The 72,089-nt window shown below is 39.4% G+C and overlaps 1 protein-coding gene across 6 annotated transcripts; it reads right to left on the reverse strand.

Annotated features, from left to right (window-relative positions):
- Positions 1-13,167: 13,167 nt before the first annotated feature.
- On the reverse strand, positions 13,168-46,099 carry Vldlr (very low density lipoprotein receptor). 6 transcript variants are annotated; one of them, XM_020164354.2, is made up of 20 exons: positions 45,963-46,098; positions 45,340-45,497; positions 31,812-31,931; positions 27,466-27,588; positions 25,904-26,026; positions 23,843-24,214; positions 23,636-23,758; positions 23,427-23,549; positions 22,878-22,997; positions 22,649-22,774; positions 21,985-22,156; positions 21,231-21,449; positions 19,956-20,074; positions 19,072-19,211; positions 18,622-18,763; positions 17,887-18,033; positions 16,742-16,837; positions 16,308-16,388; positions 15,312-15,481; positions 13,168-13,816 (listed from the first exon to the last, which is right to left on the reverse strand). In XM_020164354.2, exons 1-20 carry the CDS (start codon positions 46,055-46,057, stop codon positions 13,781-13,783), a joined length of 2,805 nt encoding a protein of 934 aa, XP_020019943.2. In that variant the 5' UTR covers positions 46,058-46,098; the 3' UTR covers positions 13,168-13,780. The 6 variants fall into 6 exon arrangements, with proteins under 6 accessions (XP_020019943.2, XP_020019944.2, XP_020019946.2 ...); XM_020164355.2 differs by having other exon boundaries at positions 16,754-16,837; positions 45,963-46,097; XM_020164357.2 differs by lacking the exon at positions 25,904-26,026 and having other exon boundaries at positions 45,963-46,099.
- Positions 46,100-72,089: the final 25,990 nt, after the last annotated feature.

Consider the following 72,089-nt stretch of genomic DNA (forward strand, 5'->3'; position numbering starts at 1 on the left):
GTCCTGGGGCTTGGGGCTTTTAATTAGCTAAATAAATCCAGTTTGGCTTGACTTGTTTCATGAAATGCCAGTATTGGAGTTAGATTGAAGCATTTTTAAGTGTCTGTAATTTTTTAAAAGACCATTTCAGATTTTCTTTTCTTTATACGTTTAAAGAATCATAGAAGAAACAGAAATCTGAAGGTTCTATTCCTAACACAACTCTGTGGAGTTGTTGGCTCCCCGCAACCCTGGAGACGTGTCATGTTGAACCAGCACAATCTCCTGTTCTGGGCATGGTAACCAATGTACTTCCTTCTGTTCTGTTTATTAGTTTTCAAGAACAATTATGCAATTTGAGCTATCTGATGGCCATGGTCACATTTTCATTGAGTTGCACTTTATTGCATCAGCTCTCCAAGATAGAAGAGAGCCAAGCAAAATCTTAGCAATTCAAACTGTAAAAAATAATGGTATAAACTCGATTTAAGATTGAAATCATTATATTTTATGAGGACTTTACAACTCATGAAAATATTTCCTAAAATATAAGTTCTGTAAGAGTATCTTTTGGCATTTCCTTCTGTACTGCAACTCAATCAATGCCTACCTATCAGTAAAGCAGCACACCTTTCTAATGTAATGAGGCATTGTTGGGAAGAAGTCACAGTTAACATCATTGGAAGATTTAATGGATTAGGGAATGACTTTCACTGGCATTAGTGTGAATGACTTGGCATTGTCAATATGGGTGGCATTATTTTAACCACAGAACATCCTGCACAGTAATTCTCATTGTAAACCAAAAGTCCATGATGTCAAACTTCAATATAATTTCCATTGGGGGAAGTGAACCTGCAAAATGTACACATGCAAATGTCTTTTACTCAAATAGCTCTGGGGAAAAACAGCTCACATTTGGATAGTACACATCTGTTTTCCCATCTGGTCCTCATAACAACTGTATGAAGTGACTAAGTCAAATTGTATCATTGGCTCATTTTAAGATGGAGAATTGAAGGCTTAGATATGGAAAGCAATTTACCAGTATTGTGAAGCAAGTAAGTGACAACTAAGACAAAACTCAAAAATTTTTAACTCTGTCCTGCTTTTACCATGTGGCACCTTGCCACACCAGAGTGAAAATAGAGGTATAGTTTGCCAGATCAAAATGCACACACCTGCTTCATAACACATTTATGATGCTCTGGGATTGAATATTTTGTCAATAAACTTCCAAATGTTACAAATCCATAAAGAAAAGACATATTATTTTACTTTCAAATAAAACAATTCTGTCATTACTTCTGTCTATTTTTATGACATCCCAGAGAACTTATAAATAGGATCCTAGGGATAAGGAAACAATAATGGAAAATGTGAATTTATTTAAATTTATAAATAATAGAATTCTGACCTGAGATATGGACATCTTTAGAATCTATAGACAGGTAGAGGCGGATACATAAATCCCTGAAATTAAGTGTGAAATTTTGTGAATGCAGTCATCCCTCTATATCCACTGGGAATTGGTTCCAGGACCCCTATGGATACCAAACTCTGTAAATGTTCAAGTCCTTTATATACAGTGGTCTGGAACTTTCATATAACCTGTGCACATCCTCTGTATACTTTAAATCATCTCAAGATTACAGGTTGAGCATCCTTAATCTAAAATCTAAAATCTGTAATGCTCCAAAATTAGAAACTTATTGAGTGGTGATATGACACTCTAAGTAGAAAATATCATACTATTAAATTGTTTCGTGCTCAAAATTATTCACTACTGTATAAAATTACCTTTAAGCATGTGTATAAGAAGCATAAATGAATTTCATGTTTAGACTTGGGTCTCATCCCCCAAATATCTCCATATATATATATTTCCACATATATATTTCAAAATCTGAAATCTGAAACACTTCTAGTCCCAAGCATTTCAGATAACAGATATTCAACCTACATTTTTAATACCTAACACTGTGTAAACACTATATAGGCAGTTGTTATGCCATGTAGCAGATGCTTAATAAATCATGAAATCATGAATATTAACATTTAACATTCTGATAAGTAAGGCAAGAACACATGGAGGGTATGGGATCAAGCTCTTTTGCCATGCTTCATTAAAGTACTTAGTTGGAAAGTCAGTTCTAAACACAAAAACAACACTAAGCACAACGGCTCACACCTGTAATCCTAGTTTCTCAGGAGGCAGAAATCAGGAGGATCACAGTTCAAAGCCAGCGTGGGCATGAATGTCAGACCCTATTCCAAAATAATGAAAATAAAAAGGGCTGGAGGCATTGCTCCAGTGGTAGAACACCTGCCTAGGAAGCACCAGGCCCTGAGTTCAAACTCCAGTACCCCTTCTCCAATGAAGTAACAGGTATGATTATCAAATTGTAGAATAACTTTAAATGTAGTCTCAAGGCTGAGGGTGTAGCTCAGTGGTAAAGCATTTACACAGCATTTATGATGCTCTGGATTTGATCCCAGCACTGCTAAACATTTTTTAAAATAGTTTAACCAGTATATTGTAGCCTAGATAAGTGTTACCCCATATATCACAGTGCCTTGGCTGGTTATATGTTTATTTCAAAGATAAGTCATTGACTCTAGCTATGTTCTGTAAGAGTTACTCATTGCCCTTCCTGAACATAAATCCACAAAAGTAAATTCAACTTGTGTGGGACATAGGACATCAATGGAGTAGGCAAATAACCCCTGTGGGAATTTCTTTTGAGAGATGATACTCAATTAGAGGCTTAAGCTCTGAAGCACATTTTTCTTTTTTGTTTTTAAGCAAAATAATTTATGGCTGACAGTCATAAATCAGTTTAGTTTAGCAATTTTTTGATCACTTAAAAAGTATTCAACTTTGTGCTATACACTAGAGGTACAATGGCAACCATGGCTAAATTCTTGTATTAAAGTTTGTATTTCATTGTCAGGAAGCTATACACGTAAATAATCTCAATATAATGATATCCATATTATTGTAGAATTACAAGGTAGGTATATGAGAGACAATTAAACAAATTGCAGCAAGAGGGAAGGCTTTCAGGTGGAAGAGAGATAGATAAAGATTTCAGTGGGCCTAATTCATAGTGTCAATTCACCAGAAGTGGCATACCAGTTTATTTACAATCTCAGGCTATCGGGAATGAAATGAAACTAAGATGGAAGATTATTTAAAACCAAAACAAACTGCATCTGTCAAGACTGGAGCTCTAAGGAAGAGGCAGGTGAGGGAAGATGAGCAGGGCATTTTCCATCAGAGGAAAAAGCAGGAGCAATGGCACTGCATCACATAGGAAGCAGCTGTGTGGGAGGATCAGCTGTATCTAGTGATACAGCTGAGTATCACTAGAGCCTCATGTTTGGGCTAGAGAACTGCAGGAGGTTGGCAGCCTGGGCAGCAGAGGTCAGGTCATAGTGATAATGAGCCTGACCCTTATGACTTTGATTTTCATTCTATAGGCAATGAGAGGTCATCTAAAGTGACAGCCACATTTGCACATTGGAAAGATGATTCCTTAGTTTGAAGTGTTTTAAGCTCCAATAGGCCATTGCGGTAATAAGTTCTACATGACAAGAACAAAATAACGGGTACATATTGTTTAAAAGCCACCTAATCTAACCTAACCAATTTAATAACTTGGGACATCACCTGGAGTCACTCTGTCCCTGACGCACCACATAATACGGGCTGAAACTTTTGTTCTACATATTATAGACAGTCCGTTGTTCCAGCTAAAGAATTCTAAGATTCCCTGGGGTTTCAGGGTGGGGGGTGGGGCAGGTGATGCTCTTGGACTCTTAAGTTCTTGCAGGGACTGAAGTTGATGGGTTGCTCTGTGAATCTTTTCCCTGTTCTGCTGACATGTCAACCCAGGTCTGGGACTGGGCTCCTTTCTATGATTTTCATTAAAAGCCAAGATATAAAGTATTAGTGTGTATCACAGACTTTATTGACGGACCAGGGAGGTGAAAGGGTTCACAGTGCAGAAAACATAAGTGATCCAAAATTACATATTACATGTTTCTGTTGTCTGCCAGTTTGGGACCCAAACTTCCTCTGCACACCCTCTGCCCCACAACTGACCTGCTTCTTTCTAGAATAAAGATCAATTCAGCTATCTGTGACCCAATCCCAAACTCAGTTCAGGATCTCCTCTAGCAAATTCAAAGATTTTCCTTCCCTTATGACAATATAAAAACTGCCTTTCCCAGGGACATTTTCAGGCCTCCTGCCAAGGCCAGAGCAAATAGTTTGTTTTGGTTTTAAATAATCTTCTTCCACCTCAATTTCACTAGATTTCCGAGAGTCTGAGATTGCATACAAACTAGTATGCCACTTCTGGCAAACTGACACCATTAATTAGGCCCATTGAAATCTTTATCTGTCTCCTAATGGAGATAGCTCACAGCGTGCTGGGAACAGTGTCTGCTGCAGGGGAGGGGCATTAAGAACTGCACGTAGACTCTATTCTATTCTCAGCATTGTCCTTCCTGGAGGTTATCAGATCCTGAGATACATGGGAGGCAAGCTTGCTTTTCTGAGTGGAAACAGGTACTGAGGCTAATGCGTGGGAAGAGGCTGCTTTCTCTTTCATAAGCTGTCAGTATTTGGCTTCTATTCTATTCTGTGACACGCATAGATGCAGTTCAGAGACTCATCTCACTTTTTAACACATTAAAAAAATTCTTCCCTCAAGTTTTGGGTCTGAGGAGGTTCTTATTTTCCCAAATAATATGCTTTTCTGGTTTATAAAGGGTCACAAGATGTGATTGAATTTACAGGCTTATGATGAGCATTGTGTTGCAGGTGACTTAGGGTACTGCATGTTGAATGAGTAAGTTCCTTGCCTGGTGACTTTAGGCCACGATCCTCTGCTTCCTCAACTGAGGCTATTACCTCCAGACAGGCATCAGACTCAATGATCTCAGGGTCTCCCTTAACTTAGATATGCCAGGATTAAAATTTTTCTTAGGAAAAGTAGTTTTGATAGTTGTTCAATGCTTTGGGGGACCAAGTAAGTAGCAGAGAAATATAAAGCAGTTGGATAGAGAGAAAACGTTGGGTCCTAGCTAAAGCCGTACATTAAGAAAGTGTCATCCATAGAAAACATGCTTCCAGGGACCATTGTTCAAGAGCTGGAGCAAAGCTCCAAAATGTGACCCTACCAAAATGTGTCACTGGAAGTACTTCATCAGAAGTAGGAAAGGACTAACTCTGAAAAGTTGGACCCTGTTGTGGTTGGAGAGTTATGCTCCAGGTTCTTGACCTCTACGTTCTGACTTCCTTGGATGAAGGAGGAACAACATTGCTCTCCTGTCAGTTTTCATGAAGCTTTGTTGAGTTTTTCCACTCACATTTGGGTTATGCCTGTCATCCCTGCCCAGTTAAGGAAACAGCCAAACTGTTTCTTCAGGAAAAGATAGAAACCTTTTAGATAGCTCTGATTGAGGGGACATCTCTCATGCCACAGTATTTATTCCAGGGACCCATCCTGTGCACACACCCTCCTCACATGGTAGACTAGCAGTAGAATACAGCTGTCTTCCAGTCCCACAAGCTCAGCCTAAGTGTTGGCCATGTAGCTGGAATACTTACCTGAATCACCTTACTCTCTGTTTTTCACCTTGATTCTCTGCAGTCTGCTTCAAACAAAGTGAGCCTTTTAAAATTGGATGCCACTATGCTGCCCCAAGCCCTCCAAAATCATTCTATGAAACTCCTGAGTTCTAACCATGGCTCTTGAAGTCAATATCACTTGATCCTTGCTCCCTTCTCCTATCTTTGCCTCCTGAAGCTACAAAGTTACCTTATTTTTTCTGAGATGAATCAAGCATGCTACTGACTCAGGACTTTGCTTTGTTACTCCTTTGCCCAGTCATCCTCACATTTCCTTCAGGTTCTCTGCTCTAATCACCTCCTTGGAGAGCTTCCTTGACCATGTTATCTCAAGTAGCATAATCTATTATCCTCTATTCCCATAGTCTGTCTTGTTTTCTTTTCATAGCATTAATCACTGCCTGACATAGTAATGTCCTATCAGTACCTAGTTCCCAGCTAGAATGAGCGCCATGAAGGATGGGGCTTTGTCCTATCATATTCTCCCTGGAATCCAGAAAAATGCCTGGTGCATAGAATGAATTTAAGACAACACATGTGAGGGGTGTGTGTGTGTGTGTGTGTGTGTACATGAGGAGTAACTTCTGAAGAGATTGGTCCATATATCCTTGATTTGGTTTTATTAAAAGTTGAAAGACATTTTACATTTACTCCTGATGTTAAATCTAGGATTGAACATCATAAAACTGTCCTAGAATCTTTTAGAGACTGTTACTTCAGTCCCCTGAAGCCTGAGGAGAAATGACAATTGCTATCTAGTTATCTCAAGTCATTCTCCAGCATCTGGAAGTCTCTTAGAAAGCTATAGGCCTATTCATTTGGGAACAGCTAACAAATTTCCTTTCAGCTCTAAAGAACTAATCTTCAGCAAATCTCACATGTAAATGAATGAATTTAGGAAAACATAAACAACAACTACGGGTTTAAAACCTATCCTCTGCTTCAGAATTAGACACAATATCATTAGATAGTCAGACCTGAAACTTAGTGTTTGCTTTCCTAGATAATGGCCAACAGTATTTGCTGAGCATAATAAATCCTTACTTGCTTGAGTGGTACAGAGTTTAGCCTGTCTTTTCCCACTGATTAAAAAAGACCTCACTGTATAATTGGTGAACTTAAGCCAACTGCCTATATTCTTTAATCAGCAGAAGGTCATACACATGAAGCTTTCTGCAAAAGTTAATAGATGCAAGACACAAATTTTCTTGATTTTTTTGGAATTAAAAAAAAAGATTACCAATGCTGGTGTTTCAAGGAAATATTTAACAAGGAATACTTGCAAATGGAATATTAATACAATAGTAGAAACCAAAATCAGATCCCCAAACGAATGTAAAGGATTTTATTTTTAAAAAGATGAGTCATACTTTTTTTATGCAGTTGTTATCTGAGCAAACCACTTTACATGTTCAGAATGCTCTTTTAGACCATTCTGAAGCTGGGTGTTGTAATTTTCAGAAGCTCTTACATGGTGAGCAATATACCTGTGGCCACAACTGGTGAAGGCCATTCACACATACCTTCACCTCACTGAAAAGCTGTGACCTCAGCATGTCATTTAGTAAAGACTCACTATTAAGCATGGCTGTGAGCTTTCAAAAAAGACTTTTTTTTGACAGATTCCCTTTCTTCCAGCTTGCTTATTTTCCTCCTCTTACTCTTCTGGATCCTGAGTTGATTTCAAGGTTTTGCACTCAATTTAATTCAAACAATTGGAGGCCGCTGCTTGGAAAAGTTTCAGGTGGAATAATTCTGAGGTTCACAAAAATTTAACCTTCTCATAAATGAATTTCTTTACCTATTGAGAGCTGATGAGGGGAAAGCATTGAGTGCTTTTCCTTGCTTGTCAAGGCCTGCTAGTCTGCCACCCTGCAGCATCATCCCTTTAGCCAGGTCTGGCCTATTCTCAGTCATTCACAGGGAGGAAGAGCTGAACTAAAATTCTTCAGTAATAGTTGCTTTGAGTTTTGTTTCTTTCATGGGAGGGGCAGAAAGGTGGAAGTTGATTGAGAGGGAAACACATTACCTGCTGGGAGAGGAGGACACAAAGTGTCCTTCAAGTATGTCAAGAAAAGGGACATCTCAGCCTGAGTTGTTTCCTTGAAATGGGTAACTGAGTCATCTTCAGGGATTCAGATGAGAAAGGACAAAGAATGAACATAGCTTTTATAAAAAGGTCTCTAGAAAAAGGAAAGACTTGCAAAAATTATCTCAAAAATAAACTTTTATTTAAGATAAATGTACAGTTCTTTAATAAAAATGTTTACCAAGAGCTCAACAGGACTGGGTACATTCCAATATGTGCCTTTAGAATTCTGAGGATTCTGAGTGTAATGCACTAGACTCCTAAGGCATCCTATGTTCTTTTTTTTTTTTCCTGTATTGAGGTTTGAACCCAGGGCCTACATCTTGAGCCACTCTGCCAGTCCTTTTTCAAGATAGGATCTTGCCAATCCAGTCTGGCTTTGAACCCCAATCCTCTTGATCTCTGCCTCCTGAGTAGATAGGATTATAGGCATGAGCCACTGGTGCCTGGCTTCATGTTCTTAAATCACATTTTAGCTATCAAGTGTAATATTTATCCTTTTTTTTGTGGTACTGGGGTTTGAACTCAGGGCCTTATGCATACTAGGCAGGCTCTCTACTATTTGAGCCACTCCACCAGCCCTTCAAGTATAACATTTGAAAAGGGCAAGATAGTTTTGTCAGGGCTGGTTATTTTGATCAAAAAATTATTTTCTTCCTGTGCATGTGTGTAAATTGATAAATAGCCACATCGCAGGGTAGTTCCCTACCTGCCTCACTCTTTGGAGGTATTAAGGATGGAATTCAGGTCTTTGCACTTGAAAAGCAGGTGCTCTAACACTTGAGCCATTCACCAGCTCTTCAGGGTAGATTCTAGAATACCCCAAATCCAATTTGGGTTACAAATTCATCAGTAACCCAAAGTATTATCATTTAGTATATTAGTTACAGTATCACCATTCAGTTAAAAAGCTACAATTCTTCCTGTTTTCTTGGATCTATTTCTCCCTGTATCAGATCCTTAGAAGTTAAGATTGTGTTTTATCTTGTTTTCTCTTAATAGCTTACACTCAGGAATGATGTTATCTGCCTAAATTCCTCTAGGGAATCTTTACTTTTTTTCTTTGCAACCCAATCATCTACTTCTACTTGGATAGTTAAGGTAAATAATTGTAGAATGTCCACTATATTGAAGGTATGATATAACCAAGTTATTCTGTGCTGTCCTAACAGTGCTAGCTTTATATTTCCATACACCATCACATTAGAAGGGGTGTCTGAGACATCTGAGAAACTGCCAATGTACCCTAAAATCAGGAGTAAAGGGGACTCAGTAAACATATAATGTGATATCCAGCTTAACCTTTGCACAGTACAGCATCCTCTTCTGAGATGGCAATAAGCTCATCTGGTCTGGAATCTCACACCATTTTTGCAACCTCAGTTTTCAGGTCTGTAAAATGGAGATAATACCTGCCTGTCAGGGTTGTTGTGAAGATCCAATAAAAGACATGAGAGCATTTATTTAGCACATTAAGCAGATGGTAAGAACTGAAGGATGATTTAAAATGCTTTAGGGGCTATCTAAACATTGAGCACATCCCAAATACTTGCTTCCATGTCCTAGGCAGTGAAGTCAAAAGATTGAGGCAGACACATACCAGCTATGACTCTAGGGTATAACCATGTAATCCTTTAAGGATTCTTAATTACACAAGGCAATGCCATGGCCTAGATTTCAGACATAAATCTCATTAGAAAGATGTGATGGAGAATACTTGGGTCAAAGTTAAATGCACATTACACTCAAATGAGTTAAGCTCCCTGTAACTGTTGGTGAAGTCACTTACCTGTTCTGGATTGTGTTATAATAAATACAGAGCCCAGCATTGACAGTGATAAACAGTCTGATGTTTGCCCTGCACACTCTGTATGTCAGACACTGCTAGGCTCTTGGAGAGCGTTTGTCTCCATCTTTACTATGGCCTAGTTAGATAGTCCCAATCTTCATTTTACAGAGGGGCTTACTCACTTTCCCAAGCCACTACACACAGCTGACACAGCAGTCTGTGCTGCTGACATGCTGCCTAGGGCTTCTAAACAGAATCACCACCTCCTGTTTGACTTTCCTTTAAGCACAGTGAAGAAGAAAACCATTTTTAAGATTCTCGGGTAACCTGCAGTCCTCTTTTTCCATCCTCAGCCTTATTCTTGCCCTTGTGTCCACAGAGGGACAAGATTTACAGGCAGACTCAAAGTTAGTAGTTCCACTCAGTTCCTGGTCCCCAGGTGAAACAGACTCAGAAACACTAAACAGGCTGAGGAGATGCCACAGAACAAAAGGACACACCTTTGGATCTCAATCTTAGCTGGGACTCACTGCTAACTTATTCTCAGCTTTTCACTTGTGCAGGTAGATGTGGCTGAGGTCTATATTATACAAGCATGGGTAATGATCTTCATATGAAGTTATTTTGATCCAGAAACCCTTATGGTGGATTTGAGATATAAGTAGAAAAAAAAAAAAACCCAACAATATTGTTTCATCTTCAAAATTCACTCTTCCTCTACTTGAAAACAAGATATCTTTGAAGACTTTTTCTATTTCTATGTAGTACAGGACTCACCCAGTTTAGGTCCATAATATGGCTGAAATATGGGAATACAATTTTCAATCTTTCTAAGGAGTAAGCTTAAAATACTAGGTTATGAAACTGGTGGGCTCAAATTTGGGGATTAAAATTAGCAGAGTGCATTACTTGACCTTGAACCTAAATTAATGAAAGGATCTGTGGATTTTTTCTGTTGTTGTTGTTGTTGTTAAGTTTTGCCACCATTAAAAGGCAGAAGCAAGGAGGAACGGGGATGTAGCTTGGTGGTAGAGCACTTGCCTAGAATGTGTAAAGACCTGGGTTTCATCCACAGAACTGTAAATTAAAAAAAAAAGAAAAAGAAAAAGGAAGAAGCATAGCTTTCATTTGGGGTTAAAGTAACAAATTGTTTCATTAAGAAAAATTTCATTAGTAATAATTCTAGGAAATCACCCTAGTTAGACCACAGAGTACAGAGAAACCCCACCAGAATCATTTGGTTTAGGGTGAAGACAGTTAAAAGCTAGACTTTAGGTTGGTCTTAAATTTTTACAGTGCTCTTAATTGAAAAGTTTGTTCTTTAAATGCAATATAGTTGTATCTTGTCATTTTTGAGAGGGAATATCACATTTGCAATGATATAAGAAACAGAAGTACGTACCAAAGTTGAAGCTTCTATTTTTTTCTTTGTTTTTTTGGCCTCATGTTCATTAAGACCCCAAAATGGGTCTTGATTCCAAGGCTTTAAAATAGCTATTTGTATGCATTAAGGGAATCAGTGATCAACTAAGACTCCTTCTTGCCAAATAGCATATTACTTTCAAAGACCAAAAATTTGGACTCAGACTTGGCTAGATTTCTTTACCAGGGACCACCAATCTGTTGTTTCGTCTATCTTTGGTAGAAATTCTTTAAGTCTCTGGAGAACCCAATTTTAGTTGCTTCATGTGACAGGCTCATTTATCTTGGGTTTGTTAAGCTTCATATTTTTCCATCTTAATTAATTGTCCCCTCCTAAATTAAACTCTAGAGACACAGCAAACTTATGCCAACACATCTCACATAGGATTCTTTAAGATGTAGTTTGGGTGATAAAGCCCAGGGCTCTAGTCATTCATGAATTATTATGATATGCTGAGCTGACTAGCAATCTAGCCATTTAACTATTCTTATCTCAATAGAAATATTTAGTTACTTCATTTTTTCAAATGAGTTTATATCACTTAAGTTACATACAATATCCTGTATATTGGATTTTTACAGAGGAGGACAAGGTTAAAAAAAATTACATGACTTAAACTCTTTTAGGATTGGAAATTTGCACCCCAAAACTGAAATAACACATTAGGAATTAGAATCCTAAAGAAGATGATAGAGAGCGATGTTTTATTTTATTTGCAAAATCTATGACTTTGAATCTTATGGCTGATTAATATTTTATATCATTATACTTGGGAAACACACTGGTATCTTTAAGCAGGGAATTTGGGAATTACTTAAGGGAATTTGGTATTACTATAATTTAAAAAACCAGTGGTTTTTGTATTATAGCAGGGTCAAAGTACCACAGACATGGGCTTCAGAGTTTAGATATAGTGAATGCTAACATACTTACCAAGTAGGCACTTCAGCTGCTCCCTGTCAGCAGGCCACATTCCATATGTTCACTATTCATTCTGATTACTATTTGTAGAGTAGGAAACAGGTGGACAGCAGACAGTCCTACCTTAATGGCAGTCTTTTCCTCTGCAGGCTTGATTTCCATACCTCCCACAAAATAAAATTCAGCCCATCCTTTCTCCTCATCCCTTTGACCAAAATCACAATGCCATAAGAAAACCAACTTACCCTCCATCTAGTATTACTCATCTTTTCCCCTAAGCCAAACCCAAGATGTTAACTGTCTTATATTCCATATGCAAGTGAAAAATGAGCCACAGCTGGTCCATTTGGCTACTTGAATCATCTTCTGTTCATCCTCTTGATGTTGCATCAGTCATTACATCCTGTAGAGATCATTGCACCTTCCACAGTCAGCTGCTCACCTCATGCTATACTTAGAGCATCCTCTCATTGCTTCAAGCCTTGTATCTTTTCCTTGCTTCCAGTCATGTTGAGACTTTAAAGAAGTGATGGCCAGCCAGATGTGAAACTCACTAAACTTCCCACGCCAATTTATTCCTTATTTGTTCTTCATCCTGAAAGTTCCAGAAATTGCCTATAGAAGAAAACAGTTCTGGGCCATCCAAGCTGGCAACTTTGAAAATATTACAGTTACATTCTCTATGAAATCACATTAGAACAGCAGTTTTCAAACATTAGGTTATATCAATATTACCTGAAGGGATGTGAAAACTCAGATTTCTGGACCCCACTTCTAGGGTTTCTGATTCAGTAGGTCTTGGGTGAGCCCTAAGAATCTGCATTTCTCCTGTGCTCCCAAGCAATTCAGGTGCTGCTTTTTCTAGGACCACACTGAGAATCACTGTCTTAGATTGTTCATTGATGCTATTTTTTATCCTACCTATCTTTCTTCATAGTAAGATCATTCAGATTTTTATAAGAAAGCCCTTTTCCATGCCTTAGAAAGTACTTGCACTTGACCTATATATCATGGCAGAACATGGACAACACAGACTTCAGGAAAAACAAGAGAACTGATAGGAATCTTAGCACATGTTTCTAGATCAGAAAGCAAATGAGAAAAGGAAGTCTTCTATAAGCAACAGGAATTCTGGGTACCAGATCTTAAAAAGTAAGAAATATTTGGGGGAACAAATGTTTAGTGATTTCTCATTTTTTAGTAGTTAGTTGTAAGATAAACTAGACCAATTACAACATCAAGAACAGTAGCTCTTACAGTTAATTAGAACACTTGATACTACTCAGGCTGTCATGGGAGTTCACCTTGGAGGAACAGGCACAAACCATGGTTAAGCTGCTTGGTTTAATTTTTTAGCACTTGAAAAAAATGTACAGTAGTTTGAACACTCAGTCTTTGAAAACCTCCATTGAGGTCAAAGATTTCATTCATACGTACAAAATTAGTTTACAAATTTTTTGGCAATTTCATCTTAGTAACCCGTTTTATCCTATTGCCATTGTCCCAACCACTGAAAAAGTTTATAATAATTTACATAGAAATATTTTCAAAGTGCTTAAGAATAGTGATTGTTCTCTGAGATATTTACAGATGGCCTATACAATGTATGTACAGGTGGTATACACTATAGCACAATTTTCATTGCTGGAATATGGCTTTCTAGGGAAAGTGCATATTTGGCCAGAAGTGGCAATACTGTCTAAAAACTCAAGGGTTACAGATACTTCGTAACCACATCCAAAGCTGAAGTAGAATGTGGACAAGAATATTTACAAAAGTAATATAAAAATGGTCAAGTACAGGAGCTTGATCCATGCTAAGATATCTTGATGTTCTTCCAGACGGGAGGAAGAAGGAGACTTCAGCGCTGGCTCGGTTACCATTCTGATGTGGGGTGTTATTGGTTTAGACCTCAAAGGTCAAGACTTGTCTCAGAAGTCAAGCAAGATCATCATCTGTGCTTACAACTGATATCTGCAGAAAGGAAAAAGTCTGGAATGAGCTTGGTGATCACTCATTGCTGGCAACTCTAGTCTCTAAAATGGACTTTGCTTTTGAGTTGGTCATTCAAAGACTGAAAAAAGGGAAGTCAGATATAAAACAGAATTGATTTGTAGTACTCATGCATTTAATTTGAGTGTACTTCCAAACTCTGAAATTTTTTGGGCACCAATATAATACAAGTGGAAAATTCCACATCTGGCCTGGCTGCAGTTAAAATGAATGTGCATTTAAAATGTGACATAAAATTACATTCAAGTTGTATGGATAATGTATACATGAAACACAAATGGATTTTGTGTTCAGATTTAGGTCTCATCACCAACATAGATTACTATAATATGCATATGCAAGTATTACAAAATCTGAAAAAAAAATCCCAAATCTGGAATACTTAAAATCCCAAGGATTTTGGATGGGGGATACTTAATCTGTCTGTACCTGCTTGGTAAAGAGTGACAATAGTGTGGTTGATTTTTGCCTGTTGTACTTAAGGATCACAAACATTGAAGAAAAATGTGAAGACATGTATACTATGAGCTGACCATCACTCCATGTTTCATCGGAGAGTTTGCAAGGGAGTGCCCAACGCATGTTTTATTTAGCTTATCCCCTATTTTGAGGCCAAATAGGCATTTTGGTTTTATTTAAAGGACATGTGAATACTTCCACAGCTGAAAGAAATGCTAACTATACTAGGTGGGCTGGGGTACTTCTATAAGTAAAGCTTTTAGTACTTTTGGCTAAGTGACTCTTATTCAATACACTGACTTTCAACCAACTCCCCAGTACACAGTCCCTGTATGTATGATATGCTGATTTAATTTCAGGCATCCAGTAGGCAAGGAATTTTACCGTTCAAAAGCTACTTGGTTTGTGTCAATATTTACATGTTGTTTCTATACCTCAAAATACTCAACCAGACCCTAGACATGGTAGTTCATGCCTTTAATCCTAACTACTTGGGAGGCAGAGATCAGGAGAATCATGGTTCGAGGCTAGCCTGGGCAAAATGTCAGTAAGACACCATTTAAACAAACAGAAGGATCGAAAACACAAACAGGAGGATTGAAGTCTAGGTGGACCCAGGCAAAAATGTGAGTTTCTATTTAAAAAAACCCCAAAATAGTAAGGGTTGAGGGTGTGGCTCAAGTGGTAGAGCATCTGCCTATCAAGCATGAGGCCCTAAATTCAATCCCCAATACCACCAAACAATAAGAAAAACTCAACTAGTACAGTGATGATATTAAATTCTACTTGCCATCCTATATAAGTGAGATGTTTTTGAACTGACTGACTTGTGTTCTGACAGGCTAGACATCTAGGCCAGGCCGTGGATGAAATTTTCAGTGACTCCATTATCTTAATGGCTCTTTCTACCCCAGATAGCTACAGCTTGAGTTAGTGGTCTCCTTTCCAAAAAGACTCCCTTCATACAATGGTGTTAAAGACACAAAGCTTGACTTACTGCTGGGTAAGTGTGTCCAACAGAAGCACTGTGTCTACCAATATCTATTGAGAGATCCTCTTCAGTGGTCTTCAAGTACACAGGGTTGTCAAAGTTCATGCTTTTCATGTTCTTGTGTTGCCAATTCCGCCACATCAAGTAGCCACCCACTGCTGCCATAACTAAGAGCACTGAAAAAGTCATAGGGTGACTAAATGAAGTATAGTTTTAGAACACACGAAAAAGATACTGTTCAGGGATCCAGAATAGTTGACATTAATAAAAGTTTCATGTTTTAGGAAGATGGGATAACTAGTACTTAGAGTAGAGATAATCCATGAACTTAAAATTATTTCAGCTCAGTGGTTGTATTGTTTGCACTGGAGCTCTGAGCTAGCCACATTCATCCAGGCAAGTGTAAAGTCCTGAGCCCCATCTCTAGGCTGACTGAATTAAAACTGTAGAAGCTTCTGGGGAGTTATTTAGGTAGTCCTGGTGTATAGCTGGGACTTCAGTAATCTAGGACAAGGAGACCATTTTAGGAAATGCCTTTGGAATTCAGATAATAGCTTTTAGAGGCCCTTATCCTTTGGTTTGAAAACCCTTAACTGCTTTTAATATATCCTTTGTAACACCTATAACACTTTCAGAAAACATTTAAACATTTGTACCTTTCCTCTATAAGAAGCGTAACATACATTTCCAAGGGAAATAGAACAGAACTCTTATACTAAAGGTACTTTAGTACAAGTGGGATGAGCTAACAAGTATAAGTAAAGCAATATGTACCTTTCATGTAACTGGTGAACATTATTCCTGCCCCTTACTATGCAAAGGATACTACTGAAGAGAAAATATGGACTCTTAGTGTACCATTGGATGAGGAAGTGAATGAAATCCATTATCACAAATGCTATGAGAGTATAAGAGGCCATGGGAAGGTGCTTGTAGATTAACTAGAAATGTACATCTCATATTTAAATTTTACAGATCCACATATGAAGGGAATTTACTTACAGAGAGGAAGGATAGCCCAGGCAGCAGAAGTCCCTTTAGGGGGAACACTGACCTCTGATACTGCAGTGGTCACATTGATCCCTATAGGGAATAAAAGGAATTAGTTTATAATTAATCAATTCAGACTTAGAAATTTACCCATCAGGTAGAAATTCTCATATGTTTGCACCCAGTATAGATCTTCAGCACCTATTACCATTGCATAACAGGAACAACTCTGACTGAAGTATGTGAGTTATATACTGTAATAGTTATTTCACTAATAGTTCTATAATAAAAGCCTTAGTAAGTCAGGAAAGTCTAGGATATGCAGGTTGTAAATCCTTGGAGTTTAAACACGGGTTACCAATCAGGACAGAGCGAATAGTTAAAGCTGCATTAATTACTGAAATTATAAAGAATGTGGCTGTTAGTTGAGATTAAATTTGCAGTACCGAACCCAATACCTCCAGGAACTAGTCCACTAGTTGCTGGAATTTCTGTTGTGTCGGTATCTTTTTTCTCACTGTAAGCCACAGTAGTTCCAGTACCTGGATCATAAAAACCAAGAACCTGGTTAATGCCAAGGTTCCCACATGGCTAGCTGTTTACTTCAGACAAGCCATGCAAAAGGTTATTTTAACACCAGGTGAAATAGACAAACCACTGCTGAACTAAGTTTCATAGTAGATGTACCAAAATTAAGAGAAATAGTAGTCTTCATGCAAAAAATCCCAGAGATAATGAAACTTTGGGCAGAGAAGTCAGCATGTAGAATTTGACAACTTGAAAAAATGCCAAGCCATACTAATGCCTCTTAATAATTTCACCAGCTCCTGGAAGATAAGAGAAATGTTCTCATGATGCTCTGGTTTACCAGGAAGGCCAGATTGTCTTGCTAGTACATTCTCAGTCAACTGAGTTAGTCCCTGTTGTGACCCAGAATTAAGTTAATAAAAATCTCCCTATACATTGTTCTAAGAAATAAGGGAGAAAGATGGAGGTGGTAAATCTACTTAAGATACATTGTAAGCACATATGTAAATATCATAATGTATTCCCCCTATACAACTGTATGCTAAAAAAAACTCACCATAAGATTTCTTTGCTTACAATAAGCAAGTTTAATTTGCTACCTAATTGAAAGCTAGATTAACATATAAGTTTGGTTTAAGTGAGAGTTTAAGTGATGGTCACCCACTGAGGCCACGATGTTTCCTGGAACCATGGCCTTCCTTAAGCATAAATTCAATCTACTGTCTATGGAGGGAAATGTTAAGACTTTAATTACCTGCAAGTTGGCTAGCTCAGTGCTGTTATGGGGCTAACTGGTACAAATTAGTGAGGTATATTGATTGACAGCTTAGTCATAAATTCATCTGATGTTGAAATGGGTTACAAGCCAGTTATGACATACTGACATGAACACCACCATGTAAGAGTAGCACCAAATGAAATCAACTCAGAACTAATATGTTCTGCAATCTTAACTTAAGAGTTAGCCAAAACACAATTTCTAAGATCCATGCCCGGTTTCATAACTAATGCTTTATATTGCCTGTCATAAGTCTTGCTTGTGGTTGAAATACAAAAGCCTTACTTTGACACTTTCTCCCATTTTCCTCTAGATTGTACCCATTGGGACAGGAACAGGTATATTTTGGAGAATGATCATTAATCTGTGGTGCTGGCAAACAGAGGTATTCACATCCTCCATTCTCCATGTCTTCTTCACACCAATTTTTACCTAGTCAGAAAAAAGAAAAATGTTCTTTAAAATAGGTATACCAACGCCCATTGCATATAAAGCCTTTTGTCCCCGGGGAATCTACGTTTGTCTACTCTGTCAAACCTTCAAGTGAGACCAATATCAGTGAAGAATAGTTATCAAGGTATCAACAGTGTGCTGGAAGAACATCAGCTTCTAAGAGGCTTCTTGGAAATAAAATAAGAGTCGTGTCTTCAATAGACAGGTGCCAGGGAAGGAAATAGGGAAGGAAGGTGAGGGACCAGGACTGGCTCTCACTATTTGTCCAAGGCTTAGAGTAAAAGCTCAAAAAGAGTGATTGAAGGCCAAGGACATATGGAAGAAATAGAAATAAAAACTGTGATCGTGAGGGTTGAAATGGAGCTAAGAGGTTACATTCTGAAACCATTTCACTTAAAACAGCAGAAATGAGATACCAAACATCAACTGTGAAGTGTGTGGGGTAAGGCTCAAGAAGGCAAAAGTTCCCTCTTAAAGTTGACTTGCTAAAGAGCTACTGATACATAGGTTCCAGGTCATGCTTCCACTTTTTAAGTGGTCAATGTGATTTGTGCTTCTTCATGCTACCTGATGGCTGTACGAGTTCATGGTATACAATGATGTCTTGGGCATCATTAAGGTTGTTGACTAGAGTAGCCAGCTCTGATCCAGTGAATTTATTGGCACCATAGACTGCTTCATTTTCCCCATCTATCCAGTAGACACGATCCTGAAACAAAGTCCCTACAATTAGCATGTATACCCAGGATTAACACAAGTCAGTATGTAAGGTCGTCATTATTTACTGGCCATTTAATAGACTGAGATTACTGAATGCTGCCATGGACATTAGTTATAAAACTTAAGGGAAACAAGTTCAGGTTTCTTGAAGTACTTTGAGGAATTACCAAGCTTTAAATGAAGGCAGTTTTTCAAGTTGTCCTTTGCTCCTCCCTTCTGCCTCCGTGCCTGTTCCTTCTCTGCAAAGTGCTACAGTCATTCAAAAGTATACACTTAGATATGAGGCACAGGACTTACCTCAAATATTGTTAGTGCAAGAGGATGAGCCAGAAACTCCAGAGACTTTAGCACTATCCTACGATCTTGACCATTCAAGTCCACACTGGATAGCATGTGCAACTTGGAGTCAAGCCAATAGAGACGGCTTTTTATAAGATCTAGGCAGGAAAAAAATTGACAATATTTAATGAGCTATTACTGCTCTGGCTTCCATTTAAAATATCTGAGGAATCTAATATTCTACTTCCATGGTTCCTTCTCCAGCAGGAGCTCCTAAGGCAGCCCCATAAAACTTGTGAAGCAGCATATAAAATCTGTATCTATGTTTGTTTTGGGAGACTAATGGGGTTTCTAAGATTCTCAAAGTAACTGATTTAACATGCATTGCATTATAGAAAGTGTTAGAAGAGGGTAGCATTTTGTTGTTCCCAGATAAGCCAGAAGAAAACTGTTATAAGCCTATAATGTGACCTCAGAACTGACATAAAATTATTTCATCTCTATAAATTTACTCATCATTAATATTATGTCATTTCACAATATATAGTTGGCAAAGTACTTCTCTACAAATGAATTCTGCCAGTTCTCACATTGGTCCCATGAGGCTAAAAAAAAAAAGCCTATAATTCATCAAATGCTAAGGCACTGTGCCTGGAGTATTCCATATGAGAGTTCCCAAGAGTCACTGAATTTGTTCATATATTAGGCCAAATAGATAACAAGCTTGTCATATGGCACATGAAATTTGTTTTGTCTACCATTACATTTGTGTCATTCAGTTGCTTTCATCCAAACTCCCTGCCATAGAAGGAACCAGGAAAGTCATCGAGTTAGCCATGGAAACAAGTTAAAACACTAAAAAGACATCTGAATTGGTGGGTGAGAAGGAAGAACTTACATACCAAGTGTAATTCCATTAGGCCACTGGATGTCCAAGGTCACCAATGGACGTCTATCAAATCCATTCATTCCTGCTTTTTCTATCTTAGCTGGTTCACCCCAGTCTGACCAATAAACAAAGCTGGGAAGAATTAAATCAGAACTATGCTTCAGTGGTTTAGAAGGAATAAGGCTGTAGCTTGAAACAAAAGTTTATCATAAACAGAAAACTCTCAGGATTGGTATTCTAGAAACAAATTGTGACACTTAAGGGTCTAAGTTATGTTCTGGGGAAATAAAACTTAACACTAAGAATTTACAAGGACTGGGGTGTAGCCCAGTGGCACAGTGCTTGCCTAGCATGTGGGAGGCCCTGGGTTTGATCCTCATCACTATAGAAAAAAACCTTATGAACTCCTTATTAACTGTACTATTCTAAATCAATCTAACAGTTAAATTTAGTCATGAGGTTATATGTTTCCATTGTAAATGGTAAATTCTTTCAGAGGCGTGAAAGAAGAATATCCTTTAAATTTTATGGTAGAGACTGGTTGATTATGTTCTAATGATAATTCACTGGGGTTAACTGTGAGCTTTAGTCAATTTCCTAAACTATTTATATTAACTTGTAGCAATTTAGAGAATCCCCTCAGTGAAATGTTTCTAGAAAGGCCTGTTTATTTCTTTAACCAACCTGCACTTTTAGATGGGAGCCTTGAGGCAATGTGATTGTGAAAATCCAAGCATTTTATAATCCTAGGTACTTGGGAGGCTGAGATTGGGAGGATTGCAGTTCAAGGCTAACCCAGGCAAACAGTTCATGAGATCCCATCTCCAAAATAACCAGAGCAAAAACAAACTGGAAGTATAGCTCAACTGGTAGAATGCCTGCTTGTTAGCACCTTCAGTGCAAGTATGAAACCCTTAGTTCAAACTCCATTCCCACCAAAAAAAAAAAAAAAAAAAAAATCTCAGCATTTAGGCTTAACAACAACAACAAAAAATTACTTATACAGAAACTGGGTGGGCATAATGGTTCAGATGCAACTTTTGGTTTATATAATGCATGAAACCAGAAGTATCATTTCATTAATGTCAACAAACAGCAGACATACAGGAGGCAGCCAGGGAGGATCTGTCATTTATGGGGGCCATCCCGAGGTTGCTCCACTGTGGCACCACTGACATCCTGAACTGGGTAATTCTGTTTCTAATAACTCTTGGGATGTATGAGGAAAGCTCCTGACCCACACAGATAACATCCAAAAGGCTAAGGATGGAAAACATAGAATACAAACCCAGACAATGGGTCCACGGCTATGGAGGCAGGCTCTCGCAAGTCAGAATTAAACAGGAACTTCCTCTTGGTTCCGTCTACAGTAGCTACTGAAATAGTCTTAGAAGCCGCATCAGTCCAGTAGATGGTCTTGTACACCCAATCAACAGCAATGGCTGCAGGATTATAGACATTGTCGATCATTTTAACATGTCTACCAACTTTGTCATCAATTGAGGCACTGAAACAGAATAGGTCACAAGAAATTTAAGAGTTTGTCACTGTTAGAGCCTGGAGAATGGAGTTTCTGCTTATAAAATGGTCAAGGCCTCTATACCATGGTTCACTCCTCAAAGAGTGCTTGTTAGAACTACTGTGGTTACCTAGTTGCTGATGTGTATTCTATGTACAAGCACAACAAAATTCTAAGTGAAGGTATTTGTTTCAGTAGCCAATATTCAAGTTTCTATAGTCCCATTAAGAAAAGGTTGCTACTACCATTTCTATTTGTAGCTACAATTAACTGTAGAGAAAGGGGAGAAAACATGAGAAATTAAGATGTCATCTGCTACAGTCTTATAGCTGTAGTCACCTTGTACTTCATAGACAATGGTTTGTTTCAAATTAACAAGTGATAGTAATTTAATAGCTAAAGAATCACCATTGGATGTAGTACTCCCAAGATAATTAGATGCTAGATTAGAGCTAGAGATGAGAGAAACAGGCCAAGTGACAGAGACTTATGTCAAGATACCAGGAGTGGAACTAAAAGTTACCTGAAGATGGCTTTTTGGCTTAGATCAGCCCAGAATAGTTTTTGAGCAGCAATGTCAGCATCAAGAGCCACAGTGTTTCTTAGCTGTTCAACAAGTTGGATATACTCTTTCCTTTCCAAGCCAATTTTCCTGATGTCTCTTCGATTAGTAAAGATCAGGCTTGGCTCTTTGCCTGCAAGACACAAGTCAGGTTGACTTAGTTTTGCTCTAAGAAGACAAGGTCCTTCTAAGTTACCTCCTCTCCACAGAGGAGCACTTAGAAAGTAAAGGTACCGCTGAACATCTCAATAGGAGCCGGCCCAGAGTTCCTGCCCCTGGGACCTACAAGTGTGTCCCACTGCTTAGCAGGGCAGTCCTGGTGTTACAGCATTCAAAAAAAGGGTGGTGATGAACAATGTTACTTATTTGAAATGCACTCAGTTTCAGAAGCAGAAAGTAAGCAAATGTGGCTAACTATCCATGGTACTATATACAAAAGGAATGACCAAGGCAGATGCATGAGGAGATGATTATTATTTCACCTATCCTGTTGTGCTAATTTACCAGCATTGCTCTCAAATGCTATCCAATTTCATGTTTAGTCTGACTGTTGCAGTTACTGCTGTACCTTTTATGAGCACTTTCTCACAAAGGTACCAGAGTACACCAGTCCAAGTCCATTTACCTACTGCCTTGCACACGCCAGTGGCAAGATCCATTTGATAGCCACGACTACATTCACACTTGTAACCGCCTTTTAAGTTGATACAAATTTGACTGCAGATTCCCGGATTTTGGCATTCATCAATATCTAGGAGGGAAATTAGAATTAGTCTTACTGTTCCTATAGCTTACTAGATATATACTGCCCTTTCCCATCTCCTCAGGGGACTGTGTTCTCTTCTTCAACTCACCTCCACAAATTTTTCTATCTATCAGTTCAAACCCAGCTGCACAGTCGCACTCGTAGCCTATAACTAGGTCTTTGCAGATATGGGAACAACCACCATTATTTACCAAGCATTCATTGACATCTGGAATAAAAATGTAGCATAGTCACTTGACAACTTATTGTCAGTTGATACTTGTCTTATGCATATTACAGGCTATGTATGATAACTTATCTAGTTGGCTTGATCAAATCCATGGTTTTTCTAATCATTTGTTTTATAGATACGTATCTCAGTGTGGATGGGAAGAATATCAACCCCAATCTCCTGGACAAGTTACCAGTTAGGTAAGCAGTATTGAGTCAAGTTTCTCTATTGGTAATTAATTATCTTTAAGGAGGTTCACCTATGAACTAGTTTGTCACTGCCTGGAACTTTGTCATAAAATTTTATTCTCAAACCTAACAATGAAATTTTAGTTCATTCTGAGTTTAACCAGGCATCAAGCAGGGTGTGCTATGGTGGATTGAATTAAACTTCCCAACTCCTTCCTTAAGCAACACCTTCACTTACGACATTCTTTCAGGGGCTCATCACTCCAGTCTCTGCAGTCCTGCTCCTGGTTACATACTTTGAGGATATCTATGCATTCCCCACTTCTGCACTTGAATTTTCCAGGACCCAAGCACTGATTGACTATAAAGAGAAATGCGGAAGAGAGGTTCCATTAGTGGGTCTAATCAGAACAACCCCTTGCCTAACCAATAGGGAAACATCCTCACCATTTTTGCAGTTGACTTCATCAGAACCATCGACACAGTCTCTGATGCCATTACACTGCCTGCTGCCATGGATGCAGCTACCATCCTCACATTCAAACTGGTCAGGTCGGCAGGTCCGAGAAGCTACAAAGGGAGGGACCACCATGGAATGAAGCCAGTCAAACAGTTTCTAGCTGATACATGTTACAGAACTAGAAAGGAACTTACGACAGTTGACCTCATCACTACCATCCTTGCAATCAGGGTCCCCATCACATCGCCACTTCTTGTGAATACACTCCCCAGAGCCGCACTGGATTTCGCTGGCTGGGCATTTGGTGTGTATTACTGGCTGGCGGCCACACTGCTCAAGGGACTCATCTGATTGGTCTGAGCAGTCTGCATCATCATCGCACACCCAGCTGATGGGGATGCAGGAGGAGGTGCTGCACTGGAACTCATGGGCACCACAGGTTGGTGGGGCACAGTCAAGCTCGTCACTGCCATCATTACAGTCATCCTGGCCATTGCACACAAAGTTCCTGGAGATGCAGCGACCGCTGGAGCAAGTGAACTCATCAGGGCTACACGTTATATTGCCTATTAAGAGAGAAGACACCTTATCAGAATTGTTTTTTGTTTTTTTTCTTAACAAGACTCTTGTCCCAAATAGAATACACTGGTCTTTAATCATTAATTTTAGTTTCCTAGCTTAACTTAAAAACTATAGTGATGTTTTTATCAATAACAGCATCCTAAAATAGGAGGAAACAGTCTCATTGTGTAAAAATATGTAGTTATACTGTAAGTTATGAACAGAAATAAAGAACCAAAAAAATAGTTGAAGAATAGAAATTAATTTGAGATGAGAACCACAGTTTATACTTAAAGGGACACTGACCAATAAACTCTTATATGGGATTTCATTTTTGGAAGGTAGAAACTGAGTTATACCTAAGCCAACCTACTGCATGTCAAGTCAGATCACATCACTAGCTGAGAAGATCATGCATTAGGCATATAGGCAGTGTATTATGATAAGCATTAAGACATTATCAACAAAAAGAAGTAAGTCATATACCACTATATACGGTTCCTTCCTTTTGGTCCTTTAAGTAAGGGTCAGGAATAATAAGTCTTAAACACTTTCAATTTTTAAAGAGTCACTGTGAGGGCTAGAATCACAATCTAGCCACCAGGTATGCTAATAATGATAAGCTAGTCAACATTAGCCAATTTGTACTTTGACTTAAATTCCTGCCAAACATATTAAGGTCACAATTTGGTAGTAATTGGAAAAGGAGACTCTCTTGGGAAGCAAAGTATAGATTTAGAAGGGAAACAATTGGCAGGCCAGGGCTTACCAATACATAAAGCTCAATTCTAGGATTGAACACAAAAAAACTCATTGGACTAGGTGCAGTGCTATTTACCTTGGGAGGTGACTTCTACATGCTTGCAACCTGGTTATTTCACCTGCAAGGGCCCCCAGCTCCCTTACACACTCTGCAGCAAGAGGCCAGGCTCGTCAGACTTAGAAGCTGGTGTTTTAGAGGCCCTATAAAAAGGGCGGTAGCTTTAAAGAACACTCAAAGCAATGTTTGTTCAACCTAGAGATTTTCCCAAGGCCTCGCCTTTAACATGGAGCATTTTATTACATATTTTCCAAGAAAAGAAACAGGCAAAAAAAAAAAAAATAAGGAAACAGAGCTAGCTTTCGGAGATAGAAACGTGACAGGAGACAAAGACTATGTAGATTTTTCTTTAAACATTTGCTAGCAATATGCTAATTCATGCTTCTATGCCAGGTTAACTTTCAGAAAGGTTAAAACAGAACCTAGCTTGGGGATAAGAAATGTTTGTATAATACCCAAGTAATTTATTCTAATAAGCTAATCTAGTTAAGACCTATGAATATATGAGACCTACTCACCTTCTAGTTTCATTGAGCCAAAATGAGGAAAGTCCATGAATAACTGTCATAACAGAGACAAAGGCCCACACAATTGCTGCTTCACTGAACTACTGCTAAATTTAACTGCCCTGAATAACTTACCTTCTTATTTCTATTTGCCTAGAGGAGACACCAAGCAATGGTCAAGTACTATGAGAATGTCTTTCAGAGTTTTAGGACAGTTAGATAGGACAAGTATTGAGCAGATAGTGAAGTCACTGAAAAGTGAGTCAATGTAATTAATTGCATCTTCCTGCTTAAGTTAGCTTCCCTTGCCCACCCTTCTTTGAGGAAAAGGGTCTTTGGGATATGCCACTCCACACTGATCTTCTTACCACAGTTTTCTTCATCTTCTCCACTGTCACAATCATTTTCACCATCACATCTCCAGGACACTGGGATACACTGAGTAGAACGGGCGCCACAGCTGATTTCATTTATGCGGCATGTTCTCATATCTGTTGATGATATACAGTCTCAAAAGAGCCTCAAAACTGACCAATGCAAAGCTGCTGCTCCTGCACTGCATGGAAGTGCAACACCTGGAACTCAGTGGCCTGGAACACTGGGAAGATTGACCATTGGGAGCCTGCACAGATCTTCTGCCAGCTCCATTCCTTAGAAGCCATGCCAATTAATGCCAGCTGGCAGCACACCTGAGAGCCTTGACTCTGTCACTCCTTTAAGGTTCCATAGCGTACTCAGTTCTGCTTTTGTTTTACTTGGCACAGTTAAGTTGATTGCCTGATCTGCTTCTATACCTTTACCTGTTGGCTATCAAGTGGGCACACCAGATATTGTCACCTCATCCTTACTTCATTAAAGACCAGATGGGTTAACACCTATGAAATCTTCCATTGCCCATGTTATTTAATAGCTCTCCTTCACATCCTCCCTTAGATTTATATCTTTTTTTTGAGTTGCATTGTTTTTATTATTGTTGTGCTGGGGGTACATTGTGACATTTACAAAAGTTCTTATAATATGCCAAATATATCATAGTTGAATTAGATCTATATCTTGAAAAGCAGTATTATATCCTAACTCTTGACTTTACCAGGTCATTTTCCCCTAAAAGTTGGGACCTGTCTAGAACCCATAGGGCTGTAACTGATCTGCCTTAACTAATAGTATAATTATTCCCCTCACTTCTTGCGGAAAGTTTCATTTCATTGTTCTTTATGTTAGCCCTCCTTTTTTTCTGCATCAGTAGGCCTCTGCTATCTTACAATGAGTTATAAGACTTTCTTCACCTTGACATCCAAAGGATCCCATTTGATTTGACCCCAACTCATCTTCTATAGTTTCATAGACTTTTCCCTGCATATCAGCTTATGGTCAGAGATGTACATTTGCATAACTATTTAGTTTCTCTTATTTAAGAACAAACTATAAAGTTCCTGCTTTGGTAACTTTAGGTTCAATTTTTGTTAAAAAATCACTAAATCACCCTGTTGCTAGTTACCTTACCCCATTAGTAATAGCTTTCTTTTTCATCAAATAAAAAGCTGTTCATCTAAAGGCTTATGCTTGGCCCATGGGGAACCCTCACATCATGACTTAACTTCCAGGACTAGAATACCATCTGCTCAGATGTTATAAATGTTGGTTATTACCCAACATTTGAAATCTATGCACCTAGTCAAGGAGTTCTTAATCAAATCTTCCTCCTTAAGTGTCCAATGGTGAAGCTACCCAAGAGAATGTCAGTCTTGTTAGATCAAAGAGAACATTCTTTAAAGGAGATTGATGGATGGTTAATTACTTGAATAACCTTGAAGTCGGTTGATCTGAACTTTAAGGCAGGCAAAGGAAAATGAATATGAAGCAGTAGTTAAGTGTTATGTAGATACAGAATGACTTGGAAAAGTTCAAATCCAAAGCAAGTCACACTCACGGCACTGTTCTGGACTTTCATCAGAACCATCTTCACAGTCAGGATCCCCATCACACTGCCATCGGTTTGGAATACACTGGCCATTGTTGCACACGAAGTCAGACTCAGCACATGTCTTCTTTACTACAAAAGTTCATTCACAGGGTTAAAGTTGAAGTCACTTACTCAAGACCCCAATTTTTGTATTGTGGATACAACTATGTCTTAGTACATTTTCCTCTAAAAATAAAGCTTGTTCAATTGACACTCAACTTTAGAAAACTCATTCTTGTTTTTCTTTAAAGGAGGAAGGTGTTCATTGAGAGACTTGGAGGATATTGAAGTCAAGAAAAGACAAAGCTTATCCATTATCTTATAACCCCTGGACACCTTACAATTAGCTTCTTGCTTGTTTATAATGCTGAGATTAATTAACACTTGAATTCTCATCATGCATTTCTTCCAAGTCACTGGCATACTTCATAAGTGTCTTTATCCAAATCCATTTGCTATTGCTATAACAGAATACCTAAGAGCATGGTTCTGGTGGCAAAGACAAAAACATGGCACCAACATCTGCTTGGCTTCTACTGAAGCCAAGCTTCTTGGCCTTTTACTGTGTGCCATGGCATGGTAGAAAACAAAAGGACAAGTGATCTCATGGCAAACAAAAATTTAAGAGGCAGGTTTACTTTATAACAACCTGCCCTCTTGGTAACTAATCCAGTCCAGGGGAAAAGGCTGCGTTTCTTCTTACTGATCACTATTGATCAAATATTCCACCACCTCTCAACACCATTATGTTGAAAATCAAATTTCAGCATGAGTTTCAGTGGAAACAACCATAGCAGTAAGCTTAATAACCAAACATTCATTCCATCTTATGACTGGATTATAGGATAACTCTTGCTATGGAAAGAATGTTTGTGCCTCCCAAAATTCATGTGTTGAAATCCTAATCCCCTACTGTGACAGTACTAGGTGGTAGAATCTTTGGGAAGTGATTAGGTCATAAGGGTAGAATCCTCACAAATGAGATTAGCACCCTTACAAAAAACTGAGAGCTTCCTTTCTCTCTCTCTGTTCTCCACAATGTAAGCATAAAATGAGAAGACAGCCATCTGCAAATCAAGAAAAAGGGCCTCAATAGATACTTGATTTTGAACTTCCCAGCATCTAGAACTACAAGAAATAAATTCCTGTTGTTTAAGACACCTAGTCTGTGGTATTTTTGTTATAGCAGTATAAACTATAACTGTAAAACAGTGTATAGGGGCTTCTCTTCACAACACATGTATTTAGTATGTAGATAGAAGACAAAGACCTAATATTGAATATTGTCATCCTTTTTGGTCTACTGGGGCAAAAAAATTCACCCAGCAAAGAATAAAAAGCTTAAAGGCAAGTATAACAAGAACAGACACATTTAGAATTCAAAAGAGAAGATATTTTATCCCTTCTAGCTAAAGGGTGGTCTATTACCAACCAGCTAAAAGTCATTGAAGCTGTTAGGGCAAACACCCATAACTCACTGCTAGTGTTAAAACAACCTCAGGCAAAGTATCATTTCTGCTACTAATTCTTCCCAAGGCAGGACTTTTCTGCAATACTTAGGGTTAGAATATAATTTATTGTCCAAGATGCCAGTGTTAATTTTTCCAGGAAAATAAGCACAAAGAAACCACCTTGGTCGTTTTATCTATGAAGGCGTCACAGAATATGGAAGTCTTGGTAAAGCAACTAGACAGGATAACTTATGCTTATTTTTCTTGGACTATATTCTTCTTTACCTATGCATTTATACTTTCTATTTTAATTCATTCCTTGTTAACAGATATTCCGTGTTTGTAAACCAGCCATACATTCACAATTTGCTGAAAATTTCAAGTCAGGGTAGGTAGAGGTCTCAAGAGTTTAGGGCTTACCCTTGGACTACTATGGTTTGGCTTTAGATATTTTCAAGTAGGGAGATAGTGATTAAGGTCAATTTCTAACACTCATAAGGGTTAATGTATTATGATGAACCAAAAAGGATTAATCATATTCTTGAAGTATATGACTAAGGAAATAAGAAAGTCCACGTCAGTTCCTAGATTCAAAACTGTTTCTAAAATCAGCTTACACAGAGTGTTTAATTACTATTAAAGACCCTTGTTCTCCTGAGCATGGAAGAATAGGACAATCTACAGGGCTAGTTTCTATAATTCAACCTGCTATAGTCTTCAGAAGTTGCAAAAGAGGGAATATGGAAATGGTCATAAAGAGAGTATATGGGTTTTTTTTTTTTTTTTAACAGCACTGGAGGTGGAGGAGTATAGGGTTTTAAGAAGTAAAAAATGCCATGATGATATGAAAGATTAGCTATGTAACAGAGAGTTTGAACAAAAATAAATAGGGGCAAATTATTACAGAATTCATCCCTCTCCCTTTTGAGCATAGACTTGGAGAGTAAAAAGATATATGAACCAGACTTTGAGAGACAGATAAAAATCAAATGAGCCACAGGAGAGGAGAACTAGCAGTTGCACGCTTATGGGTCCAATAGAAGCAAATGGCTCATGGAATCTAAACTTAAGTTGGCTAAATATAGTAATTGTCATGCTTGAAAGAAAGAGCCCTGCTGAAAATTATAATCAACCTCCATATTAAAAGATTAGATAAGAACATCAGGAGGTGGCTTTGGAAATTTTAAGTAATTGAGTAGCCTTTCCCTTTCATAAGAAACACTTTACAATAAGCATTCAGAGCTTCTCTGAGTGATACTTCCACTTTTCTTCTCTATCTTCAAATCTGGGAGGTGGCAACAAACTCCAATCAAGAATATATTTATTTTTCACCACTTCAAATGTGCTCAATTCACTACACTATTCATCTATCTCTTTCCCTCACCCTAACCTTCCTACCATGTGGCAGGAAGAGGTTATTCATGTGGAAGCTATTTTAGGAAAAGCCAATGATTATCCCTAGTATGATCCAGGCTAGTTTCTGCTAAGTTAGATATAAAAGAAGATGTTTATAGCACCAAGAGAATAATTACTTCTTAAGCAATAAACTTACCCCAACATACAGTTTAGTATAGACAAAGAATTGCTACTTCCATTAAGAGAACAGCTGAAAAGAAAGAGATCCTTCTAGTAAGATATTTGTTGAAAGCTATATTCCCTAGGTAAGCCAGAAATAGCAAGGAACTCAAAGTCTTGTGGAATATATTAATATCTTAGTGTTAAATACAAATAATGGAAAAGTGTAGCACAGGAGAACTATTCTTGGTCATAAGACTGGAGATAAGCTTTTTCCCTGAGACTGTAGAATGGACTTTCTACACTTTCAAAGGTGCTACTAATCTGCACATTGGCATGGAAACACCCATGATATTGACTAGAGAGTGAGCACAGGACAATGTCTGCCATGGTGTTTATAACATATTGATAATGATGCATAAAGAAGTAGGTAAGTAGAAGATGGCAGTCAAACAATCCCTCCCCAACTTAGCTTCTGTTTTTCTTCTTTATTTCTAGTTTGCATAGTAAACATCTGCATATAAAGTCTTTTCTAAAAAGGCAAATGACAATGGCAACAGCAATATTCATATACAACACTGATTCAGGATTTTCATAACACAGAACAAAGGGATCAAAAAGCAAACTTCAGCATGTGTTCCCAGTACCTACATGTAATCCTGACACGTAGTTCTCAGCTGTTCTATTTGACATGAGATTACACAGACTGCACATGCAAGCATTTCTTACAATGATATTTTGATAGATACTATCAATGGTAGAATGTTATATCCCCATTCTTTTGGGAAGAGAATGTCTTCCACCCTGCCTAATGTTTTAGAATCAGCAACTATTGTGGGCAGGGAATTAGAAAAGAATCCTTATCTCATCTTTGATCTGTGCTGGCTCCTAGTTTATCTGCCAGGGGTTAATTAACGCCTGAAACTTTAGGGGATTTTGTAGTGTCCATAGCCTTTTTTCTTTTCTGGGATCAGAGTCATTTGAGAATTGTTTTTTAAAAGTTACTTCTAAGCAATCTTTTTTCTGCCTCTATTTCTGGTATTCTCTTCCCTTTCCTCAGCTTCCTATACCACATTTTTACCTGATCTAAGATAAAGCAAGTCTTCTCATTTGAAAGGAACTCTATTTTATCTTTACCATTCCACACTCAAGTTGATAACCCCATGTCAAACACTCAATTATATTCCTCTAGACCAGGAAGAATAGATTCTTTGGACTCTGGTTCAAAGCAAATCTTTGGAATTGGTTTTATTTGCAGAATCTCAATACATTTGTATAACATCAGCACATTTCAATAAATACTTAAGTCCAGGTGCAGCGGCAAGTGAGATTATCAACTCTTCTTACCACAGTTCTTTTCGTCACTGCCATCAACACAGTCTTCATCTCCATCACATTTCCATAGCAGAGTAATGCAGCGGCCATTCGTGCACTGGAATTGGGAGGATTCACATTTGGCTTTTCTCCCTAGGATCAGAAAGGAACATTTTAGAAAAGCAAAGATTTAAAGGTAACAAATTACAGATGCAAGTTCCCCAAAATGCATGGGTAGGGGCCTTCATAGAAAGATAGCTGCAGACTCAGCAGGCTATACCATTCAAGGGGCAAGCATTGGATAGGTCTTGGGGCAGTGACTGACAGTCACAGAGTTCTTAGCTGGGAACATACTAAAATTAAACACCAGATTTCCAGCCACTCTCACAGAGAAACACATCCATGAAATAAGTTCTGGGCTAATGGAATGTAAATGGAAATTATATAAACAACTAAGAAATACAGTCATGTACCACAGAATGATGTTTTGGTCAATACAGAACATATATATGATGGTGAGCTCTTAAGATTATAATAGATGCAAAAAGTTCCTATCATCTAGTGAACACATGCCTGAAGAAGAGGCAAAAGACAAGGAAACTGCAGAGGAAAAAGAACCTCTAAGGAAATTCACAGTGAAAATTCACAACAGAAGTTTTCACAGACTGTAACAAGCTCCTTGAAGCATTTGAAAACATATGGTGAAAACACCATACAAAGAGGTTTTCATTGATAGAAAGGAATGTTCATGGAGCATTATCTTTTTACAAGAAAATCTGATTAAAAAAACAAACAAAGCAAGCAAACTACCATAGACATATTTCTGAAAGAGTGAAGAAGGGAAGGATCTGCTGAAGCAAGAGCCTAAAGCAGGGCCTTCAAGAGGGATTCCAGTCAGGCTATGTGCCCAACAACCAATGACTGGCTAACAAAAATGTATATATACTCAATGGAGTATTATTCAGCCATAAAGAATAATGAAATTATGTCATTTTCAGGAAAATGGATAGAATTGGATAGCACCATGTTGAGTGTGATAAGCCAAGCTCAGAAAGACTCATATGTGGAATACAGACCTAAAAGAATTAATAATATGACATGATTGTAAAAGGGGGACTATTCGTTGGGAGAACCAACAGGAGAGGTCGGGGGAAAAAGAGAGGGTAGTGGTGGGGTGAATATAAACAAAATACATTTTGTATGAAAAGAGCATAATGAAACCTACTAAAAACTTCTTTTAAATGGGGGAAGAGGGAGGGAGGTTAAGAAAGAATAATGGAGGAGATAAATTTCATCAAGGTATATATTATATGCGTATGTGGAAAAATCACAATGAAACCCCTTTGTACAATTAATTTATGATACCAAAAATAGAAGGATTCCAATAGAAGGGACTGTTGTCACAGGGGATGACAGGTCCATATGTGTTATTACCTTCAATGACACTCCCATTGGGCAAGACCTGGAGGTGGAGGACAGTGATACTGAGGATCCTGACCTGGGGGGCCCAGGCTAATGTGCATGTTTATGTCTTAGTTTTTAAGACAAAAGTTTAAAAAATAAAAAGAAAACTAAGACATTTAAAAACAGAAAAAAGTTCATAGGAAACAATATAAAGAAAATATTTTTGTACAGCTATACAATGTGCTTGTGTTATTATAAAAGAATAAACATTTATTTTAATTTTAAAGAAAAAAATACGACTGTAAGAGCAGAGGATGCAACTCAGTGGTTGGGCACCTTGTTAGAACATGCAAGGCCCTGGATTCGATCCCAAGCATGCACACACACATACACCCCCCACACAAAAAATGCAGTAAACTAAGGATAATATATTATTGAAGAGGGAAAAATCCTTTTAAATAAACTTAGTGTAGCCTAACTGTACAGTATTTCTAAAGTCTACAATAGTAAACAGTAATGTCCTAGGCCTTCACATCCACTCTCTGACTGACTCAGAGCAACTTCCAGTTCTGCAGGCCCTGTTCATAGTCAGTGCCCTATTATGGTGCACCCTTTTTATCTTTTATACAGTATTTTTACTGAATCTTTTGTATGTTCAGATATGTTTAGACGCACACTAAGCATCGTGTTACGGTGGTCTACAATATTTAGTGCAGTACCATGCTGCACAGGTTTGTAGCCTAGGAGCAGTAGGGTGTACCACTCAGCTTAGGTATGTAGCAGGCTAGACCATCTAGGCTTGTTAAGTAAATGCTATGATGTTAGCACAGCCGCAACACTGCCTAACACAGTTCTCAGAACTTGCACCTCTAAGTGGTGCATGATTGTTTGCTTATTCTCCTTCCCTTTTTCCTTTTTGATTCCTGAGAATTGTGCTCATGGTGGTTGGAATAGTGATATTGGATCAATGCAACCAGGTCAGGATTAAAGGAACAAAGATTTCCCAGAGACCCAGAGACACAACGGGCATATTTGCCTCTGGGTTCATTCTTATTATTTTTTTAAGCCATCTATCAAGCCATGCAACCAAACCCTAATCCTTCCATAGCATTTCTTGTCCACATCCGTACTATCATTCACGAGTAATGTTCCTATCACAAGCAGAGTAAGGTAGATTGAGAAAGGCAGCAAAGAGAGGATAGAAATATAGGCTTAATAATGGTTCCTTCTCTTAGAAATTGGGGCCTCATTGGAAAAACATGTGTTTACAAAACAGCTCCAAGACAAGATGAAAGCATTGATGAGAGAAAAGGAAACTGAGGTATGGCCACAAACTTACATTCTGTTTGTCTGAGATCAGTTCTCCCCAGCTCTGTGAGATGGATATTTAATTCACAGTGCTGTGAATTAAGACTCAAAGGTTTTTGCCTAGCACAGGACAGCTAATGTGCAGGTGTTTCTTATCACTAGCAGTTCTGTTCTTCTGTGGGACATAACTGTTTCAGATAAAAGTCACAGATCTGGTCCCTTAAAGCCAATCTACTGCAAATGTTTGAGAAAACCAGCAGACTCTACAGTGCATATTGATTACTAAGGGAGGGAGAGTCTAAGCAGAAAGCCTTCGGATTTCCTGCCACTTCTCAGCATTTGCAGCTGGGTGTGCTGGCATAAGAACAGATACTACAGAGACAAGCACAGACTGGAACTCTTGTGTTATGTGCACAATACTCTAGCTGGTCTCCCTAGTATCACCTACTCCCTGCTTTAAAGGAGAATTCTATGCTTTGTGGCTAATTCCCAGGGAGATAAAAAGTTGGTCCACGTAAAGATGAGTTACCTTTAGGCATTAAATACACTGCTTTTAAACCTCTATCTACCACTCTGCTCTCAAGAGCCTAGCAAGCTAGGACTCAGCTATAAAGCAATGTGGTTTAATGACATTTCTTACTAACTATTTATTTATTCTATAAATATTTTATTGGGTATAAGATACTAGGGAGTTACAAAAGGAACAAAAAAATGAGAGTAATTGCTGTCAGAAAGTCTCACCTGATTGTTCTTATACCATTAAGCCAGTGAGGGACCTGCCTGCCTCCTCTTCTGGCCCCGATGTCCACTGTGTTCTCAAGATTCTCAGTGCCCCCAGTCCCTGTTCCGGGGGCCATTAGCTCTAGTTCTATACCCCACTACCTGTGAGGACTCTGAGAGACTATTCTGAGTACTTTATTTGAAATAGTAGATAAAGAACAATTTGCAGTTAGAGAACACAGATACAAATTATACTTGGAAAGAATAGTTAGGTTGTAGTTAGAATATAATGAAGCCTAAAAGACTGAATTTTTAAGGGCTTTAGCTACCAAAACTGAAAACAAATATATTGACATTGAAATGTACATAGTCACAATGGTAACCATATAATCAGACTTGGGTAGGAACTTTTCTTTCCCCTTTGTGCTGCTGGGGATTGAACTTCGGACCTCATAGGATAGGGACTTAAACAATGTCAAAAGATAGTTTTCCACTTCAAGATTACATATCTGGAAGAAATCCTTCTCAAAAATGAGTTTTTAAGCTACAGATTTTAGAAACTTAAGCTGGCCTGGAGTTAAAAACCAGCATACAATATGCTAAGGTCAATATTCAGAGACCTTAAAGGGGTCTCTGAATTTAGTTGTAATATACAAGCTATCAACAGTAAGAAGTTATATTAAAGTCTCAGAAACTATGTACAATAGTGTATTTCAAGCAGGCTCATAACAGACAGGCATTTTCTTTCTCAAAAAGGAGTGTAATTTCTACCTTTTCCTATCCCAGATGTGCCCATTTCATCCAAGCTTCTGCCTGTTTGTCATAAAGCTGTGTTTTACCATCCTACATACACATGGCAACTGACATTAGAAGTACTGTGTGCAACTAGAACACCCCTGCTTGTCTAAAAGAGGAGGGAGCCGAGGGTGGGAGTGGGAAGGCTAGCTAGCTTTATAGCAGATCCTTTAAAGAGAGGCAGGTAAAGACCTTAAGCTTTATGGCCATGCCTCTTAGTTTCCTAGTTTCCTAAGCACTTTGCTTTCAGAGACTGCTCCTAGGCAGAAAGTGCTCCCTAGGTCTGTTTAATTCTCTGTTTCACACAGAGCTGGAAGAGCTCAGATGCTAAATTGAATGCTGAGACCTCTGCCACCTGACCGGAACACTGTGGGTTTTCTCTCCTGGTTCCAAAAAGATGCTACCTTTCTACCTCTGGTACTTACCTGGGACTGCTGCTCTTCACAGGTCCAGAATTTAAAGTTAAGAGTTAAGAAGCTTTTGGTTTCTAAGGCTTTAGGGATTATAGGATTGTAGACCTATAGTGTATTCCCAATTCTGAAAGTTAAATCTCAAATTCGCTATTATATTTTCATAGAGGGGACAAGTTGAGCTTGAAATCATCTACACCAAGATCCTTTTAATTCTTAGGCTAAGCTAAAGCTACTAACACCCCAACAAGGAAACTTGGCAATAGAAGCACTAGGCATTCTATATCCCAGGATCTATCTGCTCTAAAATGTGAAAAACTGGAGCAAATTGCAGTTTTTAGTGGGTTTCTTAAAGACATAGTGTTTCACAGGAAATGCTTTGGGGCTAAACGGGTTGGGGAAGTGGCAGGAAAGGCCAGGGGGCAGTGACACTGGATATTCCACCTCTATTTCAAGGTGGAAAGACTTTCTTTTGAATACTGGAGTTTAGCGTAAGAATTTGAAAACGGTTCTCTTGCTTTAGAAAATTAAACTGCCTAGGTTTCGTTTTAGCTCTATTATTTAGAATAAACACCTTTGCCCCTTTAGGTCAGTGGTTGGAAGTCCTTGTGCCTACTCACTTATGTGGTTCCGTAAATTAGTAATGGATACACTCCTAAACGTGTTCAAGAATTACTTTTACTGTCACTTATGTAGATAAGACTATGCAAATTTACTTAGGGCGCCCATATTGCTAGAGCATTGCCTACCTAAATATTTAACACCGCTACCAACACAGGTTGGCTGCTCACTGGCTCCAAGAGACAATGAGACATTATGGTACACAGAAGTCAAAAAGTCAGTTTGCCTAATTTATCCCCTCAAGGGTTAATATGGAAGAACAACACGTGAGCTTCACTAAAACACACACACACACACACACAAAACAAATCTGCATAGATCTTACAGTAAATACCAAGACAAGATTTCAGAATGAGCTATAGATTGCCCTGTAGGGCACTGAGTAACATCTTGGCAGGAGTGCTCTGATATGAATGCCCAGAATATAGAGGAGATGTCTCTAAGTGTCAGGCTCAGAATGTACTTGAACCTGCACAGAGGGGCTCATGCTGCCACATTCTGGGTCTACCAGAGCCAAGCACTCACGTCTTATGCCCTTCCTTGTCACTTGAGTATTCCTCTGCTGGAATTTCTTCAGTGCATTTGTTTTGGCACTTCTGGGACCAGCAAGGCTATTTATTTTTAGCCTAGTTCACTTCTACTGCTCACTACTTTAATATCAATCTTTCTATTCATAAGTTAAAACTCCTTTTAGGACAAGCAGGTTTCTGAGTCAGCAAAGAAGTTTTCCTACAGGAGAGGAGGTTTGTCAGAGGCAAAACTGCAACAAGGTACTTAAGGAAGAGGTTCTGAGTTGCCAAGTACAAAGAATGTTTTCTGGCCTTAAAGTCAGCCTTGGAAGATATAAGCACCTGTTTAGAAGCAACTAAAAATGGTTATATTCACTGAAACAACTGAATTTTACAGTTCAATTGTCAAAACAAAATTTCCATTTGTGAATGATTACAATAATCTCTTTTTTTGGCAGTACTAGGGTTTGAACTCAGGGACTTGCTCTTGCTAGGCAAGCACTCTACCACTTAGGTCACACCCCTAGCTTTTTAATTTTAGTTATTTTCCAAATAGGGCCTCGCTTTTATGTCTGGGCCAGCCTGGACCACAATCCTATTTATGCTTCCTGTGTAGTTGGGATGACAGGTGCATGCCACCATATTCAACTTTTTATTGGTTGAGATGGAGTCTTGCAAACTTTTTGCCCAGGCTGGCCTTGAATTTCCATCCTTCTGATCTCCATCTCCCTAGCAGCTAGGATTACAGGCAAGAGCCACCATGCCAAGCCTGGTTCAAACAGTCTTAGGAATTATGGGTAAATAACTGAATGCCTTTTGTTTTTGGGCAAGTATTGCTCTGTGACTTCATGACTCTTAACTCATTTAAACTTTCACTTGTACATGGTCAGTACTCTTATCCCCTTTTATATTTCAGGAAACTGTTTGGAGAAGGGAAATACAGTAACCTGCCCCAGATTATCCTGGGCAGAGCTAGGGTTTGAATGCAAGCATACTGACTCCCATACTATGTTATTGTGCATGCAAATAAACAAAAGCATTCAACTCAGGACTACATACTTCTAGAATATTTATTAACTTGGAATTCCAATAGTAGATCCTGCTTAAATTAATCCAGAATTAAGTAGTTTCACTTATTAGGATAGTACTCTTATAATCGTACAGCTTTATTGTTGAGATAGAGCCCAACTTCCCTTTCCCATTCTAGTTCTTTAAAAATGCTGCAAGAATTTCCTTAGCAGGTCTTTTTCTTGGTTTTCCTATTTAGGGCACATAGGTCAAGTCAGCACAAAGGCTCTCAATATGATCAACGTTGGAAGGTATTAACTTCTGTGGATGTACACTTAAGTCTGTAGCTCTCCAGCTATGCATCGAATCCCTGGAAGTCTTGTTAACAGAGAGAATGCTGGGTCCCACTCCCAGAGAATCTGATTCACTGGATCTAGCTGGGGCCCTAGCTTACGTTTCTGAAAAGTTAATGTTGACGTTGCTGGTCTCAGACCATAGTTTGAGACGACTGCACTATTTAGAAGCTATAGATTCTACACATGATGGAAGGGGCTATTTCATTTTCAAGGTTATAATACTGTGTATACTAATAGTCCCCGTAAGTCTTCATGTCTGTCACTGAGTGGACATAGGAGATAAATGCTAGTCTTTTAAAAGAGACATTTTGGTGATAATCTGAGTAAAGCTCTTGAATCAACTATGTAGGCAAAATTTATTTGTATGCCTTAATAGGCATGCGTGGTAAAGCAATTCTTCTAAAATCTTCCTGTCTTCATGTGTCCTACTTTTAACTGGCTTCATCACTTACTCTAAGTCAGTAGCCCAGAAGTGAGTCCAGATTCTTCTCCCCTGACATGTGGCCATCAAGCCTAGGCCATGTCTAAGCCCTCATCTCTCACTTGATCTAAATTTAAGTCACCTATTCCTTTGCCTCCAGGCTGTCAAATTCTCTATCCAAATCAAGACAGTGATTTAAGCATCTTAGAATGGCCAGAAGAGCCATTTCCTGGCTTCCCACTGTCATTAGGATTGAATAGAAGTTCCCTACCAGTTTCCCCAGACTTTTTCCTCTTGGTTATTACCCACCATCTGCTCAGGCTATACCAACGAAGCTAATAGCTCCAAGGAACCCCTTTCACTTCCTATGTCTCTGCCTGCCCTCATAGGTGCTTTGTCTCCATTTGCCCATGTTTTCCTGTTCACTTATCCACCATAAGTAGGCTCAGGTGGTACCTTTTGTATGAGGCCTTCCATGTCTTTTAGAAAAGAACCAGGTGTGGTCTGGCTGCTTTCTCATACTTCCATGTGGCTGTCCCATAGCCATTATGCCTATCTTACTGTTTCTACCTGCAGACATAGATACTCCCCAAGGGAGAACTGGGAATTCAACTCAGGACTTGGTGCCTAACATCCAAAGATTCTCTTGGCCCTAGTGAATAGTCCTGGCTGCACTTGTTCATTTATTAGTTCACTAATAAAGTATGTCTGAACTATAGACTTTTATCAAAATACTCAAGTTCTTTTCTGAACTCGAAACCACGACCACCTGTTTTACCAGCTAGAATTCTTTGAAAGACCAGGTTATAAATGCTCCTGCCGCCTATGACTCTGAGAGTACTTTCATCTCGTGTTTGTGGCACGTTATCATTAATGAATAATGCATGTTCACACACGTGGCTGTCAGAATGAGTGTGTCAGCCTCACTTCCATGTGAGGAGAAAGATCCTGACCCATGAGTAACATCAGCAACAGCTGACTGGTAAGGTTAGACATTTGATGTATCAGATCTGGATTTTACTTCTGACATTTCACTGGTCTTTGGTAATATTGGCAGAAATCTGTTGTTGTTTGAACCATATCACCTTTGCAAGATCATCTACAGAGATGGAATAGCTTCTGGCTTTGTCATATTAAAGTCTAAGTTCTTCATGATTTTAGGAAACTTCATAAACTATAAGTCAAGCAGTATGTGGGAACTCTAGCAGTCTTTAGTTGCTGCTATCTGCCACATGCATGATCGAGTATTAAACACTGAATCTACTCACTCCAATTCACATCTGCTATCCCAGGCTCTTTGAGTCACTGATTTCCAGGTTTGACTTCCCCAATAGAAGAAATGCCACAAAGGGACCAACTCAGTGGTCACTGCATTATTGTATATGCTTGGCACCATACAGTAGGTGCTCAGCAGGTGGACATCACATGGCCTCAGCAGATGTACAAAAGAAACTGGCTTCAATTTAGTAAACCTACAGATCAGTTAATAACTTAGACATTAGGAAGACTTTTTAAGAAAACTAGAGATTAGAGGCAGTCTATAAAATAGGAACCCTATTTACCTACAGTGTTTGGGGAAAATATTAAGTTATAACACATGCAAATGTTGATCATTATAGCTCTGTCATCTTCTTTGCTTGGCAAATTTCCCTAGTCTCCACCACCAATACTGTATCTAATACATTAAGACTACTGGCCACCAGAACCAATCCAGATGACCCAAGTAAGTGCTAGGATCTGCCAGTCTAGCCAATGATCCCATCTTATAATGTTGCCCTTAAAAGTTATTTCCTAAATATTAGGTAAGACATACTCTCTCCCCTACCCACATAGCATCTCTACAATACAAAGTAGGCAAAGGCTCTCTGAGGAAACATTAAGACATTTCTAGGAAAATCTCTATGCCTAGTCTCATAGCACCTAACAGGCACTCTATTGCTTAATGGTTAATTGAGACTTCAAAATAGCCAGTGGGTCCAGTGGGTCCAAGTTCTCTCAGAAGACTTCAAGTGAAGGGAAAAGTGGACTACGTTGAAGAAATCACCTGACATCTCATTTAGCACATACAGTGTGGTTAGTGTGTCTAATTCAGTATGAACAGTGTTTAAAGTTTTTATTGCAAACCAACAGTAAAGAGTAACAAAGAGACACTGATTTAAATTTTAAAACTTCAGAAGTAAAATTGAGATGTTTTTCACTTACAAAGTGAGATTCTTCTAGAGCTAGGTCATACTCTGTCTGCCCCTAGCTACCACTCCTCAGGTTTTCCTCTCTTTAGCTGGGGGTAAAAACTGTTACTGGATTACTTCTGCTCAGTAAGTACATCTCATCAGTAACCTCAACAGAAGGTTGTTGGACTCTTTGTCTTGCAAGTAGTCTGTCCTGCTGTGGCTTAAGCACTCCCTTGGAAATATAACAGAAGGGTACAAACTAAGACATACAGCTAAGTATGTGAAGGGCAGTTGCTTAGCTCACCATGAGCACTCTCATAAGGCAGGTACACGTGTGATAAGCACCATTACGGACTTTATTATAGCCCTAGTGCACTTAATTTCTTATAGGCTAGCATGTCAAGGTGGCTTTCCAGAGGAAGAGCAGTATTCAAAGTGAAACTAACTGCGACTTGAGGCAGGTAACTGCCTCATCTTGACACTATTCCCTCTACTGAGAGGAACAAGTTTATTTGCATTCTGTGATAAATAGAAAATAGCTTAGGTATTTACTATGAATTGTTTATATTTCTAAACTATGTACTAAGTCTTAGGGTTGTGGGGTCAAAACCTGAAGCCATATGGCTGGGTACTATCTGTGCCCTTGATCTTTTTTATTGTTGTTGTTGTTGTTTGGTGGTACTGGAGATTGAATGCAGGGCCTCCCACTTGCTAGGCAAGTGCTGTACCACTTGAGCCACACTCCCAGTTCCATGCCCTTAATCTTGATCTTAAGGCTAGGCTCTACTCTAGGAATTTTGTCTTATTGGTTTTATATCCCTCCTGGAACAGAGTGGGGAGGATTGTAACTACTTTTCATTTTCCCAAAAGTATGTAACAAAAATACCCGAGTGAAGTCAAGTACATGGTTATTCAATTTTATAAAAGTTAGACACACTTCCAATCAGGTCTGCATTTCTTTGGAGGATGGAGGTTGCCAGTTTTGCTAGCAATGTTTAGTATTTAAACAGTCATTATTTGTTGTACTGAAGACTTCACATTTGACAGCTCTGCTGAACTTGGCCTTTATATACACACTTTAGGGATCTGGAGACTTGAGCAATAAAAGCAAAGAATCAAACTGACACAGGACAGGAACTAGGAGTGAGAGGGTGATTCTGGGAACAAAGTTGCTCCAGGCTTCAAGAAACTGTCAGTGCCCTGTAGTTGGTGACCCCTTTTCAAAAACATCCCTGCTCACATGCTTATTCTGGAACTTGGATGAGGATTACCATCATCATCATATCTTCTTTGATGCTATCTGCATAAGTCAAGTGAATTTTCTGGTTCCCTGTTGTCAGGTCTAATAGGGTTGCCTGTTAGATCAACACACTCCGCACAATAAGAGAAGTTTCTACTCTTTTCATAGTTGCTAGTCCTATCTGAATAGCTCTCCCAAAACTCTGGTTCTTCTAGACTCTGGCCTTGAAGGACATATGGTCCCCAATCTTAATCTGCACCTTGGTTGGAAGAAAATGTCCTAGAAACGTCAGGTATTTTGAAATATGGTGATCTAACGTCTCTTGCTAGCCTTAAGTTTCTTTCCACAGTCTTAGCGCACACTTTCCCTGTCCCACAGTATTTTGGAAGCACTGTGAGTGTGTGAGTTGGGAGTGGGGAAGGATTGGAGAGAAAGGGTAAAGCATAGAAGACTAGGGTCAGCTCACGTGTTCTGGGATTTTGAACTTAAGACAGGGGCCAGTCTGGATTGGCTGAGGGTCAATACCTGTCTTCAGGTTTTCTCCAGTTCAGCAAAGAAGTGTTTCTTTTCCTTCGGTGAATTTCTCTTTGCCTGGGCTTTTGTTTTCTACTTTTCACGGAGAACCACTTATTTACATGTCACAAGGGATCCTCAGCTACCTAATGCAAAGTGAACATATGGCTTTGACTAACTCATTGCAACAGCTGAAGTGAATTCCTAGCTCTTTATTAAAGAAAAGTAAGCCTCTAATGTAAAGTTATTACTTCTTCAATTCCAAGAATATGAAAGGACATACAGCAAACATGAATGTTTTCTCCGACCTCCCTGCATAATGGCTCGTAGTTTCTCGTATACCTTCGTGTTTTGAAATGTTGCAAAAAAAAGAATGCAATGCAAGTCATGGCACTGCTCTGAGAGATCGTTTAATAAGTTAGTATTACTCATCCATTAATGATTAATGTTAGCGTCTGAAAATTCTTGTAAACAGGGCTTCACACATCAGATTCTACTTTCACTACACACTTGTCTTTTTCAGAGTCCAGGCAGGAGAAAGCATTTGAAGGAACAGCCCGGCCACAGCCCGTCAGTCTTTTACTTTCCCTTAAAGATAACCTTCTCGGTGTGCTAAATTAAGAGTCCGCAGAGTCAGGTGACCATCCTAAACGCGATCCCACCGCCAGCCAATCGCAGAGCGCAGAAAAGCCCGTCCCAGCTTCACACGCTCAGGACAGTGGAACCAAAGGGCAGGGGGCATTCGGACACTTAAACACCCCATGTATGGCGCGACAGACTGCTTGACTGCACACTTGAAAGTTCGCTCTCACTTCGGGAGACACGTGACCGCAGGCAGATAGGCCTTCTAAGCCACCAGGCGACAGGAGGTAGGGATCTGGAATGGGTATTTAGGACCGGAGCAGCTTTTGTCCCAACTCCCTAAAACTGACTGGCAAACAAGCCCCTAGTGTCACGTCTTAAGATCATTTCAAGGACCCGCCAAGACTCTGCCCAAACCCTCTCAGAAGAGCTTCCTGTCGCCTGTCCAGGAAAGTTGTCTGACCCACGTAGGAGAGTGACTGAAGACGGGGCTCCCAGGCTCAGTGCGGCAGACTCAGGGGACTCGACGGTAGTCACCCCCGCCCTTCCCAAAAGCCACAGTCACACTCGCTCACTAGAGAGCTACTCTTTTGGTCGATTGTTTACAATGAAGGCTAATTACAGTCACTACATTAGGACTCAGTTTCTCTGAAAGAAGCCTCGCTGGGAACTAATCTGATAAGTCTGTGTCGTCCTCCCCCCCCACCCTTCCCCCGTTCTGTTACCTGGGAGACCCAGGAGATTTCCAAACGCCACCCGAGGGGTAGAGTGAGGGGAGAAACACTCGGAGGTGAGTCCAGTTTAAAGGACACCCCCAAGTCAGAGAACCGGTCGGGCTCCTAGGGAGTCGCAGTCCGGGTGCGCACGCTGCGCACTTTTCGTGGCTCCGCGGAGCCTCCTGGCTGCCGCCCATCGAACGTGCGCCTGCTCACGGCTGCCGGAGGACTCCCTGCCCCGGCCGGCACCTGGCGGCCAGCGTCGTCAGAGGCGCCCACTTTCATCCACCGTCCACTCTCACCCTGCCGAAGTCCGAGGGGTGCGCCCTGGGCGGCCACGCACCTCTCGGCCAGGCCCTGCTCACCGCCTCCTTCCTAACACGCCGCCTGGCAGGCAGAACCATTGTTCAATGGCTCAGAAACCCACATGCCCCCAGCTCCTGTCAAGGGGAGCGAAAAACGAGGCAAAGCAGGATCTGGGGAATGGGGTATAAGGGAATGAACATTAGTTCAGGCGAGGCTTTAGGACACCCTAAACCCCACTGTCCCCCAAGCCCGGCTCCCAGTAGCCGCGGCGCTGACAGCTCAGAGGCGCCACCAGGGTGGGGAGGGGAAGAAGGCGAGGAGAGCCGACAGGCGCCTCCTAGGAGGGGGTGGGGGGTGGGCAAGAAGAGACTCGCGCCTCGGGCCCCCCAAAACACACGCACACACACACACACACACACACACACATCGGGGCGCCTCGGCTAGCTCCAGGCCGTCTGCGGAGAGGCGCGTCCTCACTCACCGGTTCCACTGGCTCTGCTCTCCCGGGGCGCCCAGCACAGCGCGAGCAGCAGCCAAAGCGCCCAGCGCGCGGACGTGCCCATGGTGCCCGCCTGGATGGTGTCGCCGCCGCTGCCGCTACCGCCGCCGCCGTTCGCTCCGCACAACAAGTTACCAGCCCTTCCAAAAGGAGGAAGGAGGTGGGGGCGGGGAGGGGGAAGGGGAAGAGGAGGGGGAAGGAGTTAGAAGGGGGAAAGGGAGCGGAGGAGAAGAGGGCACCCCCTCCCCTACAACTTGCACAATCGCCCTCCCCACCAGCCAGAGCACCCACCCACCCACCCACCTCCCCCGGCTGCAGCAGCGGTGCAAGTCGAGCCTGCGGGCAGAAAATAATGCAGGCGCTGCAGAGGAGGGGTGGAAAGGGGAGGGGAGGGTATGGGAGAAGGGGGGAGGGAGAGGGAGTGGGGAGCGGAGAGCAGAAGAGAAGACAGAAGAGAGGAGCTGGCCGCGGAGCACCCACACTGGCGGCGGCTGGAGCGCGGGGTGAGCAGCCGGGAGGGGGCAGGAGGGGGAGTGGTCAGCGGGGGGCGGGGGGCGCGGTGGCTTCAGCCTTGTTTCTCCTCCACTCGCTCCTTTCACACGCACCAGGCAGTCGGCTGCCTGCGCCCGGAGTGAGCAAGTGTGTGTGCAAGTGTGAACGTGCGTGAGTGAGTGGCAGTGGCCGTGGCTGTCGCCGCCATCCGGACTGCTCCAGGGGCCCGGCAGCTCCGCGCTTCTGCCCGGGGCTCACGGGGGCCCGGGGCGGCCGCTGGTTGGCTCGCGCACCGCCCTCGCCTCCAATCCCCTGTGCCTGTCCTAATTTCCTGATCCAGGGAACCTGCAGCCGCAGCAGCTGTGCGCTCCCTACAGTCATTACTGTACCCTCCCGGCAGCCGCCAGCAGTAAATGCAGCAGCAGCAGTTAGCGCTGATGCAACTATTGCTGCGGTTGCCACCGCCTCACGCTAAGAGGGCTTGTAGCTGGAGGGGGGACTTGGGGCAGCAAGCATCTCTCTACCACCCTCTTCTGCTTCCCTAAGAGAGGCCGGTACAATGAGGCCGGTAGGTAGCGTCTTCCTCGGACCTCCTCTCTCCAAGTTGAAAGTAATGAAGAGGAGGGGGCCCAAACGTTTGGACTGGTCTGATGTAGGGTTCGGAATGCCTATCTCAATCGCACGATCAGATGTCATTTTACTAAAAATTAAATGTGTCTTTAAGTGAGAGTGTGTGTAAGAGCGAGCGCTCCCGCGGTTGTGGCTTGTCCTCTGTAATAGAACAAGACTAAAATAACCCAGTCTGGGATGAGGAGGAGGGAAATTGCTAGCACAGCTCTGCATTCTCTCATCAACGATTATAGTTAATTGCTAATTGCACAAAATGATAGTTTGAGGGCCTGTAATTAAAAACTTAACCTTTTCTGGTTTGGAGGAGGGGGACCCCGGTAGAATTTATTCTTCTTGATATACTTTGTAACATTCAATTACAAGGCTTAAGGAAGAAAAGGAAGTGAAAGTAACGCTCTTAGAAAGGACTGATTTTTTTGTTTTTGCCTGACAGTACTGAGCCTATAATTTTTTTGTGTGTGTGTACTTCATTTTCTGTGCACTTTCCTCTGGTTGCCCTGTGTTGTCAGCTCTTGTCTGTGAAGCATCTAACAAGAGTAGTACACTGAATTATTTCCCCTTTTAAAATAGTTTGCATCCACGTTTAAAAAAAATTGTTTTGTCTTGAATGAATCAACTTTGGCAGATTTTAATAATATCATGTCCTGGCTTTATACTATTGGTCATCTGAGAAGTAGTGGACACCACCTAGTTGTGTTCCTTCACTTTGCCCTGGTTCTTCTGGTCATTTGTCAAGACTGGCCTTTGGAAGGGATGTTTATTTAGGAATGTACTGTACCCAGGAGACCAGAGAGGTAAGGAAAAGTTCGAGTCAGGATACCTTTGCAGAATGCATACAGATTGTGACTGATAAGCTAACATTCTGCACTGTAGTTCAGTTTCAGTGCTATTTTGCCCATCCTGTGGTTACATGTTCAGTACAAACTGTAGCAGCCACACATATGCTGCATACTAAACATCTAAAATCCATGCCCCTTTGTAATGTCAGGTGCACCCTGGTAGCGTTCACCTCACAGGCACTGGTATAGAGAGTCAAACCTTAGGCGCATGGTGTCTTCAGTGTTCTTGTGGTTCAGAAAGGCCATCATCACTTAACAGAAGATGAAAGGTGGTAGAAGACATGAGTAGAATCAAATGAAAAAGCATACCATTAAAAAAACAGTCATTGGTTTGTTTTTAATGTTTTACTCAGAGAGAAATGTACGCTACAAGCTAAACATTGATATGGTACAATGGACTTATCTTTTACAAACACGTATTATGCTTTCTAGCATAAATAAACTGTTGGTGAACTTAGTTTCAGCTCTGTGCTCAATCCTGTAACTTTTTTAGTTGAATCATTTGACTGCTTTTGACTGGCTGTGTAACCAAAAAATCACTGGGCTTTTCTGTGCCTTCCTCCTTACCTGTAAACTGAAAACAAAAGCAATACACATAGTATCCAAGTGTTCTGTGATCTCAAGAACCAGCTCTCTGCAGTGTTCATTACTAGATGCAAAGGGTCACAAGGAGAAATGTGTTTGATTAATCTAGAAAGTAACCAGTAATCAAAAGTGGAGATTGATATGGTTGAACTACCTGGGCTCAGAGAGGTTGGCACTGCTGGTGTCCAGAATCCTTCAGGAAAAAATGCACAGGCTCCATCCACTTCCACATCCACCACATTCATGTATTTGTTGAAGCAACACACATTGAGCATCCCTGGGAGGCAAGCATTATGCAAGGCTGGGCATGTACAGATGCTTATATGAGGAAACCGGGAATCTGGTAGAGAAGACAAAATTCATTGGTAATTGCAGTATATTGATTAGCAGAATAGTCCAGAGCCACTCATGATGGTATAAGATTACAGAGATGGGGTTGGGGGTGTAATTCAGTGGCAGAGCACTTGTTTAACCTGCTCAAGGTCCTATGGTTGATTCCAAGCATTGGAGAGAAAAAAAGATTGCAGGGGAAGAGCAACGAATCTGGCCATAACACAAGGTATTAGCAAAAGCTTTCCTTCATGTTAGTCTGAGGTGAGTATATGCATCACTTTTACCAGGTAACTTGAATTCTTCCTAGTTCTAGGCACATGAGGGATTGCACTTCCTCACCCCCATATTGTTAGGTGGATGGAAAGACTAACTTTTGCTAATTTGTGAGTAGAAGTTATACGGTGTGACTCTCTGACTGGGGTATTTAATTGCTTGTGTGAGACCCTCTCTTTTTGTCTTCATGGTCACAAGAAATGTTTAAGAGGTGGTGGCTCCATTAGTGCAGGCCTTTTAATGACTAGATTTATTCAGAGCTACCCGGAGGAATAGCTGTCTACATGTCTCTAGCAATAATCACATACAGTTCAGGCCAGCTAACTATGGCCATTTGCCAAATCTAGTCAGTGGCCTGTTTTGTATGATCTATGAATAGGGACTTCTTTTTTCTTTTTTCTTTTTTTTTAAACATTTTAGAGGGTTATTAAAAAAAAGATGGGCAACAGAGATTGTATGTTCATCACAATGCCTAAAATATTTAGAAAATTCTTGCCAATCTCTGACATAGGGCAAGCGAGAAATAAATCTATGTTGCCTTCATTTAGGAAGATTTTGTTACTTATGCATAACCTAGTATCAGCCTGTCTAATACACTGGGAAGAGGGAAGGAAGGCTATGGTGAGCAGAGGGAATTAAGGCATGATTTCAGCATGTATGGATTCAGGATGGTTCAAGAGTAGGTTGGAGGCTGGGTGTGGTGGTTCACACCTGTTATCCCAGATACTCAGGAGGTGGAGGCAGGAAAATGGCAAGTTTAAGGCTAGCCAGGTTCAAAATGTTAATGCAACCCTATCTCAAAAACAAAATACAAAAAACAAAAGGGCTGGGCGTGGCTTGAGTGGTAGAGGGCTTACCTAGTGAGTCAAGGAAAAGGAAAAAAATAGAGTGGTGTTGAAGTGTACTAATGATGGAGAGCAAAGGTAAAGTAGAAAGGCGAAGAGTAGTTGATTGGGTGGAACCTAGAAGGTTTTGCTAAGGCTTTGGATTTTATCCTATGAAGCATAGGCCTTGTGGTAGATTTTGATCAGAGTTGATCAAGGTGACATTCAGTTTGTTTTAGAAAGATTATTCTGGCAATGGTATAAAGGGTGATTTATCTGGGGGGTGGGGTAGAATAAGAGTAGAGGAAGAAAAAATTAGAGGCACTGGTAGTGAGGGAGTACATTAAAGGAAGGAAAGGAACACACTATCATCTAGTACAGGTTCCCAGGCTCCCTTCTTTGGAATCCTGATTCAGTAGGTCTAGGGTAGAGCCTAGGAATCTGTATATGTAACCCTGTTCTAGTTGGTTCTTAAGGTAAGTCATGATTATGAAGCTGTTTGAGAGAATGTCTTCCACAAGCAGTTTTAATTGCTTCTGATAAATATGTATGCATTTCTTTGTCCAGTTTCTTTGAAGGGAGTCAGAGCCCATAGAAAATGCTTAGGTTAATCATTTCATTTTAAAGATATGTAGTTAGACTTATAAATATGGACCTCAGATGTAATCTTCAAGCCAATTTGCTAATTTGTAGTACTGATTCCCACAGCCTCAACATAGGCAGTAAGTGAAAAGAGCTGTCCCCTTCTGAAGTATTGTTATGCTAACTTCCCAGGCCTCCATTCCAGCATTTTTTAATTGTATGATAACCCAGGGAAATAAATGCATGGGATTCATCCTTTCTCTGTAGGCTCCAGGAGTAGGACCTGATGGTTTAAACCAATGGGTCACAAAGCTTAGCTTCTATCAGAATCACTTGAAAAGCTTACTTAAACAGAGATTGCCTGCCTTACACCTAAAAAAGTTTCTATTTAAATGAGTCCAGGGTGAGGCCAAGAATTTGCATTTCCAATAAGTTCTCTTGGGATGCTGATGCCTCTAGTAAGGCACTTCCCCTCAACTACCATGATTGATTCAGGGCCTCAAGCAGTCAGCTTATGACCTTTTGTGACTACATTGATTGGATGCTGAAATCCTAAGCACATTACCCAAGTTGGTTCAGTTGTGGTGAGGCTCATGACCTTTGCCTGCTTGGGACTTGTACTTGGTAAGAAAGGTACTGTCTTCTAATGAATGTCACATGTAGGCATAAGGCCAGAATTGCTTTTGCCATTTTGCCACCATGAAAGAAGCCTATGTGAAGATTAACTAGCTCATAGAGGAAGCTGAGAGAATCAGAAATAGCAACCAAACTTGGGAACCTGAGTGCAGGTCAGGTTGACCAAAAACCAGCCATTTTGTATGATTTCTCACTGAGAAGCCCTGAGACGATAAATTCTCTTCGTTACTTAAGTCAGTTTAGATCAAGCTATTACTTACACCTAATTATACAAATGTCCTCTCCAGCGATGTTATGTACTCACTGTAAAACAATGGGCAAATTGCACATGTGATCACCCTGTGAAAATGACATGCCCAACCCCTTTCAGAGGACAATCAGAAAAGGAATGCAGGGATTAGTAAGGACTGTTTTGAACAACTGCTTTCTTATCCATCCCGGCCAACTTAACATCCCACCCCTACTACAACTCCAAATCAAATGCTTAATGTGGATTTATTACAAATAAATTCCGATTGAGGGTTGCAATCTAGTAAGAACAATTATTTTTGAAATTCCAAGAACAAAGTCAACTTTGCAGACTGCTTTTGAATAATTTCAGAAAGAAAAAATTGTGGCCAGTTGTGGTAAAAAGAAAAAAAACAAAACAAACACAGTTTTTGGTTGGAGAGAAACTCCAAAATGGGTTTAGAAGCTAGACCAGTGGCTCTCAACTGGGAGCAATTATACCTCCTGGAAAACATTTGTCATTGTCATCAGACATTTGTCAGTATCTTTAGACATTTCTAATTGCATGCCTGGGTGAGAGGTACTACTGGCATTTAGTGGGCAGAGATCATGGCTTCTGGTGAATATCCTACAGTGCACAGGATAGCCTTCCACAACAAAGAGTCATCCAATTCAAGATGCCAACAAAGCCATGATTAAGACATCCTTGGTTAAACTTATGAGAAGTCACATAACTCTGTAATGCATGAACTTTTTATCTGGGTCAGAGTAAGGAGACAATGTTTAGAACTCAGGTGACCTAATAGAAAGATGTCCTATCTGTGGACAAAGAAAGGACAAATTGTCATTGTCCAGGCAATGACAGGTGAGAATGGGATGACAGAGAAGACAGAGGGTAGATTTACAGATGTGGGAGATATAAGGCAAATCACAACCAGTGTACATTTTAAGTTGATATAGATCAATATTGGGTACATTCTGGGCTGCATTGTGTCTCATCAGTGGCATTTATTTTGCAAAGCATTGGGTTTTGTTTCCTTTGTTTTTCAATGCAGAATGAGGCGCTGGAGTACTTATGCTGTGGAAACTCTGATGATTGATTCCTCTGATGATTCTGGCCCCAAATATGATTGTTTGTCATAACTGCAATTTATAGGAGGTTTTAGAATATGTGCTATACCATTTAAAACACTTAAAACAGGTGCTTCTATGGAAATGCTGGATTCTTGTCTCCGTACTGAGTTAGCTAAGCATAAATTGCTTATCATGACATAAGAATTTTAATCTGCAAGTTATAAGTAAGGCAGCAAGTTCTTTATGTACAATTTCAGCGTGGTGTTTCTATTTTTGAACTTTGAAAAGTTTTGTAGAAGGGCATACTGCTATATCTAAAGTTTTCTTACTTGGTTGTGCATATAGTTTAAATTCATATTATACTGCAGCCTGCACTTCTTCAAGTACAGAGTATGCTTCCTTCCAACCTAGCTCTTTGGGTGGGTTTTCCTAGAATTTCTATACTGTTCTAGGGATACATTCATGAACAGTTTTAATGCTAAACATGACCATAACTAGAGAATGGAGGGAAGTCCCAGTTTTTGAGCCTATTTTTAGGTTTATATAGTAGATTTAAGAACAGAGTAATTCAGAATTGTTCAAGCCTAGAGTGGGTTACCGTGGGAGGAGATGCTAGAGACTAGGATAATATAATTGAGGAAGATATTGGTATGTTGTTTGCTTAAGAAGGTTTTTGACCAAGAGATGATGAGATTGGATATATATTTAGAAATAAGACTGAGATTGAGGTGATCTTCTCTGTCTAGGATCCAGAGGGCACCCATTGGGTACCTGAAAGCCTTTGTGCACTGAATGAATGCAGAGAGGCAGTGTAGATGAGTGGTCCTTGGAGATTGGGGCTTCCTGGGTTCAAAGCCTGGTGCTGGCACTTACTAGCTGTAAAATCTTAGTCAAATTATTTAACCTCTCTCTATGCATCAGTGGGGTTACCAAGAGCACCGTCGTCTTATAAAAATTAAATGCATTACACAATTAGAGCACTTAGAACAGTGACTGACATATAATAAGTGCTCAATAATTGTTATTCTTGGTAATAACAATGACATCTGTTGTAATGTTGAAGATGATGGTGATCAATAGCTCCAATATGAAAGACAAAGGGATTACAGATATGGGCCTATGATTTGAACAATGTAAAGCAATGGCTTTTCATCCTGACTACACATTAAAATCCCCCAGAGAGATTGTAAGAATATCAACAAAGGAACTGTACTCTAGTATAATATTTGGAAGGGGGATCTGGACATTTTGAGGCTTCCCAGGTTTGTCTAATGTGTATCTATTTGGTGTCAAATCTGAGGTTCTTCCCTGGAGTAGTATAGAAGAAAACCTGTGCAGTAAAAATTGAATGAAATTTTACCCATAGAGAAGACAAGGATCTTATGTTGACTGCTGCAAGAGAAGCAAAAGCAAGTCTTCTGCCAGTCTTCCAGAACAGTCCTTGATCTGTGCATCTTGCTCTTGGCCCAGCATCTTGCACTCAGCCAGCCTTTTCAGCTGTAATAGAGTCAATGACCATGGGAGGTCAGAAGCTGGGCATATCCAGATAGTGAGAAACCCAGCTGGCATCCACCTATCAGGTGATGGATTACATATACCAGTCTCAAGCCTTTCAGAATCAATCAAGGACTTGTTGAGAGCATTCTGTGGGACCAGCAGTATGCCAGGTGACTGGAAGCAGTGATGTGGCTGCTGTTTGGGAAGCAAGTTGCTATTGTTTTGTTTGCTTTTTCTTCAGCAGCCAAGTCAGGCTTGTTAAGTGGTGATTGACAGTCCCTTCTTCTAAGGAAGTTTCTCTTGGATTTGCTGCCAATAGGAAGTGTGTTATTTCTCAGAGTACTATAGCATTCATTTATTGAGTGCCCACTCAATTATGAGGCATAACAGAGTTTGCCATCTAAGAAAGGAAAGACCACTTAATGATTCCTAGAGTCAGAAGTCTGGAATAAATAGATAGACAGATCAAAGAGTTAAGGGGATTTCATTGTAAATGGAGAAGTCCTTTTAGCAGAAGCTGGGTCTTCTACTGAAATCTTAAAGGAGGCCTTGAGTGGATTGTGCAGAAGGGAAAATATGATTTTTGAGCATAAAGGAATAGTGATTTCAGCTGATAACAATGTGCCAGAGAAATCACGTTGAGAATAATTGATAGAAATGGAATTCTATTTGGAGATATTAAGAATTATTTTCTCCCACCCTAGGAGAACTTGAACTCTCTCAGAAGGCATATGAGTCACAGAAATTTTCTAGGTTTCATTGTTTTTAATGCAGTCCATGCAAATGAGAGAAATAAGAAATTTCACCTTTTGGGAGAGGTTTCTTTGTGGTTGTAAAGTTCATGGTTCTTAGCCCAAATTGAAGGACAATTTATGATGATTCAAATCAGATCTTATTCCTACATTGACTTGGATTTGTTTGGGGAAGAAGATAGCTAGAGACATTTGGAAGCACTGATCAAAGGATAAGGATGGGATGTAGCAGCTTGGAAAATGAGACATATACCTGAGACTTCCGTTGCTTCTGACACTTGCCTTACAACTTATTTCTTTGTTTTGTTTTGTTTGTAGTACCAGGGCTTGAACTCCGGGCCTATACCTTGAGCCACTCCACCAGCCCTTTTTCTGTGAAGGGTTTTGTTGAGATAGGATCTTGTAAACTATTTGCCTGAGCTGGCTTTGAATCCTGATCTTCCTGATCTCTGCCTGCTGAGTAGCTAGGATTACAGGTGTGAGCCACTGGCAGCACCTGGATTCTTCCTTCCTTCCTTCCTTCCTTCCTTTCTTCTTTCCTTCTTTCCTATCTCCCTCCTTTCCTTCCCTCCATTCCTCCCTTCTCTCTCTCTCTCTTTCTCTCTCTCTCTCTCTGTCTCTCTCTCTCTCTCTCTCTTGCTTTCTTTTGCAATACTGGGCTTTGAACTCAGGGTGTTATGCTTGCTAGACAGGCACGTAACCATTTGAGCCACATCCCCAACTCTTTTTACCTAGGTTGGCCTTTAACTATGATCTTCCTGATCTCTGCCTCCCAAGTAGCCAGGATTATAAACATGAGCCACTGTGCCCAGCTTTGTCTTTCACTTTCTTAACCAATAGGACCCCAATATCAATAACCTTCTTTGCAATCAAAGCTTACTATTTCCTAATACAAGAAGTATGGATCTTGAGGACAAAAATTATAATTAAAATACATGTTGGTGGAATTGAATGGGAAGATATCCAATCAGGGTCTCTTCATGAACTCCAGAAAGGTAATTTTTTCAGGGAATAAGTAATTATAAAGAGGATGGATTATCGCTTAGTTTTTTCTCTATACATTTCTTCTCTTTTTCCCCTTTGCCAGGCTGTGCAAGAAAGAACAAAGAAGAGAGGGAGAGAGTTTGACAGGCATAGAGACTATTCAAAAGACCCAACAGACAGTCTAAGAAGGTCATAAAAGAGCTCTCACTCTTTGTACAGTGACTTTACAGAACTGGCCTGGCTGAAGGGACAGCTTTCTACATGTGAAACAAACAAAAAAAATGATAGCTATTTCTTACATCGTGTGAGAAGAATGTTTTGAATTTGCGTTGCCTTTCTTCTGAGTCAGTTCAAAGCACACTGCAAATATGACATCATTATTCCCTGAGAGGAGACTGTAGACTGGCTCTAAGAAGAATAATCCCTTTTCAGCAGTTTGGAGGAGTTGAAGCACAGATCCATGTCCTCACTGAGTTTTTGTAAACTGTACCGAGTAGTCTGAATCCTAAACCCTCATTTACAGGGCAATGAGTGTTAGTTAGTACTTAATTTGGCTAGGTGAAGTCTAAGTAAAGCCACTTGATAAACCCTGTCTCTTGCTTTAAAAATCACACTGTCAGTTTTTGTAGCTTACTTTTTTCTCCCAAACAGTCATTCTTAGAACTGATGTTAATCTAGCATATTTTTTTTCAAGTAGGGCAAAAATAATATGAGAACAAAACAAGAGATGATACGTAGTATTTATGTTACTAAAACTTAGCACCAAACTGGATCCCCTCAAGTCAAACCTGGAGTCTCACTGGACTCACTGAGGAGAGAATGAAAATGTCCTTCCTCCCTCTGCTATTCTGATTACAATCTTGTTGCAGAGCACAGAAGTTAGAAATCCTGTCAATAATTTGAAGGGGGCAATAAAAGCAGGAGTTAGAATTTGCAGTAGTTAGAACTTCTTTTTCAGTATTTGCAAGAAAATTTTAATCACATCCAATAATGTTGCTTATTTTCTCCTTTTTAAATTCCTCTTCCTTCATACTCAAACCCTGCTCTGCCTTGTTTGGCTGGTTTCAAGAAATCTCAGAAGGCTCTGCCCATGGAAAAAGTTCACAGGATATGAAGAGAAATGGAACCATGGCTTGTGGATCTAACATCATTTCTTCAAATCAAGTTCATTTCAGGAGACGATTCAAGGGAGAAATTATCAGAAGTATTGCAACAAGGATTATTTGGAACTTGAAGGTGAAAACAGGAACTATTTATCAGGTCAAATGCTCTTCCAATTTCCTTTGCCTCTGATCTGAACTGCCTTGATTTGTTTATTTTTATAGATAGGTCTGCTACCCTGTCAGAGAAAGTTGTTATTCTATTAGGATCTTTCTTTTCTCACTCTCTCTTTTTTTTTTTTTTTGGACACTTAAATAAAAAATTTATGTTAAAATTATCTTTTAATACTATTTTGATTAAAATTCATAATTATATGCATTTCTGGGGTTCAATGTAATGTTTTGATATTTGTATACAATGTGACAATTAAATCAAGCTAATTAACATATCTATCACCTCATTTACCTATCTTTTTTATGGGGAGACATTTGAAATTTAGCCTTTAAGTTATTTTAAAATGTAGAATATATTATTATTGACTGTAATATATTATTATTTGCCGTGCAATACATTGCAAAACCTATTCCTGGAGTCTACCTAAAATTTTGTACCCTGTGATCAACAGCTCCCTATTCCCTCCCTCCCTATCTCCCCCAAACTCTTGGTCATCATCAGAATCTTTATCTTTTAATTACCAAAGTATCTCCAACTTATATGGCAGGAGATACTGGCCATTGTAATTCTTGCTCAGCTATAAATATCTGCACTGTATATAGATTTGGCAGCGTGCATATTGACATTATAACCAAAGCAACAAGTTGACAGTGATTTTCATGTGGTTAAACTAGATTTTGAGAGGGCTCTTTGTATATTTCTCCCCAAATCTTCCCTTGTTATTTTTGAAAAATCTTCTTGGGACTATGGTGAAAGTATTTGATTTATTTGAATTGTAAGGGAGACAGTGGTGTTTTGCAGCATGCACTTGTAATTACATTGTCAAGTTCATATTCTCACCTTTTCTTGTTATACACGTTTTTTTTTTCTTTTTTGGCAGAACTGGGTTTGAACTCAAGGCCTCATGCTGGCTAGGCAGGCATTTTTACTGCTTGAGCCACTCTGCCAGCCCCTTTTTTTGTGATGGGTTTTTCTAGATAGGATCTTGTGAACTATTTGCCCAAGGGCTGTCTTCAAACCACAATCCTCCTGATCTCTTTCTCTCTCTCTCTCTCTCTCTCTCTCTCTCTCTCTCTCTCTCTCTCTCTCTCTCCAAGTAGCTAGGATTAAAGGAGTGAGTTGGCTTCAAACCACAATCCTCTCTCTCTCTTTCTCTCTCTCTCTCTCTCTCACGCTCTCCAAGTAGCTAGGATTATAGAAGTGAGCCACCGGTGCTTGTACACATTATTCTTGCTGAGAAAGTTTCAGTGTTTTTCCTTTCAAAGGTGCAATAAACCTATGCGTAGGCACATGAAACCTCCTGCTCCCACCATCTCTATGCCTTATCGCCTCCTCTCACACTGAACCTCCTTCTACAGTCACTTGTTTTCACACACTTACCTTAATCTTGACCTCAAGTATCAAGCAGGAAGGGATCTGTGAAATTTTTGTCATTGTATGCATGTTGCTACATTCAGTAAGGTTGGGTACCACAAAAATGTTACTATTTGTTTCCTATGTAACTTTGTCTTCCTTTATTTATTTTTAACCTTTGCTATTAACTGTGTTGACATACTATAATGTTGGGGGTCACACCCTAGTAGGCTCCTACCGTGTACTTAAAGGCCCCTTTATGTGACTAATGGAGGTAATCTATACCTGGTTTATACTTACAGTGCCTTCTATAACCTGCTGAAATTCCTACTAGAACCTCAACTCAGACCCAAAGTGTTAAAGTTCTGTCCTTTGGAGCACTTGAGATGCAACTCTCATAGATGCCACATGTAGCACTGGAATCCTTGTATGATGAGGCAGCACAGTGTTGAACTAAGTACAAGACACACCTACCTTGTACTAATGTTGTTTTTTGGAAAGAAGTTAGCAGTAAGGTTCCACAGTATAGGTTTATGGTTCTGTGATGCATGTTCTTAACAGAGATAATATAGAACAGGCACCAGTCTTAACATTTATACTCTGATGGGTGGGCACTGAGGATACCCATGTCTGTTCTATGCCTTCTTCCTGGAAATGTTCTATTGGTAGTAACAATCACTGGTTTTATAGTTCTCAGAAACCATAGCCTCTCTCCTTACAGAGTTGTGTGCGGTCATCAGATAAGATCTCTCTGGATTAACTCTAAGAGGCCCCCAGAAGAGCTGTCCTGCTGGAGTATGGAATGTTCTGCCAAGGCTCAGAAGCATCCTCAGAGCAGAGCAATAAGGAAGGTACCCAGTGTTGGCTAAGAGTAAAGGAAGAATGGTCTCTGTCAAAGCAACTAGGGTTTCAGGGTGGAATGACACTGTTGCTCTCTTACTATGGAGAAAAACATCCTAAAAATGGTACTCTTGAAGCTTCTTCCTCTTCCCCAGGCTCTGTAGGACCTTTGAGTTTAAGAATGAAGTATAAGTATAAGCCAACAGTGTTTAATAATTCCAAAATAGTTTGAAGCCCTTAGGAAAACTTTTATTTATTTATTTTATTTATTTTTATTTTTTATTTTATTATTCATATGTGCATACAAGGCTTGGGTCATTTCTCCCCCTGCCCCCACCCCCTCCCTTACCACCCACTCCGCCCCCTCCCTCTCCCCCCCACCCGCTCAATACCCAGCAGAAACTATTTTGCCCTTATCTCTAATTTTGTTGTAGAGAAAGTATAAGCAATAATAGGAAGGAACAAGGGTTTTTGCTGGTTGAGATAAGGATAGCTATACAGGGAGTTGACTCACATTAATTTCCTGTGCATGTGTGTTACCTTCTAGGTTAATTCTTTTTGATCTCACCTTTTCTCTAATTCCTGGTCCCCTTTTCCTATTGGCCTCAGTTGCTTTTAAGGTATCTGCTTTAGTTTCTCTGCGTTAAAGGCAACAAATGCTAGCTAATTTTTTAGGTGTCTTACCTATCCTCACCCCTCCCTTGTGTGCTCTTGCTTTTATCATGTGCTCAAAGTCCAATCCCATTGTTGTGTTTGCCCTTGATCTAATGTCCACATATGAGGGAGAACATACTATTTTTGGTCTTTTGGGCCAGGCTAACCTCACTCAGAATGATGTTCTCCAATTCCATCTATTTACCAGTAAATGATAACATTTCGTTCTTCTTCATGGCTGCATAAAATTCCATTGTGTATAGATACCACATTTTCTTGATCCATTGGTCAGTGGTGGGGCATCTTGGCTGTTTCCATAACTTGGCTATTGTGAATAGTGCCGCAATAAACATGGGTGTGCAGGTGCCTCTGGAGTAGCCTGTGTCACAGTATTTTGGGTATATCACCAAGAGTGGTATTGCTGGATCAAATGGTAGATCAATGTCTAGCTTTTTAAGTAGCCTCCAAATTTTTTTCCAGAGTGGTTTTAAATTGCCTGGGCATCTCCCATTAATAAGTAACTGAGCAAATAACAGGTGGGAGTTTGTGTGTGAATGTTTGTGAGTTCAGGTGTCTGTGTCTTATAAGGATTTCGGACCCATATTGGTTATAAAATGTTATCTCAATAATAAGTAATATTCTCTCTGCTTGTCCAGAAGGTACTTCTAGTTACCATTCTTAAGATAGAAAGAATAACTTTGTAAAAGCAATGTTGTAGAAGGGGCTTATTTAATTCTGAGATAACTTTGAATTTTTTTTTTTCATTTTCATCACATTTGTATGGTGTGACCTGTGCTGGCATTTGGACTCATCCAGATTCTGCCATTCATGATCTCTTTGTCCTTGAAAAAGTCCTTTAAGGCCTCCTGTGCCTAACTTTTTTCAACTACAGAAAAGGGATAGTTCTTGCTTTACCTCTACAGCATTTCTTCTGGCTCTAAAGAAGAAATGGACATATAGGTGGTTGCTGGTGGTTTTGGTGGAGTGTGCAGTGAGATTTTCACTGAGATGGTGTTTTAATATTCAGAATTTTAAGTTGTAGGGCAGTTTAAACTTCAAATTGAAGGACAGGAATAAGTAAATTTTCCTTTCCTTTTTTTTTTTTTTTTTGGTGGTACTGGGGTCTAAACTCAGGGCCTCACACTTGCTAGGCAGGCAGTCTACTCTGGAGCCACTCTGCCAGTCCAGGAATAAGTAAATTTTCACAAAGACTTTAATGGCATTCCTAGAAAGGAAGAGAACAGAACCTCGACCTCTATAATTCTAATTTGAGACTACAGTCCTGCTACTGTAGGACTATCTAAAGGCCTCTGTATGAAAGTACTAGAAGGGTGCTAGAGTGTAAGCAGTCGTGGTTGATCTTTCATTGTTATAAAAAGCAAAGGATTCTGTCATCAGCACATGGCTTGGGTACGTGAATTTTAAGAGAAGGTAGTTGGGAGCCCAGGTCACTTTTGGCATGGGTCGCCCTCAGCTGAGCAAACAGCTTCCTAGACAAGGGTTTGCACTCTGTGGGAGAATGGGAAGAATTTTCTTCATAAAAGAAATGCCACAAAATGCTCCTTTTCTGTCCTGAAATGAAAATCCTAGATAGTATACACATATGTGTAATCCATAAAAATAATGTACTCTGTGAAATATAGAGGAATAGCAAATAGAAAACAATTTGGTTTAAAGTAACATGATCCCAGCACATCAGAAGATGAAATGCTGTGGTCAGATATTGCAATTGTAGAATCTGTGAATACAGCAGCCCCTGATGCCAGCAGATGAAGGTGTAGTGGACTGGTCACTATCATTTCTCAAGTGCTGTAGCTGTTAGAAATGTGGTTTTATGAAGTGGTTAACTGCAACAGGTAATGTTCCAAGCAAAATAATCACCAGTCTTCCCTTTGATAGACATATTAATTGCATTTCTATAGAATTTAGTTGTATTGAAACTACAAAAAATAGTTTATGCTTATATATGAAACTGACAAATGGGACTGCATCAAATTAAAAAGTTTCTGTACATCAAAAGAAACAGTTACCAGAGTCAAGAGACAGAATGGGAGAATGGGAGAAAGTTTTCATTCAAAGACTGAATCCCTTATTCAAAAGATAATCCAGAATATACAAAGAGCTCAAGAACTTAACAGCAAAACAACAAAGAATCCAATTCATAAATGGGCAAATGAATAGGTAGTTCTCAGACGAAGAAATGGAAATGGTTGATAAATACATGACAAAACGTTCAACATCCTTATACTTAGAGGAAATGAAAATCATCTCACTCCAGTCACAGAGGCAGTCATCAAGAAAACAAATGTTGACAAAGGCTGGCAAGGATGCAGGGGAAAAGAACCCAGTGTTGGTGGGAATGTAAGCTAAGGCAACCACTATGGAAAACAGTATGGAGGTTCACTGAAAAGAAAACTAAAAATAGATTTACCTTATAACCCTGCCATACCACTTAGGCATATATTGGAAGGAGTATAAATCAATAAACAAGAGAGATATTTATGTACCCATGTCTATTGCATAGCTCTTCACAATAACCAAAATGTTGAAACAGCCAAGGTGCCAACAGGTCAATGAATGAATAAAGAAAATATGCATGTATGTATACATACATACATATCATGGGATATTACTCAGCCATAAAAAGTGAAATTATGTTATTTTCAGGAAAATGGATAGAACTGGTGATCATCATGCTGAGAAAAGCTGCACTCAAAAACCAAATATCCCATGTTCTTGCTCATTTATGGAACCTAGACCTAAAGGATGATGATAATGACAATAATAATGGGACACAAATGTGTATGAGGATTACAGGGATTGGGGAATCAGTGGAAGGCGGGAGGAGAAGGAAAGGAAATGATACTGAAGGGTGAAGAGGATGGAAGAATGCTACATATATACATATAAAGATTCCATAATGAAAGCCACCAAACACTTTTGAAGAAGGGGGGAGGAAGAGAAAGAGGGGAAATAGAAATATAATGGAAGGTAAACTTGAGGTACACTGTACACAGGTATGGAATTATCACAATGAAATCCCCTCATATGATTAATATATAATTCAAAATCAAAACAAAAATTTTGAGGAAAGAATGAAGGGAAGTTCTGATCATATGCTTTCATAATTTCATCAACAACTTTTCAAATTTGTCTTCCTTTCTAACAGTAAGGCAAATACTTGTCCTATAACTGCCTTCTTTCATAAAGACTTTAAGGCAATTTTTTAAAAGGAGTACAAAATGAGGACTAAAGGGGAAAAAGCAATGTTAGGTTTAGAAATCTGTGCCTGTGGTGTAAACATAGGGCTATGAGCTTCCTAGTGACCAAGACAAAGAGGAAAGTCTCTTTTAGTTACATTTTTTTAAAAATGAAGTTTCTAAGGAGAAGCAAATTGTCCCAGGCACAGAGAACAGAAGTAAATTTTCTCAGTTACTCATAAAAAGGGTATTTGGAGCTCTGATGATCGATTTCCTCAAATGCTCCAGAGTGACTGCCACTGAATTATATAGGACTGATTCGGATCGTCCCTCATTGTTGACATTCTGCAAAAGTCTAATTCTATAAAGGAAAATAAATGACCTCCAAGCAATCATCCTTTTTTACCGTTCATTTTCAGGTAAATTTTTGGGAAACACTGAAAAGCATGGAGCTGGAGGTCACCTCTGATGAGTAGTTTGAATGCAACTCTTCTCAGCAGATGCAAAAGTGCAAAGCCATAGCCTTGATACATTTCACCTAGCTGGACCATTCCCTTACCCCCGTAAAAGGTATGGGGCAGAAGAGCAGGCCACCTACCTCTGCAAGAAGAAGGGCAAGTGCATGGAAGAAGATGCAGAAATTTTGACTGAGAGAAAGAAAAATGAAACTAATGGTAATTTTATTTCCTTAACCGCTCTTCACACTTTTATTTCCTTCTTTAAAAAAAAAAAAATCTCCTCATGATGTTAAAAAAAATAATATCCTTATGATGTTACCACAATCAGGATATGTATACAAATTCATCAATTTTCACTTAACTAAGCAGCATAAAATAGGTTATTACATTTTATATTACTGGAGTGTGCAGGGTGCTATGACATCATTCTCACTGTGGTTTCAGACCTTCCATAAAGTATGTAACACACCACATCATCAGTAAGTGATGCTTACTGAGGGACAGAGGCTGTTTAAAGAGATTGGGAGTCAGTAAAGGGACTACAGAGATAGTGGGAGGTGAGACCCACTATTAGGAGGATTCAGCCAAAATAGACATGAGACATAATGTGGGAACTTACACCTCTAGAAAGTTTAGGAACCTTTTGTGGCTCCCTGCTGCATGTGGGGTTGGGGATGCAACTTTATGTGTATGTCAAGATGGGGCAAGCACACCTTCTGAAACATTTAAAAAATAAACATGTGTAAGCTCTGCTCTTTCATAAAGAGATAAAAATGATGGGCCATTACAATGAAGTGATGTGATTTGGCAAGATTTTTTCTCTTTTAAGAGCAGCTTTTTCAGAAGTCATTGTCCCATAGCCAAGAACTCTTTTTACTTTTTCTTTGGAGGGAAGGAGCAAATTAATCTATTAATTATAGGGGGAGACACTGGTGTTTACATTCAAACTCTTTCCTCAATGCAAACACTTCTTAATAATCTACCCCTCACTTTGCTACATTTTGTGGTTCTCCCAGAGTTAAAACATTTCTGAGCTTAAATACAACCACAAATTCACTGCAGGCGTGTCCTGAATAACCTCTAGATTCTGATACTCCTCTTTTGACATTGTTTACATTTCTTTGCCCCCTTATTGCATTGTTTTGAAATGTGTCACTTTTCCTTTGCTCCTTTGCATAGTCTTCTGTTCCAAGGAGGGATGGGTAAATGCATTTTTCAAAATTCTGGTAGTTTTCTGCTGGTCAGATCCTGCCATAAAATTCCACCTTCTCCAGGGACTAGACATCAGTCTAGATTTATAGATAGACATCAGTCCCATTGTGTATAATTGCTTCATTTTCTGACAGCCTTAAAAAGTAGGGGGAGGGAATCCATCAGTTGATCTCAGAGAATTCCTTTTGTAGTAAGAGACCACTTCTTCTAGAGAAATTCAACCCCATGTGACTAACCATATAAAATCTTCCCTTCCCAATAAATGAATGGAAGTATCTGAAAAGACACAATGAAATTAGAGATGTTCAACCAATTTAATTAAGCAGCTGGGATTAATGAGAGGCTGGATTCTACTGGCAGTTATGAAGGCTCCTCCATTACCTAGTGTTCCGTTAATGAGAAAAAGCAATCAATGTGCATTCGGAATTTTTTCTTCTTCTCGGAATTTTTTCTTCTTCTCGCAAACACTGTGAAATTTGTAAGGTGCTAGTTTTAGTACTAAATATCAAAGTCTTATAAGGGAGAAAAAATCCTTTCTTCTATCAAAATAGGAGTGGATATTTTGTTGTTTCAAGCACAACAAGTAGTCTGTTTGCTTACAGCCCATACCTATATTTCAGATAGGTAAATGCAGTACAGGTACCACATCAAATAGAAAGTTGATTTCCTGACAAATTGATTCAGAGTTTAATTGTAAAGAATTCTTTAATTGGCTTTTAGTTTAAAGCTAGAGAAACACTTCTGTGCAAGGTTATATGAATCAATTTAAAATACCTGATGAGAAATTGTAATGGTGACCAGGTCCCTGGAATTCTGGAAACATCTGAAGAATTTAGCTGTTGACTATAATTCTTTTCTCTTCTTTAGAGCTCTGGTGGTATCCCTCCTAGAGGCTTCTCTGGGTCTTTCCTGAGAACCTAAGAATTTCTGTCTCTCTATTCATGGCTTTTAGAAATTTTATCTTCATTCTTTCTTTAGTTTGGGCCCTTTATAACCTCTGATAGAATAGAATTCCATGTCATTTTTACCATGGAGTTCACTAATAGCATTGTAGAGCTTTCAACCTGGAAGTTTCATCTCCTGCCGCATTGATCTCTCTTCTCCCTCTCATATTTTTTATCTAGCCTTACCCCTTCTACCCTCCCTCCTTCTCATCATTTTCTTTCTGTTTTTTTTTGGGGGGGGGCACTTCTTTCTGATACACAAAATTATAGCAAAAGCATACAATTAACACCTAGTTTTATTTTGTGATAAAATAAAACATTATAGATAAAATTAATCTTTCTGATGCTTGTCATTATTGTTCTTATTGTTTTTAATGTCTACAGTTCAGATACTGTCCTCATGCTGTTCCTTAATTCTCTGGCTATGTGATAGTTTGGCTTTCATGTTTCTAAACCTATACCATCCCTGCTCTCTTCTTAGTCTAGTTGCTTGAGTCTTCTTGATGCTTTTAAGAAGCATCAACCCAAGCATCTAGTTGAAGGAACTAATCAATGGGCTGTGATATAGTCTCCTTATTTTAATCCAGCAGGGCAAAGTTGGAAGTAGGTAAGCTCTGGTACCCACCTAGCTAAAACTTGGCATTGCACCTAGATCTGCCCAGCTTTTTTCCATTATTGCCAACTCTTAGGTCTCTGGAGGTAAATTCAGACCCAGGAAGAAAACCTGGAGCTGGAGATGTCAGAGTCAACCCAAATGGGTAATCTATTGTCTAACAAGACTGATCTCAGCAGGAGTGATATTGAAATTGGCTACAATTCCAAGGTTCAAAGTCATCTCTTGGTGTTGAGTCTGGTACTTGAAGCCCCAGCTTTCCAGAGCTCCTGGAATTGTTGACAGTGATATAGAGGATGAGATGGAGGATGAGTATTGGGCTAGTGCTGGATGTATGTGGGGGACCTTCTTACTGGCTATACCACCTGTATTAGATGTGTAGTGCTTAATTTATAAGCTTCTTTATGAGCTTCTTTCTGACCTTTCTTCCTTCAGCTTCTTTCCATTATTTTATGTCCTTCTCTGTTGGCCTTGACTTATGGGTCTGTTTGGCTTTCTCTCTCATGCAGTATCTGGTCAATTTGTTCTCTCAGTTGGTGAATTGTAATGATACCTAAATAGGAAAATAGAAAATATTGACCAGACTTATATAAAGCCTGCCAAAATTTTCTTCAGTTCTTCTCACTTTCATCAAATACCAGGGATATAATATGGTAAGTAATAGGTGCCTACAGGCCTCTGAGGTACAGAACTCATGCTCCAGAAAGTATTTGCTGGCAGCGGGCAGGGATTCAATTTTGTCTATAAAAAGACAATATTTCTGAGGAATAGCTCTCTTCCTATTTTTACATATTCCATTTTTAGCTTTCTTTTGCCTTATAACCCCCAGTGATTAAACTTGTGGTCTGTGAGAAATAATTGATCCACTTTGTCTCTGTGGTATTGAGCCATCTCTAATCAAGTTTAAATTACCATGTTTGAGAACTTTCTTACCTGTGCCCTTTTCAGGATTTTTAAGAAAAACAAACCAAATAACATATAACATCAAACAAAGCAAGACCAAATGAAATCATTCTTTTTCCTCCTAAAAATTACCAGATACTCAAAACTCAAATCACCAACAGGACTGCTCAGTAAGTGCCTCTCTGGAAGCAATAAGAGTATGGGGTCAAATGTCAGTGGGGCTTCTGGCTATCTGAACTCTAAGCTAACCCCACCATTTACCAGCTGGGATAAATGGGGGCCTTAAGTAAATTATCTAATCCCTTTGAATTTCAGTTTTCTCAAGTGTAAAACCAGGGTTAATGAAACACACCTACTTTAAGCTATTGAGATAAGCAGAGGTGGTGTTCACAGTTCTTAGCAGAGATTGGCATAGAATTAGCACTCAGGCATGATATACTCAATTACTGTTCTTCATCTGCCTCTTCCCTTTTTCCTCCTCTGCTGGTTCAAAGCACAGCCCTGCCTGGCACTGTCTGGATTTGAGCTTAGCTCCATCCATTCTTGTTAAGTTACCTAGCAAAACCATTCACATTTCTGAGGTTGTTTCTGTATCTAGGAATTAGTGATGATGATGGTATGTCTAAGTTCATTTAAATGTTTATCACTGTGCCTAAAGCAGGATGAATATCCAATGATTGTTTGTTATTATTATTATATGATTGTGTCAACCAACCTTTTGCTGTTTTAGAATTAGTGGGAATTTGCTGATAATTGTTTAAAAACAAAGACAGGATCTGGGGTTGGTGCTTGGGAAAAACCAGCTCAGGGACACATACCTGTTTTGTAGGTTTTTCTCAGCTAATTTCCAGTTAGCTCTTTTGCTAGGTCTGCCTAGGATACAATCTATACACAGAACATTGTTTTTGCCCTTAACAAACATGGACTCTCTAAGCACATTGGCTCTTAGTTTGACTTCTATCTGAGCTAATTAGGCTGAGCCTAATCCATATAAGCTGTACTCTTCCTTTGTGTGTCCCATGGTAACCATCCACACTTTCCCTATAGTGTATTCAAGCCTAATGACGTGAAAGTAAAAGCTCAAGTCTGGCTCTTCCCAAACCATTAGGCAAGAGCCCTTTCCCTTACCCACAGCTGATAAGCAAATAGCAAGTGTTCTTAGTCTATAGCACTGCTGCCCGGCCAAAGTGGCATGGAAGTGGAAACTTTCTCTTTTGTCTTTTTTGATAGCAGAGTGACTCAGACTAGACTCTTGTCCATACCCAACAGAACTGCAGCACATCTGAAATGCTTTAAATTAGGGGGTTATAAGAAGTCATTACCCCAAGTCATCAAAATAGTAATTAACTCAATAACCATGACATTAAGCCAGCTGTTTCCTTGAGGAATACAAAATTGGAAAGCAGTGCTGCAGTGTGCTTGACCCAGCCATGAGCTGCCATGAAACATTGCAAGTATAAATACTGTCACTATTACAAGTCAGGGAGGAAATGGACCAGAGAGAAGATGATGTGAATAAAGAGAGAAGAGAGCAAAAAGAGAAAGTATTCAGGTCAGGAGAATATCTTTACAAATGAATATCTACAGCTTTCCTATGTTGTCTATAATAGCATATGTTATTTAGTATATTTAACATATTGTGAATGATTTCAGGTTAAATTTCCTCTAGTAGGTTAATATTTTTAGCAACAATAGTATAGAAAGTTGGACTGATCGTGTTATACATACTGACTGTTTATAGTCATATTCCTTTAAAAATTACATTTTTGGAATTAAATTATATTTTACATATACATGGAGCCAATCTCACAAAGGAGCAATGGAAGTGTTTAAGGACATACTTTGAGTACATCCAGATTATCGACACAATCACTTAATGATTAAAACCTACACTTTTTCTTCAAATAAGAAGTTTCTGTACTCAGTTTACATGGCAGTAGTCTGTGTAGGGTTTTCCAGCCACACGAGACCAAAGGCTTTGAAGAGAAATGTTTGTCTGATCATAAAATTAGTGTGCACACAGATGTTGGCAAAAAATACATTCAGATCTAAAGGGGGAACATTACCAGTGTAATTCCACCATAAAACTTATTAATACTTTGTGGTTAGTATGCTAATGTACGTGCTTTCTTTTGAATGTACACATTTCTCAAAGAATTTGACCCATACCATAACATAGACCCTGTATACTACTTTTATTTAAACTTTATTAGTGGTTTCTCATGTTTTAAGTTTGTCTTTGATTCTTTTTCTTTTCTGGTAATGGGATTGAACTCAGGGTTTCAAACTTGTTAGGCAAAAAACACTCTACCACTTGTGCCACACTCCCAGTCCTTTACTTTTATTTTGTTTTCCAGGTAGGGTTTCACACTTACTTTGCTTGGGTTGACCTTGAACCATGATCCTCCTACCTCTGCCTCTGAAGTAGCTGAGATTATAGAAGTGAACCACCATGCCCTGCTCTTTGAAAATATCTTAGCATAAATGTCTCAGGCTATTTAAAAATGCTCTTATTATTTTGTATTTTTACTAATAACTGATGCTGCAGTGAATATTTCAGTATATTAACCTTTGATTCTCTGCCCATTTCCTTAAGATACATTCTTAAGAAGGAAATCAATTTCTTTAGACATCTGACATACTGCCAACTGAATTTTAGGCAGATGATACTAATTTTCACTCATTAGTATCGATGTGCATTCCAACACTACATCTTCATTATTTTCTTCATCCAGTGCTTCTCAACTCTGGCTTCACACTGGTGTCAACACAGGAGCAACAAACAAATAAATAGGTCTATGACTGAACTCTATCCCAAACCAATTAAGACAGTATTTCTGGGGAAATTAGAGGAGCAAAGGCATTTGCAACTTTAAAAGCACCCAAATGAGTTTAGCTGATAGAACAGGTTCTAGAACCACTTTGCTAACTGAATCAATAAAAAATATTCTACTCTAAAGCTCTTTTGCTATCAAGGCCCTTTAGAATTTAAGTAGTATATGTTTGTTTTATTAGCTTAAAAACATATTGTGTGTGTGGCCAAAATATTTTGACTTAACTGGATTTCCATATATAGTCATGCCTTGGTATTCATGAGGGATTGGTTCCACAATACCCCATAGATACCAAAATCTATATAAATTCCCTTATACAAAATGGCACAGTATTTGCCTGTAATCCTACAGATATTCATACATTTTGAAACATCTTTAGATTACTTATAATATCCAATACAATGTCAATTCTGTATAAATAATTGTTATACTATATTGTTTAGGGAATGATGACCTTAAAAGTCTGTACATGTTTAATAAAAATGCAATTTTTTTCCTGAATATTTTTCATCCATTGTTGGTTGAATCTGCAGATACAGAACTCCCAGACATGGAAGGTGATTGTACTTGGACAAAAAAAGCATTCTCCCCACCTCTTAACTATCTTGCTATAATTTTTAGAATAGTTTTTCTACTTTTTCTTATTTCATCTCTTAAGTTTTCTACCTGAAGTTCTTCCCAAAACAGTAAATTCCAATTGTCTTGACTTTCTCATTCAGTGTTCAATTGATTATCAAATATTTCATTTATCCATTTTGAACACCATGACATACTTTGTTAAATATAAAGGTTTTTTTCTATATCTTAGTATGGCATCTTTAGTATGGCATTGTTTTCCCCCATGTCTTATTTGTTATTTGGTAGATAAAAGTACTAAAGAAAGCTATAAGTTTAGCCTATCAGTTTTGATAAAGGTTCAGTGAAACTTTCAACATGTTCCTGCTTTTGATTGTGTTAGTTCAGAGAAACCCTGTTAGCTCACCCCATTAGTATAAGCTGATGTGTCATGTTCTGCCTGTTTTTTTTTTTTTTTTCTCTTTTGTGACGCTGGCATTGAATCCAGGGCCTTGTGCATGCTAGGCAAGTGCTCAACCACTGAGCTAGTTCCCCAGCCTTTGGTTTCTTGAGAAAAAGTGTCTCTTTGTAGCCCAGACTGATCTTGAACTTGTGATCCTCCTACCATCACCCCCCAAATCCTGGAATTATAGGCACCAACAAGCCTAGCTAATGTTCTGCTCCTACTTGAAATATTTTCCTATGTATATGAAATACAGGAAGAAAATTCCTTCTTCTCTAGAGACTTTACTATGGAATGTGATATTGGATGTTTATGTGATCTTAAAGGCTGTCATTTCTTCATTTTTGTCTTGCTCTGGGCCCCACCCTTGCTCTTCTTCAAGAACTCCTTGGGTACCTCTCCAAATACTTGCTTCCTCATATTCTCTTGTAGCCAATAGTGGTCATATGATACAATTCTGTCAACTTATATGTAAACCAAATTTTGCTAAGGGTTTTGGGGAAGAGGTTCATTTTCTACGATACTAGAACTCCTTCCCTAATTTCTAGCCTTGAATTCAGGTGTGATACCTGGACTTTTATGGTCATCTTGTAACCATGAGTTAACAGACCTGAGAAAAAGTTCAATAGCTCTGCCCTTTCTGAGCTGCTGAAGCAACATTCAGACTTCTTGTATGAGGAAAATACACCCTTAGTTAAATCAGTGTTAGGTGGGTTTTCTCTTACATTCAGCTGAAAGCATTGCTGGTTTGCACAAATATTGGTCAATATCACAGCTAGTCTTTGACTATAGCTTGCTGTTTCCTATTGGCTCCATATAAGGGTTAAGTTATAAAGGCTAAGACTATTTCTAGTGGGGCAAGACCCAGCCATGTTCTCACCCTTACATTGTCTTCTCCCTGTGACAGTGGTCAAACTTGGACAAGACTTGGGGTAAGAGCTGGGGAAAGTCATTGCTTCTTGTTATCTGTCTCTGATTATATTTCTGGTGTATCTAGTGTGTCAGCTTACTTCAGCCTAAATCTTTTTACATTTAATTCAAATGGGGAAAAAATGGTGTGGTTGTCTGTACCAATCAACTTCTCCAAACTTTCAGCTTTGAGTTGGGGGGCCTCAAACCCATATGATAATTGTTCTTGTAGATTTCTCTCCTTTACAATCCTGGTAAGGTGGAGCATCTGATACAAAAGATGGGATATTGGTACCTCTTGCCATCTAAATACCATCATATTATTCCAATTTTTATACAATTTCTCACCCTTAACGATTGAAACAGTTTTAGTAATGAATGTTCTTTGAAGTTACATATATTCTGTGCTGACAAGTGTTATGCTAGTGCCTTAATTGGTTTTGTTAGAGTGAGCTTGAAGCCTTGGGTATACAACACAATTAAAACCTTTTGGCATTTTGCATCAATCACTGAAGCACCATAAATTTTTGATTGGCTATGTTATGTACATATTTACTGAACACAAGCAGTTATAATTTATGTGCATTCAGCTGGGGGATGGCCAAGAAAATGCAAATTCTTTGAGGTTAAAGAGAAATATATCAAGGGTTCAAGCATTGCTACAATAGCTGTGTTAAATCAAGCTGGAAACTAAAGGCAAATTTAACCTCTTCCCTCTATGCCATCATCACAAGCTTTATCTATTTCACATTTTCAACTGAGAAATTTTTGGATGAGGTTTGCATTCTTT

The sequence above is a fragment of the Castor canadensis genome, chromosome 13 (genome assembly GCF_047511655.1).
Source record: "Castor canadensis chromosome 13, mCasCan1.hap1v2, whole genome shotgun sequence".
Lineage (NCBI taxonomy): Eukaryota > Metazoa > Chordata > Mammalia > Rodentia > Castoridae > Castor > Castor canadensis.

What these genes read in the sequence shown, in the direction of transcription:
- Vldlr (XM_020164354.2), bottom strand. Translation starts at nt 46,057, where the DNA reads ATGGCGGCGACAGCCACGGCCACTGCCACTCACTCACGCACGTTCACA. An exon ending in TGAAGTCAACTGCAAAAATG is followed by an intron (nt 23,550 to 23,635) that starts GTGAGGATGTTT and finishes TTCTCTTTATAG; the next exon opens with TCAATCAGTGCTTGGGTCCT. An exon ending in TGAACTCGTACAGCCATCAG is followed by an intron (nt 18,034 to 18,621) that starts GTAGCATGAAGA and finishes TTTTCTGACTAG; the next exon opens with GTAAAAATTGGTGTGAAGAA.